At 38.9% G+C, this 67,188-nt stretch overlaps 5 protein-coding genes across 7 annotated transcripts; 4 read left to right on the top strand and 1 right to left on the bottom strand.

Moving 5' to 3' along the window:
- Nucleotides 1-13,372: 13,372 nt before the first annotated feature.
- On the top strand, nucleotides 13,373-19,022 carry LOC121523980 (major histocompatibility complex class I-related gene protein-like). 3 transcript variants are annotated; one of them, XR_005993082.1, is made up of 8 exons: nucleotides 13,373-13,462; nucleotides 15,248-15,511; nucleotides 16,162-16,440; nucleotides 16,551-16,847; nucleotides 17,588-17,689; nucleotides 17,855-17,872; nucleotides 18,158-18,320; nucleotides 18,512-19,022. XR_005993082.1 is itself a non-coding variant. In XM_041809114.1 (7 exons), the coding sequence occupies exons 1-7, from the start codon at nucleotides 13,414-13,416 to the stop codon at nucleotides 18,553-18,555; spliced, it is 1,053 nt and encodes a 350-aa protein (XP_041665048.1). In that variant the 5' UTR covers nucleotides 13,373-13,413; the 3' UTR covers nucleotides 18,556-19,022. The 3 variants fall into 3 exon arrangements, 2 of the variants coding, with proteins under 2 accessions (XP_041665048.1, XP_041665049.1); XM_041809114.1 differs by lacking the exon at nucleotides 18,158-18,320; XM_041809115.1 differs by lacking the exons at nucleotides 17,855-17,872; nucleotides 18,158-18,320.
- Nucleotides 19,023-22,147: 3,125 nt separating this feature from the next.
- LOC121523979 (major histocompatibility complex class I-related gene protein-like) lies at nucleotides 22,148-30,265 on the top strand. Its single transcript, XM_041809113.1, has 7 exons — nucleotides 22,148-22,283; nucleotides 22,727-22,984; nucleotides 25,521-25,799; nucleotides 25,898-26,200; nucleotides 26,957-27,064; nucleotides 27,231-27,248; nucleotides 29,293-30,265. Exons 1-7 carry the CDS (start codon nucleotides 22,193-22,195, stop codon nucleotides 29,334-29,336), a joined length of 1,101 nt encoding a protein of 366 aa, XP_041665047.1. The 5' UTR covers nucleotides 22,148-22,192; the 3' UTR covers nucleotides 29,337-30,265.
- Nucleotides 30,266-34,820: 4,555 nt separating this feature from the next.
- Nucleotides 34,821-42,913, top strand: LOC121523982 (major histocompatibility complex class I-related gene protein-like). The gene is made up of 6 exons (XM_041809117.1): nucleotides 34,821-35,086; nucleotides 35,525-35,788; nucleotides 37,425-37,703; nucleotides 37,793-38,077; nucleotides 38,992-39,093; nucleotides 41,793-42,913. The coding sequence occupies exons 1-6, from the start codon at nucleotides 35,038-35,040 to the stop codon at nucleotides 41,840-41,842; spliced, it is 1,029 nt and encodes a 342-aa protein (XP_041665051.1). The 5' UTR covers nucleotides 34,821-35,037; the 3' UTR covers nucleotides 41,843-42,913.
- Nucleotides 42,914-45,292: 2,379 nt separating this feature from the next.
- Nucleotides 45,293-51,892, top strand: LOC121523983 (major histocompatibility complex class I-related gene protein-like). The gene is made up of 7 exons (XM_041809118.1): nucleotides 45,293-45,385; nucleotides 47,045-47,308; nucleotides 48,376-48,654; nucleotides 49,060-49,356; nucleotides 49,583-49,693; nucleotides 49,830-49,898; nucleotides 51,214-51,892. Exons 1-6 carry the CDS (start codon nucleotides 45,337-45,339, stop codon nucleotides 49,853-49,855), a joined length of 1,026 nt encoding a protein of 341 aa, XP_041665052.1. The 5' UTR covers nucleotides 45,293-45,336; the 3' UTR covers nucleotides 49,856-49,898; nucleotides 51,214-51,892.
- Nucleotides 51,893-54,387: 2,495 nt separating this feature from the next.
- LOC121523984 (major histocompatibility complex class I-related gene protein-like) lies at nucleotides 54,388-65,738 on the bottom strand. Its single transcript, XM_041809119.1, has 7 exons — nucleotides 65,705-65,738; nucleotides 62,222-62,485; nucleotides 61,028-61,306; nucleotides 59,470-59,766; nucleotides 57,464-57,562; nucleotides 57,281-57,298; nucleotides 54,388-55,035 (listed from the first exon to the last, which is right to left on the bottom strand). Exons 2-7 carry the CDS (start codon nucleotides 62,421-62,423, stop codon nucleotides 54,992-54,994), a joined length of 939 nt encoding a protein of 312 aa, XP_041665053.1. The 5' UTR covers nucleotides 62,424-62,485; nucleotides 65,705-65,738; the 3' UTR covers nucleotides 54,388-54,991.
- Nucleotides 65,739-67,188: the final 1,450 nt, after the last annotated feature.

Genomic DNA, 67,188 nt, shown 5'->3' with positions numbered 1-67,188 from the left:
GAGGGAGTTTTGGTGATGATATGAGCATGAGTTCTGAACCAGATAACCTAAGTTATCTAAGTTTACCTAATAAACTTAGGTAAACTTAGATAACTTAGGTTATCTGAGAGATTTGTGAGCTATAGTCCAATGAGATTCATTTGGTCCACTAGTAACTTATTCTATTAATTCTTTTTACAGACCAGAGTGTTTTCTTTTTTTTTTTTTTGCCTGACAGTTTCGACTGCTCACTTGCAGTCCTCCTCAGGGTGGTCATGTGATGTTGCTGTGACGTGTCTCGTCAGCTGATTTATACAGGTTTTGGCGCTGTCTTCCTACCAGTAGGGGCAGGACGACAGCGCCATCTGCAGTCTGACCTCTTCAGGACAGCATCCCAGGTGTGTGAGAGCAAAAAGGCCCCCTCGTCCCCCACAGGACTATCAACCGGGACGGTTGTGGGAAAATCAGAGAATTGACAGAATCTGAAACTGTTGAGGCATGATGAAAAGTGGCTGGTGAGGGGAAGTCTCTTATTGTCACTGTGTATATTGAAGTCTCCCAGTAGTAATACATCAGGTGAGAGAGTGGATAGATGGGTAAGGAGAGCAGCAAATTCATTTAAAAGATCGTTGTGTGGCCTAGGGGGGTGGTAAACTGTAGCGATGATGGTGGGAATGGATCCAGACAGTTTTCAGATAAAACATTCCAAGGAGCTGAATGCAGGCACAGACGCCGGCAGGACTTTTAAATTCTCATGGTAAATTATCGCAAGACCTCCCATGTGACCTGAAGCACTGGGGACAAATGTACAAAAAAAAAAAAAAAACAGTGGAGTTAAGTCATTGAGATGGGAAAAATCACTGGGTTGTTGCCATGTTTTAGTCAGAGAAAGTCAAACTTATGGTCGGTGAGGAGATCTTGGATGAGTTGTCTCTTGCTCATGAGAGAGCGGATGTTTAGGAGACCAAAGTTCGCAGCGGTGTTGTCATGTCTGACAGTAGGGTAAGCTGACCTAGCTAGGCTGGCTAACACGCCGTGGTCAACAGCCCTGCCGGTGTTTCTGGGAGGATGATGAGTGATGGACCAAAAGGATTTTTATCTCTTTGGAGTTGTTGAGGCGGAAAGACCGGCTAGACCCTTGATGGATGTATCTGCAGCAAGGCAAGAGTGCGACGTCCACGTGGAGGTGCAGGGCAGCCTGTGGAGGCTCTGACAGGTGACAGCGGAGACGGAGGAGCTCAGCAGCTGTGTACTGGAGTATGCCAGCCACGGGTTGATGGAAGAGCGACAGGAGAGTCCAGGCTAATACCAACCAGATACAGATCTTGCTGGCCCACATTGTGAGCAGTGAAAGCCAGATTGGGTCGTGAAACCGGGTGGCATGTCATACAGGTAAGCTAATAATACCCAACTCACACACAAACACGCAGGAGTGACAACAGAAAAGTTGATAGCCCGAGGGTAGAGAATGATGTCACCCTTACTTGCGAGCAATTATTAAGTCCATTCAGGCTATAAAAACATGCAAAACATTTGAAAAGTTATTGGTCAGTAGCGGCTGCAACCCGCACCAGCGTCCTCTCAACCCAGAATCCATGACAGACATCAAGTAGATCCATCCATGCATTCATCCATTCATCAGCTTTATTCTCAGCGGGTGTGTCTCTGAGTGGGGAAAATCTGGTCAATTTGGATGACGATGCGACTGGCTTGGCTGGTCCCGGCTCCAGTGGGCAGGCTAGCAAGAACAGAGAATAAAGTTTTGGATTCAGTGGCGTGGAGCCGTGTTTCCAAAAGAGTTACCCTGCCCTTTAGAGCCTCAAATAAACAGCAATATAAACATGTAGCATTATCGGTAAAGGAGGATGGGGAGGATTTGAATATCTGGCACAGCGAGCAGTCTGAGGCAGACACAGAAGCTGAGGCTAAGCTAGGCAAGGTTATGGTAGAAGAGGACAGGGAGGCTAAGAGAAAAGTAGCTAAACCAGGCGGATGCTTGTTGTTAATGATATATAAGTTTAATACAACTGTTATGAAACAGTAGTGATGAGGAGTAGAAAGAGTAAAAGTAACTGTACTGTGATCGAGATGTAGGAAAACACAGCATCTTGTCTGTCTTCAGGTGTAATGGAGGTTGGCAAAAAGAGACACCAGAAGAGAGCAGAAGCATTAAGAGTAAGTGAGGCAATACACTCATTGTACGTCAGCATGCCTGTATCGGTGGATGGGGACCTGAGGGGGAACAACATGAAACATAAAAAAACACAATTTTGGAGTTTTATACAAAATCATACATATAAACATAAAGACGGACAGACAGCTCTCCAACTAGAGAAGTAAGATGTGTTCAACTGTGCTGAATGTATTTGTCCTTCTGTCTCTCTCAGGTGTGCACGTTTTACAGATGAATGCTGGCTGTGAGTGGGATGAGGAGACTGTCAAGACTGTTAGTTTGATGAAGTTCAGTTATGATGGACAAGTTTTCATAAATTTGGACCTGCAGAAATGGACATGGACTTTTCTAAAACCTGAGGCATTCATGACCAAACTCATATGGGATACTCAGAAAAGTAGATCACAGTTCATAAAAGGCTTCTACAACTTCAACTGCCCCTCTCTCGGCTGAAGCAGTATTTGCCCTGTGGGAGAAAGTTTCTGCAGAAAACAGGTACATCTAAACAAGAAAAAGTGTTGATGCCTTTCATCTCTCTTCAGATGATTAAAAGAAAATGAAAGATTATTTAAACATATTGTTGCGTTTCTGTTTCCCTCTGTTAGTGCTTCCTACAGTATCTCTCATCCAGAAGTCTCCCTGCATCAATTTTTTAAGTAGAAAAAAACCTCACCACTACCACCACTATAATCATATAAAACTTTCTTGTATTATTTTAAATTTTAAGTAGAAATAATTATTGTTTTACTAATTGGTTGATGTGCTCGGTTCTCCTTCAATAAAATCATTTGAATGAGTCTTGAAACCTTTTCTCTGATCTGTTAAAACCCTCAGGTGATCATTATTGAAGAAAGAGATTTTAGAAATGTTAAACATTCATTAAATGCATTACATTAGTGAATATAACCTGAGCTATATGTTTATCAGACTGGCAGTATAGTGAAATGAGTTTGAATGCTTCTGAACAAAAAGGCGTAGCCATCCAAAAGGATGGTAAACCACGACATAGTTCCTGGATGTTTAACCCTTTAAGTGATTTTTTAAATCTATCATAGTCAATATAATTTGCTTTTGTGACCAAAATAAAAAAAATACTTAAATATCAGTGTAAAAACGCCCATCCCAGCCCCATCCAGTCAGTGTTTAGTAGAGTCACCTTTGGCTGCAATCACAGCACTGAGTCTGTGTGGATAGGTCTTAATCAGGCCTCACATCTGTATTTTTACTCCATTCTAGATCAAGCTGTGTCAGGATGCCTGGGGATCAGGTGGGAACAGCCCTTTGCAAGTCCAGCCACAAATTCTCTACTGAATTGAGGTCTGGGCGACTCCAGAACATTCACCCTGTTGTCTTTAAACTAGCTTTCTCTGTATGCTTCAGGGTCATGGTGTTGCTGGAAAATAAATCTTCTCCCAAGATGTAGTTCTCTCTGAATAAGATTATCCTCAAGGATTTTCCTTTATTTTGACACATTCATTTTACCCTCTACCGATGTATGTTTTCCAGGGCTGGCTGCCAAGAAGCATCCCCACAGCATGATGCTGCCACCACCATGCTTCACAATGAGGACGGTGTGCTTTTGGTGATATGCCGTGTTTAAAACAGCGTCTTGACTGATGGCCAGAAAACCCCAGTTTGGGCTCATCAAACCAACAAACTTTCTTCCTCCAGACCATGGAGGTCCCATTCCCCACATGCCTTTTGGTGAACTCTAGTCCAGATTTTAGTTTTCTTCAACAGTGGCTTTCTCTTTGCCACTCTCCCATAAAGCTTTGGCTGATGATACAGTGGTAAATCAATCTCTCAGACAGTGTTAAAAACTAATGACAAGTTTTGTGATGTTTGGATGTCAGATGATACTGATTCATGGATAACAAATGATTCATGGGAAATGGTTTCTAAACTTTAAACTATCTGGGTCAAAGGTACAGTTTGATGATGACAGTGTTAAATTTTCTGAATAATTTTGTATTCCAAGAAACTGATCATATTTTAGCCTGCTAAGGTTAAACTAGAGCATTTGAAGAAGGTCCTTGTTTTAAAATTTGTTTATGATTTAAAGTTTGACTGAATCTATATGATGATGAAGTTATAATCATATATGGGTAAAGATATTTCAGTTTCAGGTATTGCATTTATCACGTTTTTAAATTGATAAATGGTTTAAAAATTGTAGTTTAAAAGTTACTTGAAGTTTTATCTTTACAGAATTTGAAGTTAATCCCGATTGACAGGGTATGTAATCCCTCCAGTCCCTTCCCTAAGGTCTTCTCCAAGATGGACGTTCCTGGAAAACGTCCACTGGGAGGCAACCAGGAGGCATCCTGATCAGATGTCTTAACGACCTCAACTGGCCCCTTTCGAAGCGAAGAAGCAGCGCCTCTACTCCTAGCTCCCTCCAGATGTTTGAGCTCCTTACCCTACATCTAAGACTGAGCTCATAGGGTGTATCCGCAATCTCATTCATTCAGTCATTATTCAGATTTATGACCATAGGTGAGGGTTGGGAGGAAGATCGACCAGTAAATTGAGAGCTTTTCCTCTCTGCTCAGTTCCCTCTTCACTACAGTGGCCAGACACAACGCCTGCAGTACTGCTGATGCTGCACCACTCCACCTGTCAATCTCACGGTCCCTTTTACCCTCACTCGTGAACAAGACCTCGAGATGCTTGAACTTCTTCACTTGGGGCAAAGACTCACTCCCCACCTGGAGGGGTCAATCCACCGTTTTCCAGCATCCATGGCCCTGGATTAGGAGGTGTTGACTCTCATCTTAACCGCTTCGCACTCAGCTGTGAACCGTCCTCCAATTCTGTTTGTGTCCATCAAAATCACAAACAGAATTGGAGACAAGGGGCGACCTTGGCCAACGCGAGCCGGAGACATCTCCAACTTTGTGCTGAGGATGCGGACACAACTCTCACTTTAGTCATACAGGGACCTGATGGCTTGCCTCAATGGCCCAGGACCCCGTATTCCTGCAGTACCACCATAAACCCCCCCAGTGGAATCTGCAGGATCATGATTTTAGATATGATCAAGGTTAAGGTTGACCAAAAGGCATAAGAGGGTGAACTACTTCTGGGCTTCGTTAGAAGTCTTGCTTCAGCCTCTCACTGTGTTGATGTCACTGTTTCTCCTTGGCTGAGACTAAGTAAACAGCTCGACCTAAGTCATCTCAGTCTCCTTTGTCTTCCTCTTATCTCAGCTTTGTGTTATTGATAAAATATTTCTTTATGAGCTACTACCGTCAGTGATCTCAGGAGCCCAAGGTTCAAACATTTAGGCTGTTAGCCTTGGGGGCGAACCCCACATGTCTGTATGAGAAAACTGTGATAGGATCAACACATCCCATGGTACACTGCATAAAACCAAAAGAACTTGTTGAATCAGTTTACTACAGCTCTTCAGACCTGAGGTGACTCATCAGAACAACATGAAGATTTTATCCATCTTGCTCCTTTTCTGTTGTGTTTCATCTTCAGGTATTTTTCTTTAAAATTCTCCCGGACCGCTCCCTCTCTTTAGCTAGGTTTGCTGGCTGAAGAGAGGCTGACTCTTCATTTGCTCTGAAAAATTAAAATTAATTATATAAATGCACACCAACTCCAGTGGCAGCTGGTGCATTTTTCTTCGGGGGGGGCTACAACAAAATCCCAATTTGATATGTCACATATGTGAGGTACATCAAAAGATGTTACTACACCGAGAGTTAAGTTATATTAATATGCTTTTTTTACATCTGCATTTGTTTGGTTGGTGAACAAATATTAAAATCAGATGGCTATAATAAGAGTCATCGTCAGCCACAAGTAACTCTTATCACAGCCAACTTAAATTTTTTAACTTGTCACACATTATCAACTCAATACATGACAAAACTATGTTAAAGATCTTATTTAATGTTTATTTTTAAATAGAAAGATTTACAAGGCATAAGGTGCAAGTAGCCACTGCTTCAATGGTGACTGGTTGAGTAAAAAAATAAATGTACCGGACCTGAATGCAGCAAAATTGCTAAATAAATAACAGTCTTGTGGGTTTAAGCATTTTTGCTGCATTCAGGTCTGGTACACTGATTGATTTACTTACTTACTTCTTCATATTAGTCACAGCTTTGTTGCTTCATCCTGACATCTGGCCAGTCAGGTCCAAGCTCTTCTTTGTCCTCCTCTCTAAATGCCTTATTTTTAAACACTCCACTGAGTTTTCTTATTGCAATCTTCTGTCTTCCTAGCATCTCTCCATGAGCTAAACAACAAACACAGGCGCAATTTCTGGCAGAAAGTCAGAGATGTACCCCCACGGTGCATGACTTCCTCTGTGTGTCTCAAATTACAAAGCGTATCTCTCTGCTGCCACCTGTTGGCGTTTGGCGAGTGGTAATCCCTTCAGGGCGCAGTCATGTTGCGCCCACAGAGCTCCTATCTCTTGTAAAGAAGAGGAGTGAATGCGCACGCGCAGCTTATAACAGCAGTCAGTGGAAGGCTGTGAGCGCAGGGAGGAAATGAGTCAACAGGAAGTAAAGGAAAATGCTTAGAACATTCGTGATCTATTGATTTATTGCACTTTATACATTTAAATCCCTTAATAGATCGTCTTTGTACAGTGCATGATAGAGTTGATCTATATTCATATACATTTATTGATATTTAAAGAAAATGTTGAAAAAAAAGTCAATGAACTTAAAGGGATGCTAAAACATTTTGGCAAATTTGCCCATTGCCATAATCCCTAGTCTTAGTAATAGGTTTGTTACCTTTAGTTGTCTGTGCAAGCTATTTTTAGATCACGCTGCCGAGTTTGGAGCTGCTGTGCCAACTCAATGGAGTCTTATGGTATTCAGGCTTTTCCTCATCAAACTCATCAAACACACAATCCAACAACTCCAAAACACTCTCATGGACAAGTTGTGACCTGCACATTCACCACGCTATGAAATAATCATGGAACATTATGAGACGGAGATGTTTTAAAGTTAAATACAAAGCCGGAACTACACTCCAGACATGGCTGCTGCACTGTGTCACTCCGCCCAGTGGTTTACTCAAGAAATAGTTCCAAGTATTTGCTTCATGTGCTGTAATGTTACATAATTATACATTATTATTTTATGAAACTATTATTATTATTATTTTATGAACTGATTTAAAGACAAAAATCTGTCACACTCTCTATGTTTTCTGGTATGTTAGATTAGTAGATTAAAGGTCATGAGGCCCATATTCCTGGTTTTGTCCTCCTGTCATAAATTTCAATGTTTATTCCTTTATAACTTTGTGGTTTCTCATTTTTATTTCAGGGTTCCATGCTGTTCAACGTAAGTAGTATCCTGTTCAATATGAAGCCTCCATGTCTGACATAATCAGAGGTGGGCATGGTTAAACAAAACCTCAATTAACCCACTAATAAAATCTTTGACCTTTGTTACTGCTGTTCCAAATTATTGAAGCTACGACATTGCATTCTTATGTTATGATGCACATGGATGCTGCTGGTATGTTGTCTGTATATGTATACACACACACACACAATATACAAGCATATATATGCTTGTATATTGTGTGTATATATACAGCATCCATCAGCATTGTTACAGTACCACATAAACCTGTATGACAATGCACCTTTAGTAATTTGGAACAGAAATAACAGATGTCAAAGACTTTATCAATTATTTATAGAAAAATGAAGATGCAATCCATCTTACTGCATCCTGATATCAAGTTGAACAAACTGCTGGCATTATAATCATAATCTCTTTAAATCCTGAGACCAGTCAAGATGCTTAGCTTTGGTTAACATCAACATTAAAACATCTTAAAAGTCCACCCCTGAGTGATCAGCTATTTTTCTCCACTATATCATAATAATTTATAAAACTGCTGTGTAGAAGAATCATGCCATACATCGTTAAAAAGCTCTGATTCTTGTGATTCTGACCATTTTAAGATCTAACCAACGCTGACCACCACATCTCTGATATCATAATCTAGATGACTTTACATATAAACAAAGCAGTTTACAATAAATGGCCTGATAAAGGTTGACTTATTATTCAGTAAGCTCTTTAAGGCACAGTAGGCTGCATATGTTTCTGCTTAAACCAGGGGTTCTCAACCTTTTCAGCCTGGGACCCCCAAAATAAAGGTGCCAGAGACTGGGACCCCCACTGTACTTGAAGCACACACACAGCCATGCACATTGAAGAATAGTCATGTGCAGGATGCCCATTAAGGGGGATAAAAGGGAGGGCTTTCAGGGATCTAGCCAAACTGGGGGCCCATGGAGTCATGATATCCATGTTTTACATGTAACCTGAATAATAATCACTCTCATCAAAGCAAAAAATATATTTTTGTGCCGTAGTATAGTTATCTTAAAAATGTAAATCCTTTTTCTTAAAAACAGAATTAAAATGGGTTAAAATGTCAAAAAAAGTGGTGGAATAGGTAGTGAAATGGAGTGTAAACGTAGCAGCAATGGGTTAGAAGTGTTTAAAATTTGATAAAAGTGGCAAAAAAAATGGCAAAACAGGGTTAAAGTGGCAAAAAATGGCACAAAAAGTAGTTAAAGGAGATTTAAAAGTGGCAGAAATAGGTTAAAAGAGGGGAAATGATGTGGAAAATTTGGTGAAATGGGATTTAAAAGTGAGAAAAAGTGTTTGAAGTTTGCAAAAAATGGGCATTACAAATAGTAAAATGTGGTCAAAATCTGGTTAAAATGGGCATAAATGGGTGTTAAAAACTGGTAAAAAAAAAAAAAAAAGAAAGAAAGAAAAAAAAGGAGTTAATAGTGGCAATAGTGGGTCAGCACAGGCAAAAATAGGTGGAAAGTTGCAAGAATTGTTAAGAGTTGGCAAAATAAGAAAGAAAAATATGGTGGGAAGGTTTTCATAATTTGGCAAAACTGGGTGAAGAAGAGGCAAACATGGATCCAAACTCTGCAGAAATTGATGAAAAATGGCAAATACTAGTGACAAAATTCGGCGGGAAAAAAAATCATTTCAAAAATATTATTAGTTTTTTGGGGTGTCTGGCGACCCCCCTCTAAGTGTTTTGTGACCGTAGATGGGCTACCAACCCCACGTTGAGGACCACTGGCTTAAACTGACTTTATCTGATGCTGAGTTTGATAGAATTTCAAGGTTTCAACCATCCATCCTCAAATTCAGTGCATGTCAAAATATGTACGTGTACAATGAACAGACAAATGGACATGTGTGTATCTCTGTGTATCATGTTGATACCAGTGTGAGTAAAGTCTCTTTATTGCTGCTTGTCTCCACAGGGGAACAGGATAAACCAGAGACAGAGCTAAGCTCCACCACATGAGGAGTCAGCACAGCTGCCAAGAACAGTCATTTAGCAGATAAAATCAAAGCACAACCATGACTATAATCATGTAGAAACTTTTCTTCAGGCATTAATATTACACAGATAATACAAAAGTCCAGGAAGGTGGAATGATCTAATAGACCCCAAAAACACAGACACAAGCACCAAATTCAGAGATAATGTAAAAAAGCTGAGTTTGAACCAGAATGTTGGAAATGAGTAGTTTTATTCTAGATTTTAGATGACAACCACTGTGACTGTAAAATCTACGATTTACGTGATAACTTTGATTGTACTAAGTCTTTTAAGCTCACCTTATTGTAAAGGATTTCCACAAGAGGGCGCCAACATCAAAGTTCCTCTGTTAGAGGTCGCTCTTATTTCACCTGTTCATTTCCTCCTCATATTAAACAGATGTGATATTGTTCTAGACACCAGCAGGTTATTCATTATACTTTACCCTTAAAGGAAGAGATATTTATGAAAATAATTTTAAAAACTGTTCTTACAGTTCTAATCATACTCAGTTTTAAAGATAGCTCAGCCCGTTCACTGCTATCATTACTATTGTTGTTTTCCTTATTTGTGTTGTTGTTTGTTATTTGATTTCTTTACACTATCATTGTCTCTGAGTTGAGCTTTATTTAAAAGTACTTTTTATCCAAATAAAAGTCAAAAATGAAATGTAATGGGTAATAAAAGAAGGTCTGGTATTTTTGTAACTTATGTGTCTGTTTAGTTTGAAACTAAACTGAGAATTTCTGTTTGGAATTTTCTTTTTTGTTTGTTTTTGAAGCATCACAGCTAAGGTTGAATTAAAAACACGTATTGTTTAGTTTTTAATGACTGTGCTCTTTTGTACTTCAATAAATTCAGTTTAATAAATCTTGAACCTTTTTATCTGATCTGTTGAAACAATCAGGTGATCATCATTCAAGCAAGTTAATTTAGAAATGTTAAATAGTCATTAAATATATTGAATTAGCAAACATAACCTGGGACATAAGTTTATCAGACGTCCAGTAAAGTGATCTGAGTTAGAATGTTTCTAAACAAAAAGGCTGATCCATCCAAAAGCCTGGAAAACCATGCAACAGCTTTATTACTGATAAAAATGATGAAAAAAAGCATGTTTTCATCACGACTACTTTCCATGGTGTTTGGTTAAAACTGTTTTACATCCAAACAGAAGGCGTGCCTTTGGCTGAGGGGTTTGGAGAAAAGACCATCCTCACTTTTCTGTCTGTTTACATCCTAATGATTGGAGGGACGACACACTAAACACACATGCCTGCTGTCTTCTGGTCATTTAAGATGCAGTCAGACAGTTTACAAGAAAAGATGCAGGTTTGATGATCTGATCGTAGCTCTGCTCTCACCATACCAGTGTTTAAAAACGCCCCAAACTGGGATGGTGCTTAAAACAAACTGTGTATACAGCACAAAGACAAGTTCTTCAAACATTTACACTGTGGTGAAGTTTTGGAAATATGCACGTTCTGAGTTTAATGCCTGCAACAGGTTCCAAAAAAGCTGGGACTGCAATACCACTGTTACATCACCTTTTCTCTGGACGACTCTGTAAGTGTCTGGGGACTGAAGACACGATCTGTTGGCACATTGAGAGTGGAATGCCAGTGTAGAAATCAAAAATTCAAAATGGCTGACTTCCTGTCTATTTAACAACATGGGTCCAAGAAGCTTTTTTCTACTTCCTGACATGCTACACATAGCTACTAAATTTCAAAAACTGACGCTGAACCTGCAGCGGGGGCTGATTTTTTAAAACAATTTTCTAGTGGTGCCACTGAGCCCTTTAGTGACATCCATCGATTTAGCCCAAATATAACTTTTACATTTCTTACTGGGCTCACATCAACCAATATTCATGGCAGTACAAGCCCTTCAAAGCTCTTCTTAAAACTACTACCAAAAACTACTTCCTCTTCATGGCGATAATGAGTCACCATGGCAACAGCTTTAGTGGTATGTATGTCTAGTATGTGTCTTCCGGCACAGACTGTAATCAAGCACATGAAATTTATCTCAGTTACAATAATGTATGGCACATTTTTGATCATTGAAAGATTTATGGTGAGGTAAAATGATGAATTTTGGCTTTGTGAGAACACCGAGGCCACGCCCTCTGACAACAACAGTTTAGCACAGTACTGAAACTACTTCTTTCTGCCTTCCTGACCCAAATTTGATGCTAATATTTTGGAGTAGCTTGACCAGTAGCTCAAGCCATAAAGCTTGGTATTTCCTGTCACTAGGAGGAGCTATGATCTGTACATTATGGAAAGTTTCAGTCTGACTGGACCATGCATGGCTAAGTTATACTCAACTTTGTGTTTCTTGCATGGTTATAATAGTTTTGGATTTTTCATTAGTTTTTATTTTTACTTAATTTTCACTTCCTGTGTTCATTTTCAGTTCATTATGAATTAGGTTTTATTGCTGGTTTGTTAGTTTAGTTTAGTTTTTATTTTCCAAAAATGCTTTGTTTCAGTTTAGTTTTTATTAGTTTTAGTGTTAGTTTTAGTTTTTACATTTTTAAAACATATTCAAACAGGCTTCTCTTCACCTATCATTTTATTTATTTAAATAAGATGCTTGAATACAACCCCGGACATTAGAGTACCATTGTGCAAAGTCTTAACCAATCAATTCGGGCCATTTTACACTCCCCAGACTTGGGTGTAGGTGCCAGTCAGTATGGTTGTGTCAGCGACTAAAACTAAGGATGTTTTGTCTCTATTTTTATGTCATTTCAGTTAGTTTTGAAAGTGCACTATACAGTTTTAGTCAGTTTTCATTTTTTTGGTAAAGCTTAGTTTTGATTTAGTTTTAGTTAACTAAAATGATTTTGGAATTTTAGTTTTAGTTATTTAGTTAGTTGTAGTTAACTACAACAACCTTGGTTTCTTGAAAAAAAAATGCAGATTTGGGGGTCCACCATGGTCATGAGCCAATCAACTTATCATCACTCAGGTCTCTTTTAGAGGTAAAATGTAGCCAGTTTTCACAAAAACAGCTTTATCTTTTGTTCAAGCTGTTGCCATGGTGATCCATTATTTGCCATGAAAAAGGAAGTAATCTTGCAAAGGCTTTTGAAGGACTCTAAAGGGCTTGTACTGCCATGAAAATTGGTGGGAATAAGCACAGTGAAAAATTTAAGTCACGCATGGCGTTAGTAGGTGGGCGTGGCTTAATGGCTCAGTGGCACCCCCATAAAATTTCAAAAAATCAGCCCCCGCACCACATAGGGGAGACCGGGTATGGTTGTATCTAGCATTCTGGTTGACAGAAATGTAGCCTCTGCTTGTCAAACTATCTGTCAATCAAATGAGACGCACCAGTCAGCGTAAAGTGAGGTTTATCCTGAATTTAATCGGAACAATCTTGGTACAAAAAAATTCACCCCCCTGACAGTGAGAGCACATGAAGACACTAGCTAATGAGACACGTTTGGGTTTTTTGAACCAGGCTGTAAACCAGTTTATTTGGGCTGGACGGTTTCACGAACGAGGGGTGCAGAGGTTACAGGAGTTGATGATCCAGTTACACTGGTGGAACTATTAAAAATGTTCTGGGCTCATAATGGCGTCCCCCTCAGCGTGGCACCCTAGGTGAATGCCTATAATCACCTATGCCCAGAACCAGCCTTGGTGTGGCCTCTGTTTTTGATTTTTTTGTCTAATTGGTACAACTTACCCCAGCATCATGTTTGACAAGATCTATTTTTGAGTATGCCACATTTTTTAGTACTGAGGGTCAATGTTTAAACTTTTGGGAATCATTAATGTTTCCGCAGGAGGAAACTGTGAGAAACAAACATCTCCCATGGTACACTGCATAAAACCCAAAGACCTTGTGGAATCAGCTCACTGCAGCTCCTCAGATCTGAGAATCACCAGAACATGAAGATTTTAACGGTCTTCTTCCTTTGCTGTTGTTTTTCATCTACAGGTGAATTCATACATCCTTCCGTCACTTTTTGGTAATCTCATTGATGAATTTATAAATGTATTTATTAGTTGACAGATATTTTTGTGTTATGAAATGATGCATTGACAGTATTATGCTTGTTATGTTCATGCCAGTGAAGTTTATAGAATTGAAATGATCAGTAATGCTGTATTCAGTAAAACTCTGTCATTTTTATTTTGGAGTCACTGATCTTGTGTTTCCTTAAACTTCATTTTAAAGATAAAGACTGCAATCAACTATTCCTAAAATAACCCCTGAAGAGTCCAGATTAGTGAACCAAAAATAATTGAACCAATGTGACATAAATTAAAACCATGAAACTTTACAGATAATACTGAAATGAGACTATTATAGTGTAATGTTTGACAGTAAAAATAAGAGTCCTCGTAGATCTAGAGGATAAAAGTGAGTGGCCACAACTCAGAAACAAATCTGAAAACACAGTCACGTATTATTCCAGGAAAAGGGTGAGGGTTATTGCCGGTACAGCAGAGTGAGTTAGTAAATATAAAATGTCATGTGTGGTGAGGGCATGAGGGATTCATGTTCAATCAACCAGAAACAAGAATGTAACTGATCCAACAGCAACACTGGGGAAGTTTCACCCCATGCATCAACACCTCAATCATACAAAGGCAGAAACAGGTTCAGTAACTGATGCAAGACGTGTGAAAGAAAATACATTAACTATAAGGCTAGGGTTGCTTATGGTGCTAGTTGGTGACACAAACTCAAACTAAAGCCAGTCAAGAGAAGAGTGAAAACATCTTTACCACCAAGAAAGTCTTTCAGAGCAGTTCTTTGCTCTTCTGTTTATAAAGTTCCGACAAAACTGCCATCGTACAGTAGCTAAATCTGAGTTAATCACTGACAGCAGTCATTGCTACCAGCTTTGGCGTAGCTAGGGATTTTGGGCCCTGAGAAAGAATATTACACAAGGCCCCAAATATCTATGCATTTTAATGCATTTTTAAACATAATTTCCCCATTTATGAGAAATATTTTCATTCTGGTTAAATTAAATTTACTTGCATTATTTGGCAGCACTGGACTATATCATTTGGACATTTTTAATGGAGAAGCAGGGCCACCCAGTATTGTATGTTTCTCTATTTCTAATAATTTACTCTATTCTATTTAATTTACTCTATTTCTTATAATTCCAGTCTGTTGACTGATTGATATATTCGCTTTTGATTCGATCATTACACCAATTACTCAGAAAAACGTGTTACGCCATGCAACCAAGCCCTGTGGAGTTTGATTTAGATTTAGAAAGATGATTTAGGTCAGAATTCTTACTTTTACCTCAGAATATTAAGAAAAATAGTTTGACCTAAAAACAAACAAACAAACAAAAAAAGCACAGCCCTATTCTCTTCATGCATCTCTTTTTTTAAATAGATGGTTAAAAGTTGATGATTTCTTGTTTGTTTTATTACTAGATGCAGTGGGTATAATCCCATAGTGAAAAAAAAGATCAATCTTGACCTGGGTTTTGTACTGTTCCAGCATAAATGTATGAAAGCTTTGTGCAATGGGGCCCCCACACATACAGCAGGTGCCCTTTTATTATTCTTATTGCCCCTGCCCCTCAAAAAGCCAATTCATTGTAAAACTAACAAAAATTCACTCAAGTATTTATGGCAGCTCATACAGCAGACGTTTTCACAGTGACAGTGTTATTTACCCAGTAACACATAAGAAAACCTCCATAGAAAGTAAAAGAGAAACTTTCAGTCTAAAAGTATCCTTTTCTTGCAGTGGAACACTCCCTGGAATTTTGCGTCACCTCATCTCATGGATTTCCACACTTTCCGGAGTTTGTGGTTGTAGTGGTGGTTGATGGAGTTGAGTCTGGGTCCTATGACAGCAACACCAGAATGCTAAAACTTCATGACTGGACAACAGAATTCATAAGAGATAACCCAGACTACCTGCAGTTATTTTCACAGGAGTGTTATGGGACTGAAATCTCCTTCAGGCGTTACACTGTGGACATCATGCATAACTTAAACCAAAATGAAGGTACTGTAACACCACCACCATCCTGCCTACACACTTACACACTCAAAATCTGTCCATTACTAATAAGATGATTTCTATCACAATTGGACACTTAAAAGGACATTTCCTATGCTGAACAGTTGCAATACTTAATGACCTGTGGCTTGTTAGTTACATAAAGTAGGTGAGGGAGTTTTGAGCTCAGGTCATCTATCCATTTTTTTTTACAGCTTATTCCATTCGTGGTTGTGAGGGGACTGGAACCTATCCTAGCTGTCATTGGCCGAGAGGCGAGGTACATCCTCGACTGGTCGCCTGTCAATCACAGGGCTGACATACAGAGACAGCACGCTCATATTCACATCTACGGACAATTTAGAGTGATCAATCAACCTAATGAACATGTTTTTGGTGGTGGGAGGAAGCTGGAGTAGCCGGAGAGAAACCACACATGTACAGGGAGAACATGCAAACTCCACACAGATAGGCTCTGCCCGGGAAGCATACCAGGGACCTTCTTGCTAGGAGGCGACAGCGCTAACCCCTGTGCCGCTGTGCACCCCTGAGCTCAGGCCTTAACCCTAAATATTACTGGAAAGTGTAAACATGCCTACTATCTTGCAGACAATTGTTGAACCAAATGTCACTTTTCTGGTCTGTCTGTCTCTCAGGTGTGCACGTTCTACAGCTGAGGAGTGGCTGTGAGTGGGATGAAGAGACCGGAGAGACTGCTGGTTTTCTGAAGCTTGGTTATGATGGAGAGGACTTCATGGCTCTGGACCTGCAGACATCAACATGGACTGCTCTAAAACCTGAGGCCAACATTACTAAACTCAGATGGGATGCTGACAAAGTTGGATTACATGACTATACTAGCTTCTACAAGTATCAGTGTTCCATTTGGCTGAAGGAGTTTTTGCCCTACGGGAGAAAGTATTTACAGAGGACAGGTACATTTACACAAGAAAATGCACTGATGCATTTTATTTCTCTCAAGGTGATTCAAAAGATGAGAAAATATTTAAACGTGTTGTGTTGTGTTTCTGATTCCTTCCTTCAGTGCTTCCCTCAGTGTCTCTCCTCCAGAAGTCTCCCTCCTCTCCAGTCAGCTGCTTCGCCACAGGTTTCTACCCTGACAGAGCTGCGATGTTCTGGAGGAAAGATGGAGAGGAGCTTTATGAGGGCGTGGACCATGGAGAGATCCTCCCAAACAATGATGACACCTTCCAGATGAGTGCTGACCTGAACATTTCATCAGTGAAACTTGAAGACTGGGAGAAGTACGAGTGTGTGTTTCAGCTCTCTGGAGTGAAGGAGGACATCGTCACCAGACTGGACAAATCAATGATCCCTTATGGTAAGACTGGTGTTAGAGATAGTGTTGGTCATTACTGATGAAGACGGTCATGGATAGACCATTGACTCAGAGTGACCCTTCTGACATCAACAAGTGACCGCCTCTGGTGTGTAAAAATGAAGCTGATGCAGAATAACTGCAGTTCCTCAAATGTCCACTTGAGACCAGCTCCAAAAACAAAAGAAGCCCTGTTAGGACCCATATTAGTCTGCCAGTTTCAACAACAGGAAATCAACAAATCATCCCAAAAAATAACAAACCAGTGTTCAGTTAAGTAGACACCATGATAAAACTCCACAATACAAATGAAAATTGAGTCTTACTGTCAGCTGTCCCATATTAGTTCTCATGTACTGATGATCTCAACTGTAACCTCCGCAAAAACAGTAAATCCAGCCATCTTTGTTTATCTGGAGTAGTCCAGAAGAAAGACAAATGTGTGCACTGTGCATAGTTCAGTCCAGTCCTCCTTTCAGTGGTGGATCTTCCCGCACTGCAGAACTGGTCACAGGTAGGTTTACCCACACATCGAAATCCACCACAACTCTTCTTGTCCCAGTCGTTGCATTAGCGTTTATGTCGCTCACACAGCACAGAGAGTAGGTCATAGAAAATTACTTTAATTTTATAATAAAGGGTTTTTGACAACATATCATAAAGGTAAATCAACATACATGATGTAATTATTCACTATTTATCTGGTAACGGAAACTCAGGAACAGCCTTTGTTTTGGTTCCAGGTTCTCCTCCTCGGGTTCCTGTTGTTATTGGAGTTGTTGCAGGACTGCTGCTCCTGTCAGTCTGCATCACTGGATTCATCATGTGGAGAAAAAAGAAAAATGGTGAGGAACACGTCCTTTCTAGCTCCTTCTGGTTTAAAGACAAAAATCTGTCACAGTCCTTAGTTTTCTGTTCTGATGAATATGTTGCTTAGACATCATGAGGCCCACATTCCTTATTTTTGTCCTCCTGTCATAAATCTTTGTGATTTCTCATTTTAATTCCAGGTCTCCAGGCTGTTCAATGTAAGTAAAATACTGTTCAACATAAAGTCTATGTGTCTGACATAATTAGCGGTGGGCACAAAAACTCTGCTGACCCCTAATAAAGATCCTAACCTCTGTTCCCTCTGTTCTAAATGAATTGAAGTTAACCTAAGCGATTGTGAAATAATCATTTCCACAATACAGTGATACAGATTCAGGTGATTGTGTGTTGATGCAGAGGTGGGACATAATGGATGCTGTGTTGAAGTATCATGCCATAAATTTCTAGAAAGCTCTGATTCTTGTGACTCTGCCCATGTTAAGATCTAACCAATGCTGCAGCCACAGTCTACACATCCATCAACAACAAAACCAGGCATGCTGCATCAGGATTCAAATCCAGTTAAAGATGACTCATCCATTCAAACATATAAGAAGCAGGCTGAGATAAAAGCATTTTGACTGATCATTCAATTAGCTCTCTAAGGTATAGTCTGCTCTATGTTCACACTCAGAAAATGACTTTAACTGAAGCTGATTTTACAGATGTTGAAGCTGTCAGTCATTTTCTTATTCTAACTTAATGCTGATGATAGTTCATTAACAGATTCATGGATATGTGCCCAGATCTGTGACTGCTGACACCAGTATGAGTATGTTTGCTGTTTGTCTTCATAGGGGAACAGGGGAATGCAGAGATGGCGCTGGACTCCAGCATGTGAGGAGTCAACACTATAATTTCCAGATGTATGGGACAGTCGTTTTGTAAATGTAATCCAAGCACAACCACCACACGTCACCAAAAACACAGCTAAAGACTTCTCCAGATTCTCTGAATCTGATGACGATATTTTAAAATGTAGATGGTGTTGTTAACTCACCCATGCTGTCAAAATGGCGTCATCTGGTGGTCAACAATGGAACATCTACAGAAGGAGTAATAATTGCTGCAGGTGTGCCTGCAGCCAGCATTAAAGGCCCAAATCAGTCATACAGAGGTCTCTCTGAACTCTGTCCACTCCCAGGCCATGCATCCTTGAGCATTTAAGACTGTTTATCTTTGTTTGACCCCATTTTCTTTAATATGTTTATGTTAATGATACAAATAGGAAATTGATTGTTTGTAGCTTACATTGACCTGTTACTTTAATTTTTTTGTTGACACAGAAACCATCGCTTTGGATGGAAATAAATCCTCAAACTTGCTTCTATTGTCATTGGCTCTTTAATTTGAGTTTCTTAGGTGGTCAGCTCTTTAACTAGAACCTAACAAGTTTTAGTAGATGGTGAAATCTCTGAATTCTCTGCAGTTGCGCATTGAGTGAAATTTGTTTATAAACTGTTGGACTATTCACTCATGCAGTCTTTCACAAATTGGAGAATCTTGCACCATCATTGACTGGAGACAACTAAAACTTTCATGAGTGATCTTTTAAAACCCAGTTCATCACTTGTCAAAAAAAAAAAAAAAAATCACCTATGAATCTGTGGAATGTTCCAGGTGTTTCTTAAGCATTCCACATCCTTCCTAGTCATTTCTTGCTCATGTCCCAAGTATTCTGGAACTTAACTTCACAACACCACATTATGATCAGGAGAACAGATGGAGAAATGAGCAGAAAAAGACTTTTGGCACTAAAATTTGAAGACAGGGTTGTCTAAGTCAAACCAAAGCATGGTCAAATGTTTAAAAATATTAAAACTGTAATTTCACGTCTAATTTAAATGTTAGTGAAACAGGGCACTCAGATGAAAAGTGGGCAGCTGGAGCAAGACATACATGGAGTAGGGTGGAAATCTGGGTAGTACTGGAGTGCTGCTGCACTAACTAGGGATATATATGTAGAGAATGTGGAATGAATGGATGCTTCAAAATCCTACGTCTACCCTAACTAAGAAACACCTACTAGCAGGCATGGACAGGCCATCTGGTGTCCCGGGCAATGACCGGTGGGCTGACGCACATTTCTGGGCTGGCCGGGGCTGTCATAATTCAACCAAAAAAAGTATATTACATATCATTTTTATTGACCGCGATGGCCCATTCGTTGATTATCTTGATGGACATTAGGCCAATCCCGCCCCTCCCCTCCCCCTTGACCAAGGTTATCAAATTTTGCCGTTTGAGCTGACCGGAGTTGGAGAGAGCACACGCACGCTTCAGCCTCAGTCACAAAAATCCACTAGTTTCTTCTGCCAATGAACAACACTGCAGCTTTAAAGTCAACAAAAGGCTCAGTTCATATTATATCCATAATATCAGTAAGCATTAAGAGATAAGAACTAGAATTCAAAACAGGCGCCTTAATCCCCAAATGTAATTTAATGAACACACTACAATTGAAAAAACTCGCTCTTCTGATGTCTTCATAATAAACAATCTTCCGGTTTTATGGTTGAGGGCGAAGGCATCAATGAGTTCTGCTTGGTCCAGGACTCGGGTTCTGTTTGAGTTTAGTGCCAGCAGTACCAGGGTGCTGGTCTAGTGAGGGTGTGGGTTAAGGTAATGTTAGGATACAAAAAGTTAAAAGTCAAAATCATAACCTGAACAACCTGATTGAAAAACAAAACAAAACAAAAAAAAAACAAAAACAAAAACTTATCGCCACGAAAACGTCCTAATGCAGCAAAGATAGCCTTTAGCTGCGTCAGCTATATAAAGGTACAGTGAAACTTATGTAGCTATGTAGCTAATGCTAAGCTCACAAAGCAGCTGTGCATATATATAAACTATGTAGCTAAGTTAGCTTTAGCTACATGTGCTAAAGCTAACTTACTAAGGCTAACTTAGCTGGAGATAACAGAGCTACATAGAACAGGGGTTTTTAAAGTGTGGGAGAGTAAGCCTCCCCTAAGAAGAAATTATTCATTCATGGACCCCCACCCACATAAAGACTCATTACACATTTTCAAACATTTATGTCTAATCTATAAACATTTTCAGAATTAATATATTTTTGATATTTTGGCCTGCAGATGTCCTTAAACATCTGTTTTTCCCTCTTATTTAGTGGGAACTATAAGTTTTCATCTGCACACTTGATGCAGGATTGCACAACAGTTGACTCTCCTCCACCTACAGCCTTTCCTGGTACTTGCTTTTGGGCTTCAGTGACTGAAATGCCTTTCACTTCCTGTTAAAAACTCCCCTAGTTTGGTCACAAGACTTTTTTGCTCAGTCCTGTGATGACCCCAGGTTTACACAGCCTCATGCTGTCATTAGCTTGGACATCTCTGCAAATTAAACACTGTGACTTGAGCATCATCAGGATCAATGTGAGGAAATTCCTAACTTGAATAGTTGACTGTAGTCCCTATAGTAACTATAAGTCTATCTATTTACTCCATCCAGAGAAGAAGTTAGCAAAGCAAATCACCTTTTTTCTGGTTTATGGTTTCATGCCTCCCCTGAAGTTCTGTGGTGCCCCCCAGGGGGACTTTGAAAACCACTGACATAGAACATAGACAAAGCTAAGCTTATAAGCAGGTATGTAAACTACAATAATTTGTTTTCCATGTAGCTATCTAAGCTTTAGCTACATTTTCTAAAAATAATGATGCTAACTTAGCAGCATATAACAGAGCTATGTTGCTAACATAGCCGTAGCTAAGCTCACAAAGCAGCTACACATCTACATTATCCACGTAGCTAAGTTAGCTTTAAGTTTGCTAAAGCTCACATTGCTAATGCTCAGGTTGCTCAAGCAAACTTGGCTCTGCATAAATGAGCTACATGGTTAACAAAGCTACAAAGCTAAAGCTTAGTTCATAGCTATGTAAGCTACATAGATACATTGTCTATGTAGCTTTGTAGCTTTGGCTAGTTTTGTTTTGGCTTTTGTAGTAACATTAATTACCTAGGTAGCATAGCTATGTTAGCTTTAGCTAAAGCTAACAAAGCTTAAGTGAGCCCACATTTGTGGAACAACCTATAAAAGGGATCTATGCATATTTAAATCCTGGATTCTATCTCTGATCTTTTTCTCTGTTTTATTATTATTATTATTATTATTATTATTATTATTGTTATTCCAAGATTTATTTTTTATTTATTTATTTTTTTCCATTTGGATTGCATGATAAAATGAGTGAGTAGGTCACTTTTGTAATTTTTGAAGGACTCTTTCCAGGCGTTTTTTAATACAAAATGAAAGAAATACATTATCACAGCTGCTGTAGACTGAGTGGATCTTGTTTATTAGAGACTTCTCTGTGGGTGGCACCTTTTTTATTCTGAGAAGTGTTGTGTTACTTTGGAAAGTAGGAACATCTTTCTATGAGGAAGTGAAGAAATACAGTGATACACAAACATCCCCACAAGCAGCAGAGACTAAAACCAAATGAACTCAGCTCAGTCATATGAGTTCTGGGCAGCATTTAAACCTAACATATCAGAACAACATGAAGATTTTATCTGTTTTTTTCCTTCTCTGTTGTGTTTCATCTACAGGTAAAACCACAAATCCTTCTGTCACTTCTCTGTGCTCTCACAGCTGAATTTATGAATGTATTGATAAGTTTAAGCATTCTACAGTGCTGTTTGCTGGTGAACTGAGACATACTTTTAGATCAGATGATCAGAGTGAGAGTACTCATGTTCAGTTGTTTTATTTCTCTGTGTCATGACTTCGTTCAGCAGCGCTCCCTCTCTTCAGCTTGGCTGGCCAGCTGCGAAGGACTGACTCTTCATTTGCTCTAAAAATGTGATGATAAATATACTGGTAGAAAGACAGGCCAGCATTAGTAATCTGAGGGAGGCCTCATGTCTGCAGGACTGGGACTTCTAAATAATAAATGATCATTTTCACCTTTCTGCCACCTACATATATTTAAGCATGCCTCCACATTAAACACAAGAGAAACTTTCCATATAAAAATGTCTTTTTCTTACAGTGGAACACTCCGTGGAATTTTTCATCACCGCATCTTATGGACTTCCAGGTTTTCCAGAGTTTGTGGCTGCTGCTGTGGTTGATGGAATTGAGTTTGCACATTGTGATAATAAGACATTACAGTTTCATGAATGGACAAGAGAATTCACAAACAACTACCAAGACCGCCTGAAGTTGTTTTCAGAGGAATGTTTGATTGGTGCGGACCTCTTTAGGGCTTCTATTTCTGACATCATGCAACTCTTCAACCAAAGTGAAGGTACTGTATCTCTATGTTTATATTCCTCTTTTAGAGGCTTTTTTTTTTTTTTTTTTTTTACTTTAACCAGATTTTCAGAACAAAACAGATGCTCTCTTTGGACACACCTCCTTCATCCCTCCAACGCCCCACCATCCTGCCTCCAATCTTCCTCCACCCCTGTGTCTTCCTGTGTCTTTGACCCTGTTTACACCTAGCATAAACATCCATGTTGACTAATTTGAAATCGAATGTTGTCCTTACTGTTGGCTGTGAAGGTACCTCAAAGTCCACTGATGACTGTTCTGTATCTGATAGCTCAGACTACTACTACTCTCAGACAAGGCTTTTTCTGGTCTGAGGCTGCCAAAACTAGATTTGCAAATATTGACTAAAACCAAAATAAAACAGTTATGAATTAGCTTATACAGAAGTCTAGATTAGAAAAGCATGCATAGGTCTTTCATGCATGGGGGGGGGGCATGGCTCAGACTACACCTTTATGGTCATTTTTGAACTGTTTCCAAATGTTTTCATTAAATGAACTAGAGCTCTAGAAATATCACTTTGAGTTTATAATAAAGGATTTTTGACATCTTATTTTCTTGGTAACCCGACATTTAAGGTGTAATTATGCAAAAGGAACAAAGGGCGCACTCACACTAGGCCATCTGTACCGTGCCATATTCTGGCCATGCTGAAGCACATTTGACCCCCTCCCCTGTCCCTCCTTTGGCCCGCACTCACACTGCTCAGTGCATAGGTGTTGATGACTCAGTATACATAAGTGTTGTTTTTTTGGCTGTAAAATAGCAACAAATTGATACGATATCTGATCTGACACCAGAGTTATTTTACCTGACCCGGGATCAGTAGGCTACGTTAACTATACAGAGACCAGTGAGGAGAGAGAGATAAAGTGGTTCATAGGTTTAAAAAATATGTGACTTGCTGTTGTATATATTGCTTGGTATGTCTTAGCTTTACACTGACATAATAATGTCACATGACTTGTCAGGTGATTCAGACTATAAATCTATGGAGGTGCATCCCCTGTGTCTATTTGTCTGATGAAGGGCTTGGGCCTGAAACATCGAATGTGGTGATAATCTTCATTAAAGAAGCCTTTGGAGCAGCTTCTGGTGTGCAGACTTATTCATCTGTTTTACTTCTTGATGACATGAAATAGAATTCAAGGTAAGTTAATTCAGTGGATGATAGTTTGGCATTATAATTTTATAATAATAGAGGTTAAATCAGCCGTGAGATCAACCCCTGCACACACTTGTCTGTGTATTTGGCACTCTCCTTTACGCACGGAGGATGAAAGGTGTGTGTTATTTTACTGTGAGCTGCTGTTTGTGACTCAGTCAAGGGAAGAAGCTTTATTTCACAAACTAAAAAATTCTCACAGTCGTTAAAGCCGGACTTTGCTAGAAACTGGTCAGAAATGTGGACTGGACTGGGATCCATTAGAACAAGGTCATAATGGAGCTGTGCAAAGTTACATTCTTCAGCTCTGATAAAATCTTTGTAACTAATTGAAATACAATGAGACCAAATATATATAGTTCTCTCTATCTCTCTAGAATAAAAACCTGCTGTCTTTAGCATGCAGCTGCTGCCTGGTGTGCTCTCTGAGGTGGGTCATTTTGTTGTTACCTCACATTCCCACGCTTGTGCTCCTTCATTTGCATCCGTGCCATGCCTAGGCCCACCTCGTCCTCCCGTGGAAGCATGCCGCACCAAAGCACGGAACGAATGCACTCATACTGGCCAAACATATCAGACCTTAGGCTGAAACGAGCCCAGTGTGAGTGCGCCCAAAGATGTTTTCATGTGGTTGGACTGTGAGTTAGGCCTGCTGCCTCATAGCTCTGTTGGCAGATCACCTCAGGTTATTTACCAGACAGGACTGCTGTTAAAAACAGTCATGACAAGTAAAGCCTAAAAAAATCCATTACTACTTTAGACAAGAAAGCAGCTGTGCTATTGAGGTAATCTGGAATGGGCCTTTTGGAGACCCAAAATGTAAAATTTCAGAAGGCCTCTATTACCTGCAAAATGTCATGTATGTCATTTGTCATGTTTATACCCTCAAAGGTGTATTTCACACTGATGTAGTGGTCAGTCATGAGTGATAGTACATAAGTATCTGTGCTTTCAGCTCTTCAGGGCTCCCATTGTTCTTCTTGATCCTCCAGTCATTAATAGGAGCTCTGGGATGACCCTTACCATGGTGGGTTAGGAATTAATTCCAGTTCAACCAAGAAGCAAGGAGACAGCATTAAAGAGAACAGAGGTTCAGGAGGAGTAAAACAGGAGACAACAGAGGACTCAGTTTATGAACATACAATAATATTATACATGGAGTTAGAAACACAAGGGAGGGAGAAGACAAAACAGAACAGGAAACAAATAAAACCCAGAATCATGAGGAATAAAATCCATACTGTGACACTTATAACCTGCTATCATGATTACAGATGAGCTGATACATGCACGATGAATATTCAACTGTTCTGAATGCCTCTTTTCTGCTCCTTCTGTCTCTCAGGTGTGCACATTTTGCAGTCGATTAGTGGCTGTGAGTGGGATGAAGAGACTGGAGGGAATGCTAATTTAGCAAAGACTGGCTATAATGGAGAGGACTTCCTAACATTGGACCTACAGACGCAGACATGGACTGCTCTAAAACCTGAGGCCCTCCCTTTAAAGCTCAGAGGGGAAGCTGACAAAGCTGCATTATATTTTATGAATCAAATCTACAACCACGACTGCCCCACTGGGCTGAAGGAGACGGTGACCAGTGGGGGAAAGTTTCTGCAGAGAAAAGGTAAATAAATGCACTGATGGATTTCATCTCTCTCAAGACGATTCAAGAGAAAATGAAAGAAAATGTGAAATATTGTGTTTCCTGTTTCCCTCCATCAGTGCTTCCCTCAGTGTCTCTCCTCCAGAAGTCTCCCTCCTCTCCAGTTAGCTGCTTCGCCACAGGTTTCTACCCTGACAGAGCTGCGATGTTCTGGAGGAAAGATGGAGAGGAGCTTTATGAGGGTGTGGACCACGGAGAAATCCTCTCAAACAATGATCAAACCTACCAGATGAGTGCTGACCTGAACATTTCATCAGTGAAACCTGGAGACTGGAGGAGGTATGAGTGTGTGTTTCAGCTCTCTGGAGTGAAGGAGGACATCATCACCAGACTGGACAAATCAATGATCAGAAGCAACAGCGGTAAGTCTAGTATCAGGGATAAATCTGGTCAGATGTGGCATTACTAAAAAAGAGATCACTGGTAAGACTGATGAGGACAGTCAGAGCCAAACCACTGACTCAGAGTAACCTTTATAACAACAAGTGACCGCCTCTGGTGCAGAAAAGTGAGCTTATGTAGAACAACTGCAGTTCTTAGAGAGTCCACTTGAGACCTGTTCCAAAAACAAATAAAGTCCTGTTAGGGCCCATATTAGTCTGCCATTTTCTACAACAGGAAGTCAACAAATCATCCCAAAAAATAACAAACCAGTGTTCAGTTATCTTGACACCACGTTAAAACTCCACAATACAAATTAAAATTGAGTCTTACTGTCAGCTATTAGTTCTCATATACTGATGATCTCAACTGTAACCTCCACTAAAACAGTAAATCCAAACATCTTTGTTTATCTGGAGTAATCCTGAAGAAAGACAAACATTTCCTCTGTGCATAGTTCAGTCCAGTCCTCCTTTCAGTGGTGGATCTTCCCGCACTGCAGAACTGGTCACAGGTAGATTTACCCACACATCAAAATCCACCACAACTCTACTTGTCCCGGTCACTGCATTAGCATTTATGTTGCTCACACGGCACAGAGAGTAGGTCATAGAAAATTACTTCAGTTTTATAATAAAGGATTTTTGTCAACATATCTTAAAGGTAAACCAACATACAGGATGTAATTATTCACTATTTATCTGGTAACAGAAACTCAGGAACAGCTTTTGTTTTAGTTCCAGATTCTCCTCCTCGGTTTCCTGTTGTTATTGGAGTTGCTGCAGGACTGCTGCTCCTGTCAGTCTGCATCACTGGATTCATCATGTGGAGAAAAAAGAAAAATGGTGAGGAACACATTCTTTCTAGAAGCTTCTGGTTTAAAGACAAAAATCTGCCACAGTGTTTACGTTTTCTGTTCTGTTAGATAAGTTGATTAGAGATCATGAGGCTTAAAGTACTTATTTTTGTCCTCCTGTCATAAATCTTTGTGATTTCTCATTTTTATTTCAGGGTTGCAGGCTGTTCAGCGTAAGTAAAATCCTGTTCAATTTCATGTCTTGATGTCTAATATGTCAGTTACACTAAAACTGTTTTAATCTATATAAAAAAAAAACCTTAATATTCTGTTTTTTCTCATCTAGATTAATGGAAGTTTTCTTCAGCAGTGTTGAAAATAATAATTTCCACAATAAATTATGATATAGATCAAGGTGATTCTGTATGGATGCAGTTAGATACTGATTGTATTTTTTTTTAATCTAGATATACATTATAAAGACATGTATAATAAACCAGTAGTTTGTATTTATCTGACAGCTTGCCTCCTCTGATTAATAGTCACTATGTGCAGTGATTTAGAAAACTGAGGATGCAGATGATGTTGATGCATCATAAAATCCAAACAAATTGTTGGCATGATAATCAGAATCTAATCAAATCCTGAGACCAGTTAAGATTCACATCTTTAGTTAACATTAAATTACATTTTTCAATAAGCTCTTTGAACTACAGCCGGCTGCATGTTCTTGCTTAAAAAGTGACTTTAACTTAATCTGACTTTGACAGAAGTTCACGGTTTCATGCATCATTTCTGTTCGTCAAATAAAAAAAAAATAATGCTAATAGTTATTCATTAAAAGACAAATGGACCTGTGCCTACACTCTCCTCCAAAAGTGTTGAACACTGAGGCTGAATCCTTTATTTTTGCTGTAGACTGAAAACTTTTGGGTTTGACATCAAAAGATGAATATGAGACAAGAGATCAACATTTCAGTTTTTGTTTCCGGGAGTTTACATCAGGAGCTGATAGACAACTTAGAACAGTGGTTCTCAACCTTTTCAGCCTGGGACCCCCAAAATAAAGGTGCCAGAGACCGCGAACCCCCACTGTGCCTGAAGGTGGCTGACCACAGCCATGTACATTCAAGAATAGTCATGTTTAGACCATTAGGGGGTAAAATGGACGAGCTTCCTGGGGCCTGGCCAAACTACGGGTCAGCGAAATCATGGTCCATTGTAAAGTTAAGCTGTGGTATTTATATTTAACCTGAATAATTACTACCACTCTTATAAAAAAAAACAAAAACAAATATCTTTTGAATCCATTTGTGTAGTAAGAAGCCCTCTTAGAAATGAAAAAAAAAAAACAGACCAGGATTAAAATAGGTTAAAAATAGCAAAAAAAAAAGGTGGAAAAGGTGATGAAATTGGAATTTAAAAGTAGCTGAAATAGATGTGCCAACAATTACAAAAGTGGCAAAAAGAACCAAAAAAATGTTAAAAATGGGTTAAAGCGGTAAAAACAGGCATATTAACTGGTAAAAAAGGATTAGAAAGTCACTGAAATGGTGTTAAACTGGCAAAAATAGATGGACATTTGGTAAACTGGGATGGAAAATTGATATAACCTGGCAAAAACAGGTCAGCTGTGGCAGAAACTGGCCAAAATGGGCATATCAAATTATGAAATGTGATGTAAAAAGTGGTAAAGAGGCGTTAACAGTGGCAATAAAGGGTCAACAGAGCCAACAATAGGTGGAGAGTGGCAAGGTTTGGTTTAGAAGTGACAACAACAGGCAGAAAACAGAGGTGGAAAGGATTTAAAAGTGACAAAAAATGTGTTTTAAGTGCTAAAAGTGTTAAAATTGTTGGGAAAAGTGATGAAAATGGGTTAAAATTTGGTAAAAATTTGGGTAAAGTGGCAACAGTAACTTAAAAAATATTCAAAGTTTTTTAAAGGCATTATGAGACCCCTCTCAGTGTCTTGCAACCCCCGATGAGGTCCTGACTCCAACATTTAGAACCCCTGACTAAGAGGATAGCACCATTTGTAACAGAACACCAAATTTTTAGGTGAGCAAAAGTATTGGAACCAGAATAAAAGCTAAAATGTTGATCTCTTGTCTCATATTCATCTTTTGATGTCAAACCCAAATGTTTTCAGTCTACAGCAAAAAAAATAAAGGAACTGGCCTCAGTGTTCAAATACTTTTAAAGGGGAGTGTATCTCTGAGCTGAATGTTGATACCAGTATGAGTGAAATGTCCCTTTATTGGCTTCTTGTCTTCACAGGGGAACAGGATAATCCAGAGACGGTGCTGGACTCCAGCCTGTGAGGAGTCAATAAAACTACCAAGATAATTTAGACTGTAATTTTATAAATAAAATCTAAGTACAACCATTACTATTTTATGAAAGTTACTACAGAATAAAAGAGAAGTCAAGTTCAGGAGCTGGAGTGATCTGAGACGACAGCAAAAAGTCAGCTAGAAGTACCAGCTTATAGAGATAATGTGATAATATCTGACTTTAAATCAGCATGTTGGAAATGAGGTTGTTTAAATTGTAGATTTTAGATGACTGTAAAGTGTGTGAGTTTTCTGAAAACCTTTTATTGTTAGTCTTTGAGCCTCTGTTGGCAGACCAAAAGAGCTCACATTATTGTAAAGTATTTCCCCTGGAGGGCGTCAACATCTGTGGATCAAAGTTCCTCTATTAGAGGTCAGTCTTACCTTCAACTGTTTATTTCCTCCTCAGATTAAACAGGTGTGTTATTGTTCTAGACACTAGCAGGTCAATGATAAAAACACTGTTCTTAAAGGAAGAGAGATTTATGAAAACAAATAAGCTGTCTGAAAAAGAACAGAATTTTCCATTTTTAATTATGGCATAAATAAAGAAAACATTATGAAAGGTCTTTTATTTATTATAATTTTTATTATTTATTATTGTTTAAATGTCTGTCTTCATCATGTTTACTGTTATTATTACTGTTGTTGTTTTGTGTTTTTAATACAATTTCCTTCACTCAGACTGAGCTGAGCTTTATTTTGAAAGTTCTTTTTATCTAATTCATGTGCAGTAATGAGGTCACTGGGTAATAAGAGTGGGTCTGTTATTTCTGACAAATGTGTCTGTTTTGTTTGAAACTAAATCTTTGATCATTTCTGTGCTGTCGTCTTAGTTTGTTTTAGTTAGCATCTAAGAATGAAATTTGTTTCTATGTTGGTTAATGTGCTCTGTTGTCCCTCAATAAATTCAGTTTAATAAATCCTGAAACATTTTCTCTGATCTGCTGAAACCATCAGGTGGCCGTTATTCAAGTGAGTCATTTCAAAATGTTAAACATTCACTAAATTAAGTTAGCAAACATAACCAAAGACAGTCAAGTTCATCAGATTCACAGTGATGTGATCTGACTTTGAATGCTTTAAACAAAAAGGCTAATCTCTCAAAAAGCCAGGAGAAATTAAAAAACTTTGATTTTTAGAACAAAACTAGGACACACTGCAGGATGTTTGGTCTGAACATCTTTTACTACCAAGGAAAAGCTGCTGGACAAAGAGAGTGAAATTAAGATCAACCCTTAATTCTGAAAACAAACAGGGAATAAAACTGTCTATCAAAACTGACTCTTTCATGAACAACACATCATTACCGCCAGCTGAACCACAGGTATTTCTATCCTGTATATATATCTATCATGAAAACAGGGGAATGCCCATCATACAGGCATGCCTGCTGTTGCCATGGTGATCCAAGGCGCTGTCTGTAAGTTTACAAGGAAAAATGCCCCTAAAGTTGGGGAATCTGCTCGTGGCTCTGCTCTGCAGTTGTGTGATCAATATAACAAACATGACAGAAATCCATCTGACCAGTCAGGAGCAGCTGATCATGGTTGATTGTCAAACCTTCCCTTATACACTGAAAGATGCCCTGAAAGTTAGTCTGACTTCCTAGTGATTCATTATGGTCAAATTAATGTTGGAATCATCTGAAAGTCACACATTTGGCTTTAAACCAGAATTTTTGCTCCGTACTGTGTTTAGTGGATATTTTAGTAAAAGCTCTTACAGCTAGAGGTCAACTTTCGGCAGTAGTTTCTCTGTTCTATTTGTGTTAACTGTTATATTCATGAAACCAAAAATTGCCCGATCTATTTTATAAAGCTGCTCTCTGTGTTATTTGATGACCTTTTTTGATGGCAGTACATATCCACCAAAACCTTTGTAACATTGGTAACAATATTAAAGTTGATAGTGAGCACCTGTCCTGTAGACACACCTTTTAAGGTGCGTTCAGACCAAAAGCGAATTTCGCCTCGTCGCACTACGATTTCACATAGAAAGTCAATGTAAAGACGCGAATTCTCGTGGCACGACCTTTCGCGACCTGGTCACGTGTAGGAGTCGAATTCGCGCCCACACGCAAGTTCAAAATGTTCAACTTTGGCGAAAAAATTTGCCTGAGGTCGTGACTCGACGGCCAATCAGTGTTGGCAGTAGAGGATGACGAGGATGACATCAGCAGTGGAGGAGAAAGTAAACATCTCTGTGCAGACACCGGAGCTGTCCAACTCGACTGAATGTAAAGAGATCAACTATACAAGGAGGATGACTGGATAAAACTCACAGAGGAGTTTAAACCATCCGGTAAGTGCATAAACTACATGTTTGACACTTGATTCAATACTGTAGGTCTGTGAACAAAGTTAGCTGCTACAGCGGTTAGCTTCACCACAGCTGCCCCTCGCTGTCCTTTTCCTGGTTTAATAGCGGTGATTCAGAAGAGGGTCTGGCTGCAGACCTCGACAAAACCTCTACGCAGGGGCGTTCAGCTGGAGACTTCGAAGACCTCTAAGTTGGGGCGGACCTCTAAGTTGGGGCGTGTTAGGTGTTGTTAGCATGACTACATTGCTGTGCTTACTAGACCTTAGCATAGCCCCGTACTCTACACTGGGGTGTGCAGCAGCAGACCCTGACCCCTACTCTATTAAGACCCGAGTGGTTCGGTTTAGGCATTAAAACCCGAGTGGTTAGATTTAGGGTAAGCCAGTGGGCAAGCAGATAGAGCAGAAAATTCGTCACGGGCAATATACGTCACACCCTGGCATAGAGGTCCACGGGCCTGGGCAATGTACGTCACGCCCCAGCGCAGAGGTCTACCCCAGCACAATAATACCCAACTGCAGCCGCGGCCCCCGTACAAACCACGCCCCCTGCACCCGCAGCCACCATACAAACCACACCCCCGACAAAAGACGCCCCCTACAAAACACGCCCACTTGTACTATTAGCTTGGCTTTAGCATTTTAGTTTCCACTGGTTAGGTTTAGGGGTAGCTCATTGGGGTAGGCATGTTTTGTACGGGGCGTGGTTTGTAGAGGCTGCGGCTGCAGGTAGACCCTTCTCCCCCAGCGTGCAGGTCTGCAGCTGAATGCCCCAGCGTAGAGGTTTGCTCGAGGTCTGCAGTCAGATGCCTCTCATGATTCAATGTGACTTTACCAGGGGGGAAATAGGCTAAAGTTTACTGGAGAGGCGCCGGGACACGTAAGAGAGGGAGAAGCGATGCACAGATGCAGACGCAGCCCCATCACAGGCTGTCACAGGTGGGTGAACAGAAGACGAAACACCCTGATTGTGTGGTAAACAGTAGCTTTACAGATTGTTTTACTTGTTTGTACCTATCAAAAGACAGAATTGACACAGAAAATGTTTACATCTTCATTAATAAGGTGTAGTATAAGTTGGAAACATATCCAAACTCTTTACTAGGAATGGATGTAAACCCTGTGACTCCTCTCTGCTGCTAAAATACCTGCAGACTGCCACACAGGTCTGTTATTAATGAAACTAAGGTCTATGGAACAGAAAGACTACTACTAAATAACAATCTATGATTTAAGTGAGGGTATGATGCATATAAAGAGGAGGGAAAAATCAAGACTGGGTGAAATCATGGTTTGGACTGTGATTCATCTATAAGAATTCTTATGATGTCCAGTATTTTGTAATCAATGCTGACCACTAATAAGCATTTATGTTAATTGTAAATCTCTAAGCCATTGCATTCTGCTTATGATTTTTCCACTGAATGAGAGCCTGCATGTTCATTATAGTATATGTATCACTTTACTTTGATGTTAGAACAATCATAATACAAACCAGGTAAAGAACAGTGACCTGATAGTCAGAACTTTACTGCTAACTTCATGTGGTTTCACACAGCTATGATGGTTTTCATACAGGGAAAAGGGGGACAAAGAAAACAACCAGGGGAGAGCCAAAGACAGATGATACTTCTACAATCTTCAGTCCAGCCTCATCAGCTGTACCTGTTCACTCCAACCTCCTCAGAAGACAAGTTTTTATTCAAGAGCCTGGTTCCTTCCCTGTGAAGGTTGATGCCCCTCCAGAAGATGCTCATTGCAATTTAAATACTCAAAGTACTGTCATAATCCAGCTCTGTGTTCCTGAATCTGGAAATATTTGAATAAGGTGACTGGAGCAACAATCTTTGCAAAGAATGAACCCTAATTTTTCTCTCATATAGACATCCTCACAGTCTAAACATTCCACAGTCGTTATTTAGGAGTATAAATATGTGTTTGTTTATTATATTGTCTGCAAAATAAAGGCGCCTTAATTTTGGTAGAAATTACTCACTTCATGTATTTTTGCTTGGCCATAAATTTGGGGTTGATGGACATGTTTTGCTTAGTGTTTGCTTCAAAATGTATTTTACATCACAATCACAAAGTGTTATGTTGTAGATGAACTAATCTGTAAAATATTTAGATGTGCAGACTACACTACATGACATTATCAGCTACACCAGATTAAGGTTTAAATGCTCCTTAAAACATGCATTTGACTCAAACAGAACATAACAGTACCATATTACATCATTTATCTTTATTATGCTGTCAGTTAAAGACAGGATGCTTAATTTGTTTTTGTTTTTTTTCAAAAGGTATGCTATGGATTTATTTCAATTAGATTAAGATTCTGTTAATAAAGACTGCATTAATTTAGCTGTAAAAAATGTAATATTAAATGAACTTGTATCGATAGTATTGGGTGTTTGAACACTTGGGATGCCGTGGGACAGCTCTCTCTGCAGAGGTAGGATGTGAAGCTCTCCCTGAACCAGATGACCTCCTTTATAAGTTGCCAGAAAGTGAAGACCCTTCTGTATGACTGACCAGGTACCTGCAGCAGAGGAAACATATCATTTAACTGATAGTGGTTAGTAGACAAGGAGTTATTGGCACTTTATAGGCTACAGAATATTTTCTGCTTTAAGTGCACCTACAATACAAATATAGGACTGATTCATCCAAAACTTGTTAAAAATAGAACAGAGCACGTTGAGTAATCTTCCCAAGGACATAACAAATATTTTCATTTTGTTGTTATTACGCCAACAGATGTACAGTGAGACAGAGTCATTTCGGCATCGTTATGACTCATTTTCGTTGTACTTTAATGCCACTGTGTAGTGTGAGATGTTAGGTGTGACTCTTTGAAGGTGAGTGAAACTTAAACTCACCGTTAACAGACGGACAGGTGACCCGCAGCTGTGCAGGACCGTACCTGGATGGTTTGTGTCCGTCAGAGAAATCCTGGCTCTGATCCGAGTGTTAAAATGAGATGTGAATGTACACATGACGGACCTCCTTCACATATAGAGCTAAAACACGGATATTCAGCGCCGATTTCCGTCATTTTTTTATCACAGCATGAATGGGAGAAACAAACTCTGCGGGTATTTACTAGAAGTCAACCCCCTCCTCTGTCGCTTCCGGGTGTGGGGGCGAACATTTGAGAACACGGAAATATTCGCGCTGCAGGTCGAGCAATCAGGCGACGTGAATCTGAAGGGGGGAGATAACATTTAGCGAGGGACACGTGTTGGACAGTGACTCTAGAGCTCAGGGTCTACTTAGCTCTGATGTCTTTGCAGCTAGAAGACAATTATCTGCAGTAGTTCCTGTTTTCTGTTTGTAACGGGCCAGGGTGTACTTATTGAAACACCATGAGGACAGTTTTTGTGTTGCTTATTTTGTTTCATGTGGCATCTACAGGTAAGACTGTAACACTCTCTGTTACTTACTGTTAATCTCCTTGGAGTTAAAAACTGCAGGCTGTTGTTTCATGTTGTGAAGCTAAAGAATTCTTTAAATTAAAATGCTTCTAGGTAAAAATGGCCATTTAAAAAATCTGCATTTATCCAAACTATTTTTAACAATAGAAGGTGATACATGACATTTATTTGACTTCCTGCCGGTCGCTACACAAGCAGCACCCCCTCAATAAAGTTGAAGTTGAAGTTGAGTCTGTCAGAGACTCCATGAAGTATGGGCCAACTCAAGGTGAACTGATGGAGGCCTCACTTGTTTGTGTTACAGATCTAGGCCTTGTGAATGCAAATAATGTGATTATTACATTTTAGTTACTCTTGATAAACCTCCATAGAACGTAAATGAGAAACATGCAAGCTAAAAAGTGTCTTTTTCTTACAGTGAAACACTCCCTGGAATATCTTTTCACCTCCTCCAGTGGACTCGAGGAATTTCCAGAGTTTGTTGGTGCTCTGATGGTTGATGGAGTTCAGCTCTCATACTGGGACAGCAACAGTAAGACAGTGAAGACGGATGACTGGACGACAGAATTCATGAGAGACAACCCAAACCATCTGCGGTGGTATTCAAGGGAGTGTTTGAAGAATCAGCAGGACTTCAGATCTCTCATGGGCGGCATCAGGCAGCACTTAAATCAAAGTGAAGGTACTTTATATTTATAATGTTTTAAAGGTTTTCATTTTTGTTATAATTTCTCTGGATTTTTAGGTGAAAATAGACACACATTCTTTATCCTTCATCCATCATCCTGCCTCCATGTTTTCATGTTTTCCCCACCCTCCTAACCTGTTTCACCAGCAACTGTCTGTGACCCTGTTTACACCATGCATTAACATCACTGCTGAGTGACTGAGTGTGTTTTGTGGCTGTGTGTTTATGTGTGAGCCTGCACATCTATGTAAATCAGTGGTTCTCAACATGGGGTCACAAGACACTGAGAGGGGGTTACCAGATGCCTCCCAATAAACAAAGATTTTTTTAATTATTTCAAATTGTACATTTTACCCATTGTTATTATAAAAAAGGAAAAAATGAATGAATGTAAAGTAAGAATGTGACCATTTGGTTAGATTTCTGCTGAAATCAAAGTAATTTTTAAAAAGTCCTTAAAATATTAGTCTGCACATGATGATTCTTGAATTTGCAACGCCATGTTAAACTTTGCTTCATCCACCTTCAGGTCAGTGGGGGTCTCCGGTCTTTGGCATCTTCGTTTTAGGGCCTGCAGGCTGAAAAGTTTGGGAACCCTTGATGTAGATGACTGATTTGAGCTTTGTGTTAGTGTTGTTAAGACTCATGTTACATTATACATTGACCCTGATACTCGTTTACTCATTAACTACAATAAATTAAGTGTATCTTTCATGCTGGTCATAAATTTGCCTCATGCCCTACACTGAGATTAAATATCTAATCACTCAGACTGCACCTACAGGAACACATTAAAGACCAGCACACTAAGCTGACCTTATTTGCCGTCCACCAGTCACAAACAGGCAGGTGCATAATAATTTGTGAGCATGTGGGTAGTATTACCTTTTAATCATTACTCACAATATCACTCAGTACCATCTGTAATGATTGTTTCATGTTCAAAGTTGTGGCCAACACCAGCCTAAACCGCTAAGGTTTACATGATACTTACAAGACACTGAAATACAAAACAAAAAAGAGCAATAAAGCAATGACAGGAGCAGCTCATCACAGTGCATATCAAACAGAAACAAATCAAATGTTAACAGAATGTTGCTCATTGGCTTTTAGACCTTACACTCCTTATTAGACAGCAGCTTTAGTTTTCTTTAGTCAAATATAAAGTGTCCTCTTACGCTGATGAAAGGCATTCAAGTTGAAACACTTTATGTGTAAACAAAAATTGGAGTCTCTCTTCATGAGACATAGAAAACAGATCAAGACAGTCTTTAGGCATTTTTACAGAAAAGCTGACATCTTAGTTTGTGGTACAGAGGACAATAGAATAAAAAGTGCATTTCATTTTCAACTTCACCCAAATCACACAAAACACATGTTCGCTCCTGCTCAGGTACAGCATTAAACCGACCTGTTTCCAGAGCAAGAGGAAGGATACCACATCAGAGCTGTTAATAATAATAATAATAATGATAATGATAATGTATATTTTAATTGTAATGTTATTGTAATATGTATGTATGTATTATTATTATTGTTTCAATTACTACCACTTTAAAAAATAAAGGGCATTGTGCTTATAGCATAAATTGCTGAAATGTAACTTTTTTATCGTCCTTCTGTCTCTCAGGTGTGCACGTTTTACAGATGAGAGGTGGGTGTGAGTGGGATGATGAGACTAGAGAGACTGCTAGTTTTATAAAGTATGGTTATGATGGAGAGGACTTCATGGCTCTGGACACACAGCAGTTAACATGGAGGGCTGAAACATCTCTGGCACTGCCTACCAAACTCATATGGGATGCTGACGAACCTAGATTAGAGTACATAAATCACTTCTACATCAATGACTGCCCCAGACGACTGAAAAAGTATGTGCCCTATGTGAGAGAGGTTATCGATCGAACAGGTAAATTAGATGACCTCAATGCATTTTTTTTCTCTCAAGATGGTTGGAAAGAAAATGAAAAATATTGTGTTTCTGTTTCCCTCCTTCAGTCCTTATCACAGTGTCTCTCGTCAAGAAGGCGTACTCCTCTTCAGTCAGCTGCTTCGCCACAGGTTTCTACCCTGACAGAGCTGTGATGTTCTGGAGGAAAGATGGAGAGAAGCTTTATGAGGGCGTGGACTACGGAGAGATCCTCCCAAACAATGATGACACCTTCCAGATGACTGTTGACCTGGAACTTCCCCTTGAAGACTGGAAGAAGTACGAGTGTGTGTTTAAGCTTGATGGAGTGAAGGAGGACATCGTCACCAGACTGGACGAACTGCACTTTACTAGTAAGACTGGTGTTAGATTTAGTTTTGGTCTACTCAACTACTCAAACAGAGAGGTGTCCACTTGAGGGGGCTCTAAAAAGACAAAGCAATCCCTGTTAGGTCCCATATCAAAATTCCAGTTTCTACAACATGAAATGCATGATTCGTGCCAAGCTCATAGACACAGTTTTAGTATTGGAAACTATTTCTTTATTGGTTAGAGAAAAACTGGATTTGAATATTTAAAGTTTCTTTGCTTTGTATAAAATTAAGAACAATTATTCCTCTTTATGAGAATTTTAAATCTGAACAATAATACTGTCAGTGATAATCAGAAATGAAGGCCTGGCTTCAAATAACAAGCCTCCTTCTTATAAAGGCTTGGCGTCCTCATTAACTTTGTAAAAAAAAAAAGGCCCATTCCTTATTTAAGGAGTTATGGTACTTTCTGGATTAAAGTGAACCTTTCAGGCTTTCACTGTAAGACTGAACAGTTTTAGGTTATTTAAAAAACAAGTTCTGGAAACATTAAAATCCAAAGCATTTATCTCGGTCTATTTTCCTGAATCAATAGAATGCAGTTTTGGTTTTAATGTAAACGGTCCTCAATCATTCAAAGTATTTTTAGTAACTTTCAAATCATTTGACACACAAAAAAAATAATCAAACACAAATGTACGAGTAAATCTTACTAACTGAAACTAACTCATTCAGTTATACAGTGTATGGTAAAAGTCATTGAGTCATTGAGGGCCCATTTGTTTGACCAAGTAAAACTGACAGTGGTCCTTGTGTCTTGAATGTTCATAACCAATGAAATTAAAGTTAATTCAAACAAGATTTCCAGTACATGTGTTCAGAATTATGCAGCATGCTGTGATAGGTTATAATGCTGTTGATAAACTCTGTGTTTGAAGATAACTTTTCTTTTTTAGGTGCAGATTCCAACGATGGGTCGTATGTGTCTGTTGTAATTTTTGCTGTTCTCCTAAAAATCTGCCTGATCGGATTCTTGATTTGGAGAAGAATGAAAAGAGGTGAGAAACACGTCTTTCTTAGCAGCTTCTGAAATAAAAAAATCTGTCAGAGATTTGAGCCAGAAAACAGACTTTGTCTCTTCTTCTATGGTCAATGTAAGGTCAAAGGGCAGGCTAATGGTGTCAGTCCTCTATTCAGAGCGTAATTTTTTTTTTAATCTGAGAGGATCCTGTTTCTCCTGAGTGGGCGTGGCTTCATCTCATTCAACAGACACGCCCACACTATCCTGCAGCAGATTTTACAGCTTAATTTTTCATGATTTTGAAGCTTAATTATAAACTTTGAGATGTTTCATTTGACCGGGGGTTCATAACACAGTAATCTGTCATACAACAAACTCAAATGCAGATCTATTTTTTACTTTACAGGGTCTTTAATTGTAGAGCCGACATTCATCCTGCCACAAGTTTGATTGATTATCAGTCTTTATAGAACTGATGGCCCTCTCCCCTTCTGCCCTCCTCTCCAGATCCTCAGGAGAGCCCCAAGCCTGAGAGGGGCGGAGTCAGACAGCTCAATAACGTTTAAAGCCACAGACACAGAAACAGCTCGATCTGAGCAGGGCTGAAACAGAGGGGTTTTTAGACATGCAAACTCCAATACTAGAGTGTTTTTTCAGCAACAAACTTCAGACCTAAGTTCTGGGGACCTCTGAGACCAATAAAATCTTCTAAAAAGGGTAAAATATGTCCCCTTTAATTATATAGATGGGTACATTGAACTAAACCGTTAGGAAAGTAATATCAGACTTCAGAGCTAAGCCATTATAAAAAAAGCAAAAAATGTGCCAAAATGGGTCAAAATAGTAAAAATTGTCAGAAAAATTGTTGGAAAATGGGTAAAGAGGGGTAAGATGGGCTTTAAAAGGCATAAATTGGTTAAAAGAGACAAAAATGGCATAACAGCAGCAAAAATTGTAAGACAAAAAAGGGTTTAAGGTAAAAAAAAATGGGATAAGGCAGCAAAGATTGCTCTAAGAAAAAAAAGTGGTAGAATAACATCAAAAATCATAATTTAATGTAGTAAAAAGGGTTTTAAAAAATCACAAAATAGGTCAAAAGTGACCAAATTTGGTTGTAAGAGGCATAAATGGATCAAAAGTGGGAAAATATTTCAAAAACAGACAAAAAAGGCAAAAAGGGATACAAATTGACAGAAAAAATGGTAAGAAAGGGGTTAAAATAGACACATATGGGACAACAGCAGCAACAAATGGTCGAAGACTTGTAAAAAGTGGCAAAGAAAGGCCAAAATTTAGCATTAAAGATAGTGATAGTGAAGATAGTGAAAATGGGTTGAAAGTAGCAGAAATAGGTTAAAACCGGCATAGAGTGGTTGTAAGAGGCAACAATGGGTTAAAAAAGTGTGGCAAAAATGGCTACAAAAAGCAAAAAAGGGGTAAACAACTGGCATAAAAATGGTGAAAAGTGGTTAAAAAGTGGCAAAATTGATTGAAAGAAGCAAAGTAGCAACCAAAATGATCATTTACAGTAGTGAAAGGCAAAATTTGGTTGTAAGAGGAAAAAAAAGGATGAAAGTATAAAAAATATGGGCTCAAAAAGAAAAATAAATTATAATCAGGACCAAAAAAAATGTTGAAAAGTGGTTTAAAAAGTTGCAAAATGGCAGAAAATAGACAAAAAATGGGATTACTGACACAAATAATGGTTAAAAGTGGCAAAATTGAGTTAGGGGGCAAAGAAAGGCCAAAAGTCACTGTACAAAGTATTTAAGGGGTTAGAAAATAGAAAATAGAAGTTTTAAGTGGCTAAATTTGGTAAGTGTGTTAAAAGTAGAATAATCACAGCAAAAAAGGCTTAAGAAAGACAAAAAATGGCATAAAAGGAGCAAAAAAGGGTCTAAGGAAGACAAAAACAGGCAAAAATGGGTAAAAGTGCCAAAAAATCAATCTTTACAGCAGTGAAAATGGGTTAGAAAGTATCAAAAAAGGTTAAAAGTGGCAAATGTTTGTAAGCTGTGAAATGAGTAAAAGGGGAAAAATTAGCAGAGACAGTGATGAAAAGGGGTCTGCATGCAGCATGAATAAGTAATTCAAACATCAGAACCCAATAACATCTTTTCTGTTGTGTTTTTTATTTCAGTGAGAACTTGGTAGTTGATTTTGTACTGAACTGTTTATTACATGTAGACCTCATTAGGTGAGGTTGTTGAGATAAGATCATTGTGGGTTTCTACCTCACCTGTACATGTGATTTACTTTTATTCACATTTCTCTGTCTGGCTGTGCTTTTACAAATGTGCTTAATAAATTAATTAATTAATTTATAGATGGATAAACTAAACTAAACTGAACTAAATTTTCCAGGGTCTAGCACACAGGGGGCCCATGGACATGAGCAAAGACATCAAACATTACATAAATGTTTTCAGCTCTCATTTGTAACCTACGTACTCCCCATTCTTGTAAAAGCAAACATAAAAGTTTAGTTCATTTTGGCCTAAACAAAAATGTAGCTCATTTAAAAAGTGAAACCCTTGCTTTTTAAAATTCTATGTGCCTTTTTTCATAAGGTGACCAGTGTGAGTGGGCTATGTCTGATGAAATGCACCACTTGTTTAGCTCAGGCGGTTCAGCAGGCACCCATAGACAGTCTGTAGCTCTCAACATTAGTCTTGGGATTGGTTCCCAGTCTTGGAGCTGTTTGATTCATGTCTTACCCCCACTCTCTCTCAACAGTGACGAGGACATCTACGCTGACCGTACTTTTGTTACCTGACAGTCCCTAGACATCTGCTCACCTTCTCATCCCCCCTCCCACCTTAATCATCAGAGATTCAATGGTCAGTCACATCGATCGTGCGAATGCCATCGCTCACTGTTTCCCCAGAGCCACCATCCCCATGATCCAGAAGAAACTCCTGCACACCCCGCGTGACGAACATCGTGCTTCAAGCTGGAACTGACGACAGCACTTTCTGAAAATCCGAATGTATCAAAATGGATTTTAATTTGCTTTTTAATGTTTTAAAGAACACAAGAAAGACTGTTTTTATCTCCACCATCATCCACAACTACGAAGAGGAGCGCCTCAACAACCTCTGGGATCTAAACAAATGGCTCCAAACCTCCTGCACCACCTATACTTTACTTTAATAGATGGTTTTGATATTTTATGAGATCTTGAGTCACCCTTCAGACATTATGGGATTGATCCTGAGAGGCGGGGTAGCTGATTGCTGTCCTAAAGCTTCTTATAGACCCTGTAAAGTCAAATCCATAATTTGTGTCTTAACACAATAGATATATTGGAATATGGTTGCTGTAAACATGAAAACACTGAAATCTACATGACTGAATTTTGGATTGAGCCACATCTCTCCCTCACAATAATCCCTGGTCACTCGAACGCACCGCTCCCTCAAACCACACCCACATCCCTGCTCCTCTCCACACTCCCTCCCCACAGTCTCCAAATCCCCGTCCACACCACCAGCAGACAATCTCACCCACCAGCTATCCGACTTCTCCAATTTAATCCAAATCCACCTGCCAGCGCTCTGTGCGTCAGACCACAAACCATGTCTTATTTAACATGATTTTATCTCAGCCAAGTTCTACTGATAATGCACCTGTTTCTTAGAGAGATTTCAATTCTATGTCTGCTGGTAGGTGTGAGGAGATTTATGATTCTGTGTCTTTAACTGCCAAAATTTTAACACAGAAGAGCTCGTCCCTCTTTTTACCCATGCTTGTAAATCTGCCCTGGACTCTGTTGCCCCTTTTAAAGAGAAAAAGACCCAGTCACAGGTACAGCAGAGTTTATTTCAGCACAGGCCTTGCAGGCTGTCTTTGTACCACAAGCAAAGACAAAGACAATAAATTACTAAAAAAAACTTCTGAATACAATCTGATGAATGATAAAAACGCCCTCAGGTGGATTATTAGTTACCAAAAACACCTCATGTATCAAATGAGATACAAAAAATGGATATGTTCATTTTTATGGAAATTTTGAGTTTTTGGATTTCAGTAGAAAGTGAAATAAACATTTCATTTCCAAAAAATCAGAATTTTCCACCTATAATTTGTGTTTTCAGGCTTTACAGGGTTAAAGTCCTTGCACTGGTTGCCTGTTTGTTTCCGTGTTGATTTTAAAATTCTTGTATTAGTTTGTAAAGCTCATAGCCTCGCCCCAGACTACCTTTCAGAGATGGTTTTAGTTTATGAACCTGGACGGACCCTCAGATCCTCTGGGACTTCTCTTGTGGCTTTTCCACAGAGCAGAACTAAAAAGTATGGTGAATCTTCTTTCAGCTTTTATGCTCCAAGACGGTGGAACAGCCTGTCAGAGGATCTGAGAGGATCTGAGACTATCAAGATTTTTAAACACAAGCTGAAAACTCATTTATTCAGTCTGGCTTTTATGTCGTTGTTTATGATTTTTATGACTATATGTGCTATCACAATCATTGTTCTGTTTCACTCTATTTTTAAGCATCATCTTTAAACCATCTATGTTTTTATGTCCAGTTTTATAGGCTTTGAATTATTTGGAATGTTAAATCTTTAACATTGTTTTATTTTTTTTATTGATTTTATGCTCATTTCAATGTCTCTTATATATTTGTTTCCTTTACTGCTTTGTCATTTACATACAGTATATTTTTAGATATATTCATTTATGCATTTAATCATCCATCTTTTTCATTATTTTAGCGAATTACTTTTTGTGTGCATTAGTCTCTAAACCTTTTTACCTTTTACTCAATCACTTTTGTACACTCCTGTAAAACACTTTGAACTGCACTTGAATTTGTTTGAAAGGTGCTATATAAATAAAGTTTGATTGATTGATTGTTATCCTGTCCTGAATGCACTAGCGTGAGGCTTCATTAAGTGAATAGCAACGTTGTCCTCGTTCTGTCTTCATGTATGTCATGTAAAGTTGCTCAACAGTGCAGCATTTCAGAGGAGACAAGTCTGAACTGATTCTTCAGCTTCATCCTGGTAGAGTTTTAACCCTTTATAAGACACTCATTCAAATACTTAGGAATTCACAATTTAATCTCTAGAATATTATTGGTGGACATCCCATTATTTTTTTACTATTGTCAGCTACAGTATATATATTTTTTATTATTATTATGGTAAAAATCACTGTCAGTGAAGTGCCCTTGTATTGTTCCTTGCCCCTTCAAGGGTTAAATGACATTTGTTGATGCAGTGACGTACTATGTTGTAACCACAGAATAATGAAAGTCATGCTGGTTTTCAGTCTTGCCTCTTAAGAGCAGATTTCTTCAGATCCTCTGAATCTGGTGACGATATTATGAACTGTAGATGGTGAAATCTCCAAATTTCCTGCAGTTGCACATTTAGTAAATTTGTTCATAAACTGTTGGACTATTCACTCATGCAGACTTTCACAAATTGGAGAATCTTGCACCATCATTGACTGGGGACAACTAAGCCTTTCATGAATAATCTTTTTAAACCCGGTTTATCACCTGTTAAAAAAACACTGTTGAATCTGTGGAATGTTCCAGGTGTTTCTTAAGCATCCCACAACCTTCCCAGTCTTTTCTTGCCCCTGTCCCAAGTTTTCTGGAATACTTTAATTCTGAGCATTAAATTCAGAATATCACATTATGATCAGGAGAACAGATGGATCACTGAGAAGAAGACTTTTGGCTCTTTATCTTTTTTATTTCCATTTGTGTTTTATTATGAAATGAGGAGGCAGGTTAGGACTTTTCTAGTCCTCTCAAATATACTACTCAAATAGAAATATTAAAGAAATACATTTTCAAAATGGCACACCTGGTCCACTAAAAATAAGACTTCAAAGATGATTTTTCCGATCGCTGGATTTCTCTGTTCTCATATTAAAAACATAAATCTGTGCATTATCCCCCTGCAGCATCAATAGAAACATGAATAAACTGAATCAGACTGGTCTTTGGGAAAGGTAAAATAAAGGTTTGTGTCTCGGGTTTATTTGAGGTTCTTTAAACAACAATAAAGCACTCCAATGACAGAAATGAAGAACACAGACTGAAGACGATTGTCACAGTTGTTTTAACGTGAGTCATGGTTGATGGGGACTTTTTCTGAGGATAACACATTTTTTTATTCTCAGGCTTGTTGCTCTGGAAAATTTGTCTGTATGAGGAAATAGTGATGAATAAACAGCCGATCCCACGCTTCACTTTATAAAACCAAAAGAACTTGTTGAATCAGTTCACTCCAGCTCTTCAGACCAGAGGTAAATCATCAGAACATGAAGATTTTATCCGTCCTGCTCCTTCTCTGTCGTGTTTCATCTGCAGGTAAAACCACACATCCTTAGTCTCATAGCTTAATTTTAAATGCTTTAATTAATTTACAGATATTATTGTGTTGTAGTGTTATAAAATGATGCATCGACAGTATAATCCTTGTTATGTTCATGCCAGTGAGGCTTAGAGAGTTTAAATGGACAGTCGTGCTGCATTCAGGAGACTCTGTCATTTCTAATTTCTCTTTTTGAGTTGCTGATCTGGTTCTCCTTTTTCAGATTTTATCGTGAAAATAAAGATTATCATTTACTTATTCCTTCACTGATGAACTAGTTACACTTCTCAAATAAAGAAGAATCTGGTTCAGTCAACTGAAAAACGTTTAATCTACTTGACATAAAATACAAAAATGAAAATTTCACAGGTAATATTGAAATAAGAGAAAACATAGTATAATGTGGTATGACAGTAGAAATGAAAGTCCTAGTAGACTGAGATGTTAAAAGTGAGTGTTCACAAACCTGAAGGCACAATCACTCATAGTCCCTGGGTAAAGGTGAGAATAGTCTGATTCAGTGAGCTACAGCAGCGTTACTGAGTGAATTTAAACACCATGTGTGGTGACGGCATGAGGGATTGTTTACTCAACAAGAATCTAACTGACTCTACAAGGCCACCATGTGGAGTTTAACTCCTTCATTATACAGAGTCAGCACAAGTCCTGAGATGTGATTCTACAGGAAAAGTTAAAGCATCCATAATTATATAATAAGTGTTGAATGGAAGTGTCGATGAAGAGGATAGAATTGGTCTGACAAGTGATAAAGTTCGATCAAAGTTTGATCAAAAAAAGGTAGAAAAAGTCTGCTGGTTGAAATTTCTCAAGAAATAAGGGGTAGATCCACTACAGAATAGCACAGCTTTTTGCATCTGTTTTAGCTGTGAAAATGTCTAAATATATTGTGCCTCACCACAGAGCAGATGCAAGGCGGAAATCCGCGCTATCCGCACATAAAATTCATGCAAACTGTCCAGCCAAGCAATCAGCGCCCTGTCTGAATCAACATGTACGTAAGTGAGGAACAGTAGGAGGGTGCAAATCAGCTTCATTACAAACAGACAGTAATCCATAAAGGCCAACGTTTAACTGCAACAAGCAGTAAAAGCGGTGCAACTTAACACCAAATGAAACCGGTATTAAACTGGCGCAATTATATCTCTCTACCTCTCATTTCTCCTCTTTTCACCTCAGTCAGTCCTTACCGTGTATCCCAGAATATTAACAACAGTGTGCTGTGGGTCTGGTAGGACTTCAGCATGAGCTACTTCAGAATAAAACACGTTTACAAATTACATATGCAGCCATGTGAGCATCTTATCTCCTATCAGATAGAGATTAATTTGTTTAAAAAGAAAACACATTCAAACAGAAAATGAGCTGAAGTACTTGTAGAGCAGTGGTGAGTTTGAAATGTCATTAATTTGAGCGTACAAGATCAAATTTTGAAGCAGCATGCACTGTGAATGTTTAGCATTCAGAGATGTTTTGATTCCTGGCATAAAATAAGTTCATGATATTTACAATTCAGCATAGGCAGATATTTCTCAAGTGTTTATTTTTTTTTTAAATGTATTATCATTACATTTTAGCCAGTCAGACATAGGTAGTACATGAGAAATGTTTAAACTAAAATCATTTTTTTCTTACAGAGAAACACTCCCTGGACTATTTCCTCTCAGCAGTTTATGGACTCCCAGGTTTTCCAGAGTTTATGGCCACAGTAGTGGTTGATGGAGTGGAATTAGGATACTGTGACAGCAACAACAAGACAGCAAAAGTATATGACTGGGCAACAGAAATGATGAGAAATACCCCAGACCACCAGAAGTGGGACTCAGAGTTGTGTTTGGAGAATCAGCACTCCTTTAGAGCTCATATTGTGGACATCATGCAAAGCTTAAACCAAAGTGGAGGTACTGTATGTTTTTAATTCCTCTTTTAAACACTTTTACTTCCCCAGATTTTCAGACTAACAAAGATGTTCTCTCTGAACACCCCCAAACACATCTCCCTTCCTATTTTTACATAAACATCTGTAATAATTGGATGTTAAGAGTTAATCCTTAAAGTGGGTTGTGAATGCACCGCAAAGCCTGCTGATGACATTTAAGATTTGATAAAGTTCTGTAAAAAAGTATGTGCCCCCCTCCCAGGACCTCAATTCCAAAGCACTTCTCTCCAGCGCTCATTGTTGCTACGCCTTCCTCAGTAGAATCTGTAACTTTGCTTTAAAATCGCTCTGTGCTTCAAATTTCCATATGCCACACAGAAGACATGCAGACAATGTAAAGGAATCCTGTCCTGACAACGGCAGCAGCTGCAGACTCAAATAAAGATGACAAAGTCAGATCGGTTTCTCTCCTGCTATTGTCAGAAGCCCCGCCCATTCTTGGTTTTGATTGGCAAGTGAGGGAGAAGTAACATTAATGAGCATTCTAAAAGTTGAACTTTTTTTTTTTAACTGAGACAGCTTTAAGAAACAGCTGATGCTGAGGATGCTTTTGGACTACACTGGTTTGGAATTTAAAAAGTTGGCTGTGGATACAGGCCTTAAAGGTCACATATTTTACCCTTTTAAGACAAGATTATATCAGTCTCAGAGGTCCTCAAAACATGCCTGTGTCTGAATCTTAGACAGGCCAGGGGCACATAATTTTGTAGAGGAGCCTGAAAAAGTGTATTTTCCATAATATGTGACCTTTAATAGGCCCTGGCACCACGCCTGCTTGTTCCTGATTTTATTTGTCAGTGCAAAGACTTAGGCTGTGAGTGACTATTGGACCACGGTGTGAGCATATAAATTTCAACTTTTGGTTGCATGTCATCAGCGTTTCGGTTGCACAGTGATTGCTGAGATTTGACCACCATTGTTACAGATGCATTCAGTGCAAGCAGGGGCAGAAATGAAACACAACCCCCCAGAGATGAGGGGGGATATGTGCTGTGCTAGATTGTCATTTCTGGTCCTTCTGTCTCTCAGGTGCGCACGTTTTACTGATGATGAGTGGCTGTGAGTGGGATGAAGAGACTGGAGAGACTGCTGGTTTTTTGAAATATAGTTATGATGGAGACGACTTCATGGCACTGGACCTGAAGGCACTGACATGGACTGCTCTAAAACCTGAGGCACTCAGGACCAAACTCATCTGGGATGCTGACAAACAGAGAATAAACAACAGAAAAAAATCCTACCTCCATGACTGCCCCATTTGGCTGAAGGAGTATCTGACCTATGGGAGAAAGTTTCTGCAGCAAACAGGTAAATTTACATGACCAAATCCACTGATGAACTTCAGTTAGGACCACTTTATCAAGAAGCACATGATCTGTAGTTATGAATACGCTCCTGTGTTAGCAGTTATTAATTTTCACTTAATAATTACGAGGAAAGCATCAAGCAGGGACGGCACACATTCCTGCTCTTCCTGTGCATACAAGGAAAGCCTGAGTAAAAGGAAGAAGCAGCAAAAACCCAAAGCAGAGCAGGCAATGAAAACAGAATGGCAGTGATAAGGTCAGGTGCAGTATAGAGGAGGAGCTGGGGTGGAGGAGGGTTGCAAAAACATCTTGCAGAGGCAGCAGCAAAGAGAAGCTCAATTCAATCTTTCTCAAGATGGCTCAAAAGAGAACGTTACCATATCATTTTTCTGTTTCTCTCCTTCAGTTCTTCCCTCAGTATCTTTCATCGAGAAGTCTCCCTCCTCTTCAGTCAGCTGCTTCGCCACAGGTTTCTACCCTGACAGAGCTGTGATGTTCTGGAGGAAAGATGGAGAGGAGCTTTATGAGGGTGTGGACCACGGAGAGATCCTCCCAAACAATGATGGCACCTTCCAGATGAGTGCTGACCTGAACCTTTCATCAGTGAAACTTGAAGACTGGAAGAGATACGAGTGTGTGTTTCAGCTCTCTGGAGTGGAGGAGGACATCGTCACCAGACTGGACACATTGTACAACGTTGTTGGTAAGACTGGTGTTTGAGTTAGCTTTGGTCATTATTGATGAACACAGTCATGGCTAAACCACTGAACCTTTCCGACATCAACAAGTGATCGCCTAAAAATGAAAAATGAAGCTAATGCTAAAAAACAAAACACCTGTTAGGGCCCACATTAGTCTGCCAGTTTCTACAACAGGAAATCAACATATTTAATGTCTAGGTCCAGGTGTTTGAAGAAATCTTCTTTTAGTTTGTTACAGTTCTCTTCCTTGGCTTCTTATAATAATGGGAGTTGCTGCAGGACTGCTGCTCCTGTCAGTCTGCATCGCTGGATTCATCGTGTGGAGAAAAAAGAAAAATGGTGAGAAACACATCCTTTCTAGCAGCTTTTAATTTAAAGATAAAAATCTGTCTCAGTCTAGAGCTCTTTTTTATCTCCTGTTATAAATCATGATGTCAATCTGTTTTAACTTGGTGTTTTCTCATTTTTATTTCAGGGTACCAGAATGTTCAACATGCGTGAAATCCTGTTGAATTTAAAGTCTACATGTCTGACATAATCAGAGGTGGGCACAAAAACTCTGTTACCCCTTAATAAAGGCCTTAACTTCTGTTGTTTCTGTTCTAAATTAATAGTTAGTTATTTTCATGTGCAATACAAAGACATTGACATTAACAATGGTAGTTTATATTTATCTGACAGCTTCCCTGCACTGATAAAAAAGTCGCCATGTGCAGTGATTTAGCAAACTGAGGGTGCAGTCTATCTTGATGCATCCTGATATCCAGTTGAAAAAAAACATTGGCATGGTAATCACAATCTAATTAAATCCTGAGAGCAGTCAAGATTCACAGCTTTAGTTGACATTAACATGAAAAATTTATGTTGAGGTATCATGCCATACATTTCTAGAAAGCTCTGATTCTTGTGATTCTGACAATTTTAAGATCAAACCAACGCTGCAGCCACAATCTACACATCCACAACAAAACTAGTCCTGCTGCATCAGGGTTCAAATCCAGATAAAGACTAATTTATTAACAATGCATCCATAATAATCCAGATTCAAAAATAAAAGCAGCAGTTTAATACAGAAGCACCTGGGGCGTTTTGACTCTTCATTCAATTAGCTCTCTAAAGCAGTGGATCTCAGCTGGTCTGGCATCAGGACCCACCACCAATACCCTGTTATTGGAAATCAAAACTAGATTTCATTGTGATTTTCAGTCTCTTCAATTCATTTATGAAAAATGTTGCAGTTTGGACCTTAAATGGAATAAAACATGATTAAACAAAGAGACAGGACAAAAGTGCATCGGTACAAAAAGCATGCATGCACACATTTATTTTTACTCCCTTTTCCCTGGACAGCATGCAGTTTTAGTATCAGAGGAAGTATTTAGAGAATTACCTTGCTATCTTGGAAACCTTTGTTATCCCAAGATGATTAGATGATTAAGTGGAAAACTTGAGAAAATGAGCTTGGAGGCTGAAATTGTGCTTGCTATCACAGGAAAAGTAAGTAAAATAAAAAGTATGGATGTGTGTCCTCTTAGGGCTTCCATACATTATAGACCTTTCACCACTTTTTTTTCCTGGGCATTTGTTCGCGACCCATTTGAAAGAGCCCCATGATCCACTTCTGGGTCCTGACCCACCACTTGAGAACCACTGCTCTAGCGTATAGTTGGCTGTATGTTCATGCTCAGAAAATGACTTTAAGCTTTCAATCATTTTCCAAATTAAGAGCTCATCAAAATCTCATTCTAACTTGATGCTGATGATCATTCAGTAACAGATTCATGGATGTGTGCCCAGCTCTGTGTGTAAAGTTGATACCAGTATGACTAACACGTCTCTGTTTGAACTTGTCTTTGTAGGGGAACAGGATTACACAGAGACCGTGCTGGACTCTAGAGTGGGAGGAGCCAGTATAATGTCCCAGCATCTTAGACAGTCAGCTGGAGGCACCAACTTTAAGAGATAATGTTAAAAAGCTGCTGGAAATAAGGTTGTTTTTATGGTAGATTTTAAATGTTAACCCTTATTGTTCTAAGCCTATGAATCCTCTGTTGGCAGACCAAATAAGCTCATTTTACTGTAAAGTATTTCCACTAGAGGGCGCCAACATTTGTGGATCAAAGTTCCTCTATGAGAGGTCGGTCTTATTTCACCTGCTAATTTCCTCCTCAGATTAAGCAGGTGTGTTATTGTGCTCGACAATGACAGATTATTGATGAAACACTGCTCTTAAAGGAAGAGATTTTTATGAAAATGAATTAGCTGTCTGAAAAGGAAAAACATTTTACAGTTTTAATTATAGCACAAATAAGGAATATAGTATTATGGAAGGTCTTTTTAGTTTTTCCTTAAAATGTCTTCAGTGTTTACTTTTATTTTATTTTTTAAATATTTTATGTTGTTTGTTCTTTGGTTTGATGTTTTTTATTTGATTTCTTATTTTATCCTTTTCTCAATCTGAGCTTAGCTTCACTCTGAAAATACTTTTAAGTCATTTAAAAACCAGTAATGTCATGTGACTGGGTTTATTGTTTGTCTTTTTGCCTCTACATTAAAGCTAAGGCTGAAATAAAAACACTCACTGTTTACTTGTTGAGTAATGTGTTCTGTTGCCCTTCAATGAAATTTTTTTTTTTTTTTTTTTTTTCCCTAAAATGGAGTCAGGGTCAGTACGTAGCTGCACATAAATTCAGTGTGAATAAAGTCTGGAACTATTTGCTATAATAATACAAATGATAAAAGCCCTCTACCCATACAAAACAATCATTAACAAACAGCTTGCTATTGCAAAGAAACAGGAATCGATACTGTCCAGAGCTGTCTAAGCCCACAGTGCCCCCTAGTGGCGTATCAGCAAACAACAGTGGCATTAGCATCTGCCTAAGGACAGAATAAAAAACTTACTGCTTATTTGTTGAGTAAGATACTCAGTTGCCCTTCCATGGCAGGAGACCGTTATTCAAGCAAGTCACTTTAGAAACATTAAAAAGTCACTGCATTAAGTTAGCAAACATAACCTAAGTTACAGTTGAGTTCATCAGACATTCAGTTTAGTGAACTGTGTTTGAATACTCTGAAACAAAAGGAGTAATTTTATTTTATTATTTAATCTGTATTTAAACAGAAATATTCAAAGTGAGATACAGTTTTATAGCGGAGTCAGCATGATGTGTTTCACACAAATAACAACAAAACAAGACAAAAAAACAAAGGCAGGAAAACTGAGGTAACATCAGTCAGCAAATCAGCAGCTTCCAGTAGAAATTCATGTGCATTCACTGGTCAAATGTTCCCCCGTTCTAGGTTTATTTTTTGAAATGCCAGGAAAACCATACAACAGCTTTGTTAACAATATCACAAGATAAGCAAACATGTTTTTTTCCAGGACTAAGCATGTTTGGTATAGAAATGTATTTTTTTCCCATGAAGCAGCAGCTGTGCCCATGATCGACTGGTGTGAAGTAAAGATCATGCCTTAATTCTGAGGTTAATTAACCAACAAACAGCTCTCATCTTTGCATAAAAGAGTCACCTCTTAGAATTTATTCATGAAGAACACATCATCCATAGATATTTCCTCTCATCATAGAAGGGGAGGACACATCAAGCAGGCATTGCTTTTCCCCATTCTGTCTTCCTGTACGTCATCCAAAGTTGCTCAGCAGTGCAGAAGTTTCTGCGGTATGTTTTCAGAGGAGGCAGGCCTGGATGTATTACAGGCTCTCTTTAGTTTTAGTCATTTTAAGATTTTTAAATGTTCTTATTATCAAGTGTTTATTTTCATTTTCTTAACTTTATCTACAGTCCTTTGAAAGTGCTTTTTAAACGTATTTTTATTTATTATTGTTATTATTATTACTACTACTACTATTATTATTATTATTGTTATATATAAATCAACATTAAAAAACTACCATTTACTTGTATTTTTGGTTGAGATAAATTAGTACAAGTATGGTGTTTAAATGAAGACATATTAAAGCCATGCTTACACTGTGGGATTTCCAGATGATTTAGACACAAATTTTAACTCGTATGACTTAGAAGTCAGGCCAGCTTTGAGTACGTCTTTTATTGTGCAGTGTAGGGTTAGGGTTAGGAGGAGGACATGACGGTCATCCACGGTCTGACCAGCTGCTCCTGACTGGTCAGATGGATTTCTGTCATGTTTGTTATTTTGATCACACAACTGCAGAGCACGGCCATGAGCAGATTCCCCAACTTATTTTTCATGTTTCCTTGCAAACAGACAGCAACTTGAATCACCATGGCAACAGCTGGCATGCCTGTATGATGGGCATTCCTGTTTTCATGATAGATATAAACGGGATAGAAATACCTGTGGTTCAGCTGACAGAAATGATGTGTTGTTCATGAAAGAGTCAGTTCTCAGAGTCATTTATGTTTTATTCCCTGTTTGCATTCAGAATTAAGGGTTGATATTAACTTCACTCTCCTTGTCCAGCAGCTTTTACTTGGTAGTAAAAGATGTTCAGACCAAATATCATGCAGTGGATCCTAGTTTCATTCTGAAAATCTGTTTTCTTTGTTCTGGTATCAGTAATAAAGCTATGGTGGTTTCTCTGGCTTTTTGAGAGTTTAGCCTTTTTGTCATTTAAACTCAGTTCAGTTTACTGTAAATCTGATGAACCTGACTGTCTGAGGTCATGTTTGCTTCGGTGACTGTTTAACATTTACTAAATAAATTGAATAATGGTCTCCTGACAGTTTCAACAGATTAGAGAAAAGGTTTTCAGATTTATTAAACTGATTTTATTTAAGGACAACAGAGCACATTAACCAACATAGAAACATTTTGTTTTTATCACATTAGCTGTGATGCAGATGCTTAAAAACAAAAAGGAAAAATCAGAACAGTCAGTCTTTATTTTATTTATCATTAATTCAGTTTCAAACTAAACAGACACATTTGTAACAGACCCACTGTAAATACCCAGTGACATCATTACTGATATTTAAATGATGTAAAAGCCCTTTCAAAATACAGCTCAGCTCAGTCTGAGTAAAGGAAAGAATAAAGATATAAAATCACAAACAACAAAATTAAAAAAAAACACTTAAAATAAAAAAAAAATTGAACACTATATAGAAAAACGGAAAAGACATTTCATAATATAGTCTTTATTTATGCCATTACTGTAACTGTTACATGTTTTTCTTCCTTTTCAGACAGCTTATTTGTTTTCATAAATATCTTCTTTTGAGAGCAGTTTTTATCAGTAACAGATATGTCAGTGCTGGTGTCTAGCACAATAACACACCTGTTTAACCTGGGGAGGAAAATAAGACTGAACTCTAATAGAGAACTTTAATTTATGGATGTTGAGGCCCTCTAGTGGAAATACTTTACAATAACGGAAGCTTTATCGGTCCTCAAACACAGGCTTAATAGACTAGGAACAATCAAAGTTTCTTTTAAAAAATTCACATATTTTACAGTCAAGGCAGGTGTCATCTAAAAAAAACAACAAAAATAACTTAATTTCCAAAAGCTTTTATCACACTGTCTCTTACAGTTGGTGGCTCTAGCTGTGTTTTTGGTGACATCTGGTGGTTGTGCTTAGCTTTTATTAACAAAATGACTGTCTGAGCCACCTAGGAAATGATATTGACTCCTCACATGTTGGGGTCCAGCACCATCTCTGTGTAATCCTGTTCCCCTATGAAGACAAGAAGCAAATAAAGTGTGAAATCTATTCATACTGGTATCAACATTACACACAGAACTGAGCACCTATACATTAATCTGTTAATGAACAATCATCAGCAGTAATCAGATTCTGATGAGCTCTTAATTAAAAAAAATGTTAGAAAGATTCAACATCTGTAAAATTCAGCTTCAGTTAAAGTCATGAACCACAGCTGACTGTACTTTATGGAGCTAATTGAATAAAGAGTCAAAACACCCCAGGTACTTTTATCTTAAACTGCTGCTTTTATATTAGAATCTGTGGATCATTATGGATTATTATGGATGCACCCAAAAATAAAGGTGTCAGAGACCAGGGACCCTCACTGTACCTGACGGTGGCTGAACACAGCCATGCACATCAAGGAATAGTCATATGCAGACAAGGCCGTCCATAAGGTGGGATAAATGGGAGAGCTTTCTGGCGCCCGACTAAACTGGGGCCCATGGAGGTCAGCAAAACCATGGTCCATTGTAAAGTTAAGCTTTGATATCCATGTTTCATATATAAACTGAAAAACACTCTTCTCAAAGAAACAAACCTCTCTTTAATCATTTGTGTAGTAAATAGCCTTCATAAAAATGTAAATCGCTTTTGTTAAAAAGGATAAAAATGGTTTAAAAATTGCTAAAATAGTTAAAAACCACAAAAAAATGGTGGAAAAGGTGGTCAAGTTGGATTTAAAAGTAGCAGAAATGGGTTAAAGTGGCAAAAAATGGGCATAAATAGTGGTAAAAAGGGTTTAAAATATGGCTGCAATGGCTTTAAATAGGCAAGAATGGGAAAATATATAGAAACTGGTAAAAAGGGTTAACCGAGATTGAAAAAATAGGCAGATATTGAGTTAGATATTGAGTTAGATATTGAGGCAGAAATTGGTTAAAGTGGGGGTATTATGCCTTTTTTCAAGGCTTTCCACCATCTCTCTGATACCCACGTAGTAGCTTTCCATGGTTTGAAACTCATAAAACTCCTCATGTTTCTCACACTGGCATCCTGAAAAACCCTTATTTTAACCTCCATCTGAAACGCTTCGTTTTCACTGCTGTCTCTTTAAGACCCCCCCCGCTCCACAGACCTGCTTTCTGCCGATTGGCTGATTTTATGGAGGCTGGCCGGTAGCAGGACTCAATGTTTTGTGCCCGCCCCCTCCAATATGGCTGTGTTTACGTACTTGTAAACTTTGAATGAACCGGTCCGACTGAGTAAAATATGGCGAATTTTGATATACATCCGTACGTGTTAGACCCGGAGTCCGATGCTGATAGTTTGGAGAGAGAGGGGAAGAAACCCAGCAGCAGCAAAGGATGGAGCAGGGTGTATCTGTTTGGTAAGTGTTTAACTACTGTGTTACTAAATGGCTAAATGGCTAAAAGGCCTTGTGGGGGCGGTCTGTTCTGCTTTGCCGGCAGCATGGAGATCCTATTGTGATGACCTCATCAGTTCGCTCCATCGAAATCTCGTCTCGGGAAGATCTCCAGAGAGATTCCCAACAAACCGTTTTCATCAGTTTACACTCTAATTCCAAGATTACTGCCACATACGTTTATCTTGCGGTTTGAAAATTTACATACGTGAAGTAGGGACGCATTGTGACTTTATATTTATGTTTTAAAAATCGGAAAAGCACAATACCCCTCTTTAAACAAGCAAAAATGGGCATATTGATGAAATGGGGATACTGTGGTGAAATGGGGGTAAAATAGGTGTTAAATGTTTAAAATGTGAGAGGTAAAAATTGGTGTAAAGTGGCAACAGTGTAATTTAAAATATACATTCTTAGTTTTTTAGGGCAACTGAGGACCCTCTCAGTGTCTCGCGACCCCATTGGGCTCCCAACCCCAAGGTTGAGAATCACTGTTCTAAATCACTGCACATGGTGACTTTTTAACAATGCAGGGAAGCTGTCAGATAAATATGAGCTCCCACTGTCATGCCAATGTGTTTATATTGTACATAAAAATAACTACATTAAAAAAATAGATATCCATCTAAATCAATTATGTTCCGCCTCTGCATCGATACGGAACCACCTGAATCTGTATTACAATGCAGTATGGAAATGATTATTTTCAAAACCACAAGAGAAAACTTCAATTCATTTAGAACGGAGAGAACGGAAGTTAAAGTCTTTATTAAGACTTAATAGAGTTTTTGTGCCCATCTCTGATTATGTCAGACATGCAGACTTTATATTGAACAGAATTTTACTTACATTGATTAGCCTGGAGACCTGAAATAAAAGAGAGAAATCACAAAGATTTATGACAGGATGACAAAATAAGGAATGTGGGCCTGATGATGTCTAAGCAACTTATTTATCAGACAAGAAAACGTAAAGACTGTGGCAGATTTTTGTCTTTAAATCAGAAGCTGCTAGAAAAGACGTGTTTCTCACCATTTTTCTTTCTCCAAATGATGAATCCAGCGATGCAGACTGACAGGAGCAGCAGTCCTGCAACAACTCCAGTAACACCAGGAACCCGAGGAGGAGAACCTGGAACCAAAACAAAGGATTCTTCAAACACTGTGACTTTATTCACTGTTATAATCTGTACCAAAGTTTACGTTAGCCAGCATTTGTCTGTCTTTGGCGGGTTTAATGGGTGGAATCTGCAGACAAAAATGTTAATGGTCAAAATGTCTAGCTGAAAAATGTGGCAATTACCAGATACATAGTGAATGATTACATATTATTTATTGTGTTCTCTAAAATATATTTTGTCAAAAATCCTTTACTATACACTCAAAGTAATTTTCTAGGACCTACTCTGTGCTGTGTTGGGATTGTTTATCTGCTTAACACATCACATGGCTAAAATAGGTGGTGAACATTCATGAGATCAACGCGGATGACATCAAACAGAGCCTATCTCTGAGAGTAGTAGAGTTGTAGTGGACTTCGATGTGTGTGTAGATCTACCTGTGACCAATTCTGCAGTGTGGGAAGATCCATTAATGAGCAGAGGACTAGACTGAACTATCCACAGTGGATGTTTTTATCTTTCTTCAGGACTACTCCAGATAAACAAAGATGGCTGGATTTACTGTTTTAGCAGAGGTTACAGTTGAGATCATCAGTTTATGAGGACTAACATGGGACAACTGACTGTAAGACTCCATTTTCATTTGTATTGTGGAGTTTTAATGTGGTGTCTAGTTGAGCCCTGGTTTGTCATTTGTAGGGACGATTTGTTGGTGTTGTCAGTAGAGGATGATATTTGGCTGATAACAGCAGTGAAGCTATGGTAGCAACTAATGTGCTAACAGTGTAACTTAGAGCTAACAGTGCTAATGTGAAGCTCAGTGCTGTGTTTGTCCATGTGTTGTTTAGGAAAATGTTCTGCAAGTAACTGCATGTAAGGATAAGCTCACAGCTTTCATTATGTTTGTTTAAACAACCTAGACAAAGACAAATAAAAAACTAGAAAATCACTCAGAGAGCACAGACCTCCGCCATCAGCCCTATCTCCCAATAATGAAGAATCCTTCTGTAAAAAACATTCCTGATCCGGATGACTCCCAAAAGCTAATTCACAGATTACTCCCTCCCTGGTGGGGTGGAGACACAGTGAGGCAAAGCATTGGCTTCGCTGCATATGAAGTGTCATGGCAGAAGCACCCATGGTCTCACCAGATGACTGAAAGTCATGGCAGAGGGTGAATATTCCTCTATTCCTCCCAGCATTGTGAGTATTCTCACTACAATCCGCTGTCTTTCTCTGTGTTGCGCTCCAACTTGCCCCCTCGACCGGACGTGTGTGTTACAAAGTCTATACACTCCAAAACCTTGAAAGAGTCACTCATGTCCGCCATCTCCTGGTGTAAAGTGGAAACAGCGCAGACCTATGTCCCAATAGTACAGAATCCTTTAAAAAATTCCTGGATCCAGATGGTGATCCAGATCAGTCCCAAAATCTAGTCCGTTCTAAGTTATGCCATTTGTGACATTTCCTGAAAATTTCATGAAAATCTGTCCATGAGTTTTTGAGTTATGTTGCTAACAAACTAACAAACTAACAAACTAACAAATTAACAAACGGACCCCATCACATAACCTCCTTGGCGGAGGTAGAAAGTCTTTCTCAGTCATTTCCAAGGTCAGGAGTAACATGTCTCAAACAGGCTGTTAAAACGGTAAATTACTCAGGTTTACTTTCAATTTGGTTTCTCCTGTCTCGGTCTTTGGTCAGGTTCAGAAAGAAAAACGTATCTCCAGTCCTGTTTTAGTGTAGACTTAATGCTGTTAAATGCAGGTTTTGGTCACATGACTATCTAAAGCAAATGTACGGTAGTTGTTCTAAACAGCCAAAATGCTTGAGGACTAAAAGTCATTTTGAAAAAAAGGCTAGTGGAAACTCTAAACCTGTACAGTTATAGGCACTGTTTTAACACCAGTCTTACCATCAGGGATCATTGATTTGTCAAGTCTGATGACGATGTCCTCCTTCACTCCATAGAGCTGAAACACACACTCATACTTCTCCCAGTCTTCAGGTTTCACTGATGAAATGATCAAGTCAGCACTCATCTGGAAAGATTGATCATTGTTTGGGAGGATCTCTCCATGGTCCACACCCTCATAAAGCTCCTCTCCATCTTTCCTCCAGAACATCACAGCTGTGTCAGGGTAGAAACCTGTGGCGAAACAGCTGACTGGAGAGGAGGAAGACTTCTGGAGGAGAGACACTGAAGGAAGCACTGGAGGAGGGAAAGAGAAGCCCAATTATATAGTTGCACTGCATTTTGAACCACTTTAAGAGAGATTAAATTGAGTATAAGTTTAGGCAGGCCATGGAGTCAAGTTCTACTATACAATAGAGATCAGTCAGAGATCATCTCCAATTTCCACATAGAGGAACCATGCCACGATCCGCCAGCAAATCGTACGGCGGAGCAAATCGCTCCCTCTCTAGTCTATCAGAGCAGTTCAACGGCTGGCGCTCCAGACCGGCAGTGGCACGTCTCGGGAGCGCCACTCCAGCGCCACTGGCTACTGTTAAACTGTGTTAATACCTGTTGATCAGAAAGCTCTAAACACGAAGTCACAAGGTTAGAACATCCGGCTCTCTCAAAGTACAACTCAATGCACGGACCCCGATCGTAAATCATCACTATATCAACATTACGTCTCATCCTGCAGCGAGAGCACAGGGTCACCGAGAGGTCAGTGGGTCACAGAGCTACAATGGTGCTATTTACGTAGAAAAGTTAACTTTTGAGGACATTTAGCCAAAGAATTTTACATAAAACCACAGATCTTTTAAGCAAACATGAACCTTTTAACTTCTTAATGTACTAACACAATGGTGGAAGCAATATCATGGACTTATACTGGATAGGATGATAAATTAACCCCAAAAGGTAAAATAGTCCGCTGTTGAAATACTATTACTGCATGAACTCGCAGTTTTCCCATGATTTCTGCCCACAGATCAGGTCTGTGCGTTGCGGTGCAACACTCTAGACGCACTTCCAGTGGGCGAAGTCCCTCGCCTTCGGTTGAAGCAAACCCTGCGGCGCTTCAGTGCATGGAGGACAGTGCAGGTCATGCAAGTCCTTATCAGCAGACAGTCAGCTGATTCACTTCTCTGTCATACCTTTTTTTAAACTGCTCTAGCCTGCTTCTCTTTGATGCTGCCTCTGCAAGGCAGCCTCCCTCCACCCCAGATCCTCCTCTATTCTGCATCTGACCTAATCACTGTCATTCTGCTGTCATTAATGCCTGCTCTGCTCTGGGGTTTTGCTGCTTCTCCCCCTGACTCAGGCTTTCCTTGTATGCATGTGTCCTTCTACGTGGCTCGTGAAAGGACAGGGCGATCCCAGAACAGCTACACTGCCAAATATAAATAACAGCATTAGGTGCAAATTAATAACTGCTGTTATAGAAAAATAATCATGTGCTCCTTGACAAAGTGATCTTGACTGAAATGCATCAATGTATTTGGTCATGTAAATGTACCTGTTCGCTGCAAAAACTTTCTCCCATAGGTCAAATATTCCTTCAGCAAAAAAGGGCAGTCATGGAGGTAGACTAATTTTCTGTAATGTATTCCTTTTTTGTTTGCATCCCATCTGAGTTTGATCCTAAGTGCCTCAGGTTTTAGAGCAGTCCATGTTTGTGCCTTCAGGTCCAATTCCAGGAAGTCCTCTCCATCATAACCATACTTGGTAAAACCAACAACCTCGTCAGTCTCTTCATCCCACTCACAGCCACTCATCATCTGTAAAATGTGCACACCTGAGAGACAGAAGGACCAGAAAAGTGACAGTTCAGCACAGTTGGAAATAAACACATTATCATTATTTTTTTCTGACATGCAAAAGCACAGCCATAAATCTGGGTAATGACAGGTTATGATTGTCACAGAATTGATTTTGAATCCTGAGTTCCTAAATCTCATTTCTCTTAAATATTGTCCCCCTCCCTTCACACCTAAACAAAAACTTTCTCCCAGCCATCACTCCACTGGATACCACAGTCATCAATGCTTCCTTCAGCTCTGGTTCATTTCCCCAACCACTTAAGTCTGTTTCAGACTGGACGTGCTGAGCTTGCGTTTGACCAAGTTTTTTTGTATGTTAACAAGTCAGGGCTTTCAAACATCTGCACTGTGTCTTACACACACCTGATGCGCACAGCTAAGATCCAATACACATTTTTGTCTGAACCCACCCATTTTTCATGTGAGCAAAAGTATTGGGACATGTTACTGACAGGTGTATTTTGTTGCCCAGGTGTGTCCAATGACATTGATTATCCACACAATAAATAGTGCTGAATGTCTACAGTTTGTCTGCTCAGTGTCAGATTTGGGTTTTGCCTGTGCAGACTGAATTTAGAGTTAGAGGTGTAAACAATATACAAACCACAGAGCTGTCTATGGATGAAAAACAAGCAACTATGGGAATGACATAGCCAAAAAAGAAGAAGAACAGTTATCTGGAAGGGGGCAAATACTTTTCACAGCACTACATCAGATATCAAATGTCATAGTAGGCTTTGAGGTGCATTCACAGCCCACTTTAAGGCTTAACACTTGATGTCCAATTATTACAATTATTCTTTGGGCGGGTCCAAAGAGAGCACCTCTTTAGCTTGAAAAATCTGGTGAAAGAAAAGTGTTTAAAAAGAGGAATTAAAAACATACAGTACCTCCATGTTGGTTTAGGCCTTGCATGATGTGAGCTATACGAGCTCTAAAGGAGTGCTGATTCTCCAAACACAACTCTGAATACCACTCCAGGTGACCTGGGATATTGCTGAAGATTTCTGTTGCCAAATCATATAATTTTGCTGTCTTGATGTTGCTGTCACAGTATCCTAATGCCACTTCATCAACCACTGCTGTGCCCATAAACTCTGGAAAACCCGGAAGTCCATAAGATAATGAGAGGAAATATTCCAAGGAGTGTTTCTCTGTAAGAAAAAGATGATTTTAGTTTAAAAGTTCCTCATGTACTTTAGAAGTCTACTTATGTCTAATTGGCAAAAATGTAATGATAATAATGAAATATTTAGAAGTCCCAGTCCTGTAACACAAACATGAGGCCTCCCTCAGCTTGCATGAGTTGGCCTGTATTTACATATTTATCTTTAAAAAGTTACATATTTAACTTTTGAGAGCAATGAAAAGTCAGCCCCTCTCCATCCAGCCTACCTATCTGAAGAGAACTAAGTCATGACACAGAAATAAAACAGAACTGAACATGAGTACACCTGGAAAATGAAGGAAAAGGGACAAAAACATTTATTATGTGATCTGTATCTCAGTTCACCAGTGAATAATGCAAACAGCAGTGCAGACTGAAGTGTTGCAAAGGACTAATGCTGTCTCATGTAAAACATGGACATGGATCAGCAGAGTAAAAAATCACTGCTGTTTATTATTAACTATAAAGTGGTCTGCTGCCGTAAACACTATGGGGCAGATTTTTTGCTCCACTCTAATAGTGCAGACTCCACCACAAGAATTGCATCCACAAATTGCTCCTCTTTGCCGCTAATCCACTGAAGAATTTAAGCTTTTTTTTAAAGAATTTAACCTACACTGATCAGATTCAGTCACAAAAACGCCCACAAATTTACCAGCCTGGCGCACTTAGCATACATTTTGGAGAATGACACTTCCGTGCCTTTGTGCTTAGATCAGCAACACCACGATGACAGAGTGAGACTGAAAAAAAAAATGACAATACAATTTTCAGACCTAGGACTTGTTCATGCAGAGACATGCAGTAAAACACACACCTGTGGGCACATTTGATGGTTATTAAATAGGTGCAATTTAAGGACTGGAAAAAAGGAAAAACAGCGCACACATCTGTACCTCTGTTGCCTTTACTAAATTACATAAAACAAATTATTATCAAACAAACTATATGTTTGGAAATCATTCACTGGCCAGTTAGAGCTGACACAGCAGCATTAAATATCTTGGACTAATTTTGTGCAAGAAATCAAAACATCTAAACAATGAACATGCAGTGTGCACACGCTGTGGCAGAGTCATTTTATTTTACAGAAGCATAAAACAGCTTCAGTAAATGGACACCTAATAATATCACATACAGATAAACTTCCTCTAGTCTGTCTGTTAACTTCCTCTATAAGCAAATTCATTTAAAGGTGTCTGTTATTAATGCACGGTGTTCCAACATTTGATCTTGTACTGTCAAATAGATGACAATTCAAACTCACCATAGCTCTTAAATAAATCAGCTCATTTTCTGGTTGAATGTTGTGTTTGTTTTTTTAAACAAAGTAATGTATTTATTTCTGAAATAAGCACTCAGAGAGTGCAGACCTCCGCCATGAGCCCTATCTCCCAATAGTACAGAATCCTTTAAAAAATTCCTGGATCCAGACGGTGATCTGGATCACTCCCAAAATCTTATCAGTTTTTCTTTATGCCATTTCTGACATTTCCTGAAAATTTCATCAAACTCCGTCCATAACTTTTGAGTTATGTTGCTAACAAACAAACAAACAAACAAACAAACCCTGCTGATCACATAACCTCCTTGGCAGAGGTAATAACTTGGCCAACTATAAATGTCACACAGAAGACGTTTCTTTAACCTGAACACTGATTCAAAATATCAATTTAGATTTTCTTTTCTGTAGAGTTGTGTTGTGATCTACACAGCATGAAAAAGTTCAAGTGTCAACTTTTAATAATTTGCAAGAAATCCTACTTTCCTTATGTTTATGTTTTTCTTAATCAAAATGAGAATGGCTTGAAGTGAGCATTTGATACATTAGTTCATACTGTATGTGTAATATGAGTCAAAATAATAAAAAAATATTTTCCAACATCCGTCAGCCCTAACTAGGACTTTGATGTATTTAGATATTAGATAGATGGTAATGACAAGTATTTTTTCTGTACTTTCCTGTACTTCAATATCTGTAACCTTACTCACTGGAGGTCGGTGAGACTATTTCCCTTTTCTATTTTTTTGTTATCTATTTTTTTTGTTTAAAATCTTAACATAAAGGCCAAGTCAACAGTTAAGAACAGCTTATGTTTTTCTCCATATAATATTCTGTTGGTTATAATACACTGCCTGGCCAAAAAAAACAGTTCTCCACCAAAAAAAAAAGGTCACACACTCTAATATTTCATTGGGCCGCCTTTAGCTTTGATTACAGCACACATTCGCTGTGGCATTGTTTCGATAAACTTCTGCAATGTCTCAAGATTTATTTCCATCCAGTGTTGCATGAATTTTTCACCAAGATCTCGTGTTGATGATGGGAGAGTCTGACCACTGCACAAAGCCTTCTCCAGCACATCCCAAAGATTCTCAATGGGGTTAAGGTCTGGGCTCTGTGGTAGCCAATCCATGTGTGAAAATGATGGCTCATGCTCCCTGATCCACTCTTTCACAGTTTGAGCCCGATGAATCCTGGCATTGTCATCTTGGAATATGCCCGTGCCATTAGGGAAGAAAAAAATCCATTGATGGAATAACCTGGTCATTCAGCATATTCAGGTAGTCAGCTGACCTCATTCTATGGGCACATAATGTTGCTGAACCTAGACCTGACCAACTGCAGCAACCCCAGATCATAGCACCGCCCTCACAGGCTTTTACAGTAGGCACTAGGTATGATGGGTGCATCACTTCACCTGCGTCTCTTCTTACCCTGATGCACCCATCACTCTGTAACAGGGTAAATCTGGACTCATCAGACCGCATGACCTTCTTCCATTCCTCCAGAGTCCAATCTTTATGCTCCCTAGCAAACTGAAGCCTTTTTTTTCCGGTTAGCCTTACTGATTAGTAGTTTTCTTAAGGCTACACAGCTGTTCAGTCCCAATCCCTTGAGTTCCCTTTGCATTGTGCGTGTGGAAATGCTCTTACTTTCACTATTAAACATACCCCTGAGTTCTACTGTTGTTTTTCTTCGACTTGATTTGGCCAAACGTTTAAGTGATCGCCGATCACGATCATTCAGGATTGTTTTCCGACCACATTTCTTCCTGGAAGATGATGGTTCCCCACTATCCTTCCAGTTTTTAATAAAGCGTTGGACAGTTCTTAACCCAGTTTTAGTAGTTTCTGCAATCTCCTTAGATGTTTTCTCAGCTTGATGCATGCCAATGATTTGACCCTACTTAAACAGACTTACATCTTTTCCACGACCACAGGATGTCTTTCGACATGGTTGTTTAAGAAATGAGAAGTTACTCATTGCATCAGCTGGGGTTAAATAGCTTGTTGCCAGCTGAAAGATAATCGCCCATGCAGTAATTATCCAATAGGAGGCTTGTACCTATTTGCTTAGTTAAATCCAGGTGGCGACTTTGTTTTTGGCCAGGCAGTGTATACAAAAATGTATTACTTGTGTTTGTTGGGCCTTAAAATAATAAAAATAATGATAATTGACATTAAATCACATTTTCAAAATTGGAAAGTAATCATAATTAAATCATTTTTACTAAATCATTCAGACCCAAATGTGAGTTAGTGATTGATGACAGTCCATCTCCAAAGTTGGATCTCAAATTCTGATTTAATCTTGTACACTGACAGTTCATCAAACCATCCTTTAGAAACACATATCTTTTTTTGTTTGTTTGTTAGTTTGTAAGCAACATAACTCAAAAAGTTATGGACGGATTTTGATGACATTTTCAGGGAATGCCGGAAATGGCATAAAGAAGAACTGATAAGATTTTGGGAGTGATCCAGATCACCGTCTGGATCCAGGATTTTTTTAAAGGATTCTGTACTATTGGGAGATAGGGCTCATGGCGGAGGTCTGCACTCTCGGAGTGCTTTTCTAGTTAGGAGGTTGTGGAAGAAAAATTGCCTGATGGTACTCCAGCTCAGGTGGCTGAATTGTACGCCCAATATCAAAGTTTTCAATCCTTTAAAGAACAGAGGGGCGACTTTTTACATGGATTCACAGTGCCCTTTGGTGCAGCACAGGTTTTTACTGAATGAAAAGATTTTTTTATCCTCAGAGACGCAGCTAAACATCAAATTAATCACAGATTTGCTTGATGCTATTTCATGACCTTTGTTAAGAGTGGGACACACACCTCTGGTTGTGATTCAGTTTCTCATGTAAATGTAAGGGCTGCTGCTGTAGCCAAACAAATAACTGTGTTAACTTACTGAATGATACCAGGAAGTTCTTCTGTTAAGCCTAATGAGTTTAGTGATTTGATATTGTCACAGCATCATAACACTGCTGACAGTGGGGAGATAATATTCAGGTGTGAAATGGTTGCTTTTAAGACTCTGAGTCTGGTAACCTGTCTGTCCCCATTCTCTCCTACATTTCATGGCACACGATTCTATCAAAGTAGTAAGGGGTATGAATTTTTACTACAAATGCATGTTAGTCATTACTGACATGGCTTCAACTGTAATAGAAGCACACCAAACACAACCACAAAAAGTTCTGATGAGAGGCTGTGTCCACAGGGACTGGTCCACCTTTGACCCATCAAAAAGTTAGGACTGTGTGTGAAACAATTAACTGAAATCTTGAGAAAGTTTAATTTACAGGTTTCCAGCAGACTCCCTCGGCTAACAGAGGAGTCTCAATCCTTTTGAATGAGGTGGTTTTGCACTAATCATGTCCTTGTACGAAGTGTCTCCATC

The sequence above is a fragment of the Cheilinus undulatus genome, linkage group 16, assembly GCF_018320785.1.
Source record: "Cheilinus undulatus linkage group 16, ASM1832078v1, whole genome shotgun sequence".
In the NCBI taxonomy this organism is placed as follows: Eukaryota; Metazoa; Chordata; class Actinopteri; order Labriformes; family Labridae; genus Cheilinus; species Cheilinus undulatus.
Note: the sequence above shows the minus strand (reverse complement) of the source record. Positions and strands in the feature narration are given on the sequence as shown.

Excerpts from the sequence above, each read along its gene's own strand:
- LOC121523980 (XM_041809114.1), top strand. The coding sequence starts at position 13,414 with ATGAAGATTTTAACGGTCTTCTTCCTTTGCTGTTGTTTTTCATCTACA. Across the intron at positions 13,463-15,247 it reads CTGTTGTTTTTCATCTACAG|TGGAACACTCCCTGGAATTT; the intron begins GTGAATTCATAC and ends CTTTTCTTGCAG. Across the intron at positions 15,512-16,161 it reads TAACTTAAACCAAAATGAAG|GTGTGCACGTTCTACAGCTG; the intron begins GTACTGTAACAC and ends TCTGTCTCTCAG.
- LOC121523979 (XM_041809113.1), top strand. The coding sequence starts at position 22,193 with ATGAGTTCTGGGCAGCATTTAAACCTAACATATCAGAACAACATGAAG. Across the intron at positions 22,284-22,726 it reads CTGTTGTGTTTCATCTACAG|TGGAACACTCCGTGGAATTT; the intron begins GTAAAACCACAA and ends TTTTTCTTACAG. Across the intron at positions 26,201-26,956 it reads AATGATCAGAAGCAACAGCG|TTCCAGATTCTCCTCCTCGG; the intron begins GTAAGTCTAGTA and ends CTTTTGTTTTAG.
- LOC121523982 (XM_041809117.1), top strand. The coding sequence starts at position 35,038 with ATGAGGACAGTTTTTGTGTTGCTTATTTTGTTTCATGTGGCATCTACA. Across the intron at positions 35,087-35,524 it reads GTTTCATGTGGCATCTACAG|TGAAACACTCCCTGGAATAT; the intron begins GTAAGACTGTAA and ends TTTTTCTTACAG. Across the intron at positions 38,078-38,991 it reads GGACGAACTGCACTTTACTA|GTGCAGATTCCAACGATGGG; the intron begins GTAAGACTGGTG and ends TTTCTTTTTTAG.
- LOC121523983 (XM_041809118.1), top strand. The coding sequence starts at position 45,337 with ATGAAGATTTTATCCGTCCTGCTCCTTCTCTGTCGTGTTTCATCTGCA. Across the intron at positions 49,357-49,582 it reads CACATTGTACAACGTTGTTG|TTTGTTACAGTTCTCTTCCT; the intron begins GTAAGACTGGTG and ends ATCTTCTTTTAG. Across the intron at positions 49,694-49,829 it reads GTGGAGAAAAAAGAAAAATG|GGTACCAGAATGTTCAACAT; the intron begins GTGAGAAACACA and ends TTTTTATTTCAG.
- LOC121523984 (XM_041809119.1), bottom strand. The coding sequence starts at position 62,423 with ATGGGCACAGCAGTGGTTGATGAAGTGGCATTAGGATACTGTGACAGC. Across the intron at positions 59,767-61,027 it reads AAAGTTTTTGCAGCGAACAG|TGCTTCCTTCAGTGTCTCTC; the intron begins GTACATTTACAT and ends TCCCTCCTCCAG. Across the intron at positions 57,563-59,469 it reads CAAATCAATGATCCCTGATG|GTTCTCCTCCTCGGGTTCCT; the intron begins GTAAGACTGGTG and ends TTTTGGTTCCAG.